Source organism: Lissotriton vulgaris, chromosome 5, assembly GCF_964263255.1.
Source record: "Lissotriton vulgaris chromosome 5, aLisVul1.2, whole genome shotgun sequence".
In the NCBI taxonomy this organism is placed as follows: Eukaryota; Metazoa; Chordata; class Amphibia; order Caudata; family Salamandridae; genus Lissotriton; species Lissotriton vulgaris.
The window spans coordinates 1,954,690,391-1,954,762,479 of NC_141693.1; the positions used below are offsets into that span (position 1 = coordinate 1,954,690,391).

General features: G+C 45.7%; 1 protein-coding gene across 1 annotated transcript; it reads left to right on the plus strand.

The window, feature by feature from the left end:
- The first annotated feature begins 3,196 nt into the window (after window positions 1–3,196).
- Window positions 3,197–54,352, plus strand: LOC147717856 (uncharacterized). Its single transcript, XM_086924635.1, has 3 exons — window positions 3,197–3,382; window positions 11,503–11,628; window positions 51,628–54,352. The coding sequence occupies exons 1-3, from the start codon at window positions 3,328–3,330 to the stop codon at window positions 51,825–51,827; spliced, it is 381 nt and encodes a 126-aa protein (XP_086780761.1). The 5' UTR covers window positions 3,197–3,327; the 3' UTR covers window positions 51,828–54,352.
- Window positions 54,353–72,089: the final 17,737 nt, after the last annotated feature.

The following is a 72,089-nucleotide window of genomic DNA, read 5'->3' on the forward strand; positions in this document are numbered from 1 at the left end:
GGGTGAGTGAGGGTGAGGGTGAGTGAGGGTGAGGGGTTGAGGTTGAGGGTGAGGGTGAGTTAGGGTGAGGGGTTGAGGGTGAGTGAGAGTAGTTGAGGCTGAGTGAGGGTGAGTGAGAGTGAGGGTGAGTGAGGGGTTGAGGGTGAAGGTTTGAGGGTGAGGGTGAGGGGTTGAGGGTGAGTGAGGGTGAGGGGTTGAGGGAGGGTGAGTGAGGGTGAGGGTGAGTGAGTGAGGGTGAGTGAGGGTGAGGAGTTGAGGGTGAGTGAGGGTGAGGAGTTGAGGGTGAGTGAGTGTGAGGGGTTGAGGGTGAGTGAGGGTGAGGCTGGGGTGAGGGGTTGAGGGTGAGTGAGAGGTTGAAGGTGAAGGGTTGAGGGTGTGAGGGTGAGGGGTTGAGGGTGAGTGAGGGTGGAGGGTGAGGGTGGGGGGGTGAGGGGGTGAGGGTGTGGGGTGAGAGTGAGGGGGTGAGGGTTAGGGGGTGATTGTTAGGGGGTGTGAGCATTAGGGGGTGTGAGCGTTAGGCGGTGTGCGGGTTAAGGGGTGTGAGGGTGAGTGTGAGTGAGGGGGTGTGAGGCTTCGGGCGTGTGACGTTGTGTGAGTGTGAGTGTGTTTTTCTTGTGATGTCCCACTCTATTTTGATTCATTCTCCACTAAGTTCGGTGATTCATTGGGGGTGCGTGGCTAGCCGAGCTGCGAGATGGCCGCCATGTGAGCGAGCTCCGCCGACCGGGGGATTAATCCTCTTAATTTATCCTGCAATACAAGCTGTAACTGGCGTGCTGTTCACTCTACACGGTGGGGTAAGCTTTTGTGGCCCCTCGAACGAAAAACAACGTAGCGAAAAGTGTCCCGCTGGGCGAGATCCGGAGGAAGGTGGGACCCGATTGGGAGACACTGAACCAGCCGCAGGCGAGCACCATTATCTCGCTGCTAAAATCGAGCCCGAGGCGGAAAGCGAGACTGAAGGCCGCAGCTGTGGGAAACTGCGGAGAACGAACCAAAGCACGCAAAGGTGCCTGGGGCTGGCGGACCGCGCTGCCTCGAGCGCCAGATCTACACATTGCATGCATCAGCAGATTGCTCTCCTGAAGCTGGCTGCCTGAGCCTTTACCCTATACAAAATGGCGGCACCCCGCAGATTGCTCTCCTGAAGCTGGCTGCCTGATGGAGTGGAGAGCGGGCGGGCAGAGAGAGTGAGGGGGCGGAGCGGGGGTGTGGGAGGAGTGCGGCTGGCTGCCTGATAGAGTGGAGAGCGGGCGGGCAGAGAGAGTGAGGGGGGGAGCGGGGGTGTGGGAGGAGTGCGGGACACAATTGCTGCGAGAGGGGGCTGTTTAAATATAACTTTTAGATGCTGGCGCCTGAGCCTTTACCCTATACAAAATGTCGGCACCCCGCAGATTGCTCTCCAGATTGCTCTCCTGAAGCTGGCTGCCTGATGGAGTGGAGAGCGGGCGGGCAGAGAGAGTGAGGGGGCGGAGCGGGGGTGTGGGAGGAGTGCGGCTGGCTGCCTGATAGAGTGGAGAGCGGGCGGGCAGAGAGAGTGAGGGGGCGGAGCGGGGGTATGGGAGGAGTGCGGGAACAGACGGGAGGGGAGGAGAGTAGGAGGAGGAGTAGGGGAGGCACGGCCTAGCGGCCGTGCAATCAAGAAGTGAGGGGGCGGGAGAGTAGGCAAGGCAGGCGGCTGGGGCCATGTGCACGCGCTTTTAAGCTCAATGCGCATGCGCATTGAGCTTAAAAGTCACGGGCACTGCAAGGAATCGCCACGATTCCTTGCAAGTTGGGGAAAGAGTGGATAAGTCCCAATACTCTCGCTTGCTCGATGCGCATGCGCATCGACAGGCGAGACCTAAAAATCAAGGGGCATATTACCACGGGCCCTTTTTGCCGCTTTATCAGGACTTTATACCGCTAAAGCGGCGATAATTTTCTCGCCCAATTACCAAGCTGTCGCTAACACCAGTTAGCGACAGCTTGTAGGCGATAGCGAGCATTTTGGGGCCCGCTTTCCATGTCTGCGATATCTATCGCTAATGACATGCAAGTGGCCGTGCCAAAATGTTAGCGACTGAAAACAGTCGCTAGCATCGCTATCGCCTATGATCAACACAGGCGTAGCGTTGGAAATATTCGCGCTAAGCGCGAATATCTCCAAAAGCTAACGCCTGCCCTGACCAGTTCTTAGCCATGTTATCCAATGGGAGGTGGATAACATGGATAAGAGCATTGTCACGCTAATGCGTGAATATCGCTGTATTGACAGCGATATTCACGCATTTCGCCTGATTTTTATCGCTTTTGAGACAAACCTTGCTAATAGCAAGTTATCTCAGCGATAAAAACAGGTGAAGGGCGGCGATAAAAATATTACCGCTTACCCTACTTAGCGATAAATATCGCTGTAGGTTGGTAATATGCCCCCAAGTCTTTTGGTACTGTGTGTTTGTATATCATCCCCGAAGCCCTATCGGTTATGGGCACTGCTGAACAGCCAAAGGGCCTGTATGGACACATGGAACAGAGTTTTGGATTGGTTATCCCTTTTTCCTTGTCTACTGCTTGTTGCTGTGAGTGCGCAATCAAGAATATATAAGGATTCAGCCACATAGTAGAAGTGTCTTATATGTCTTGTCTTCAGCCCCGCCCACTTGCTACACTCATAGCTCATTTTAAGAGTACCTGCACTTCTTTTTTCCCATTTAAAGCACTGAGTGTTGCAATAAAAGACTGGAAGTCAGACCTCCGGCCCTGGAGCCATGCCAACCAGGGGTTCTAGCCCGGGTTCTCCACATGTTGTTGCAAGGGAGTGATATGTATGTGGTATTTGTATGAGGCACCTATCGAAAGGCCTCATGGCGCTATGTGGGGTCAAAGGCGTAGATCGAGTCAGTGAGTGAGTGGAGTGGTGGCCGGTTCTGTGAGTAGAGGTGGGCTGTTACTTCATCCTAGTGTGGTGGTCTCGACCTCACGGCCTCCCGTGTTTCACCTCACCGGAGCTCTTCTCCGCACTCCACCTGAAGCATTCACCTCACCCTGAAGTGACAGCTTAATGAGGGTGACGTCCAGCACCCCTGAGGGTGAGGAGCTGGAGGAAGCAATTACCCCAGGTGCGTCACTCGGGCCTAGGCTGCGCTCCCTTCTCAGGTGGGTGAGGTGTTTCTGTCTGAAAAGAATGAGGTCGCCGGAACTGGTTAGCCAGGGCCCGGCCGTACCCAGCCCAGGGGCACAATGTTAAAATACCAAATCGTGCAGCCGCCGCCATTCTGGCTCGACGAGCGACGGCACCTGCTGATCGAGGGATGCGCGCAGCCCTCTGAGGGTCTCTGAGGGACCATGAGGCCCGGGGTGCTGCCCGCCGCGGCGGTCCTCTGCCTCGCGCTGTCGCTGGGTGAGTTGTACCCTCTCGTGGGACTCCTGCTCTCTGTGGGAGGTCAATGGGCCCGTAGAGGGGTGAGGGTGGGTTGGGGGGGGGGGGGGGGCTGCCCTGGGTTTATGGCGCACACGCGTCAGAGGGGCTGGGTGTCTTAGGGGGCTGTGTGAGATGTGGCAGGGCGCTAGGTGGGGGCAGGTGACCAAGGCACGTGGAGTTTTTGGCCTGTTGATAGATTTACAGGAGGGCACAGGTGAGGTCACCAGCCCTTAATACCACTACAGCCAGAAAGAGGAGGGGGTGGCGGGGAGGGGGCATAACCGAGGGGTTCTCGCGCGGCCTTTGAGGTTTAACACCAGTTGAGAGAAAGCGACTCTGGAGACGGTAACAATAAGGTGGAAAAGAAACGAAACATATAGAGGGAGACAGAATCAGAGAGAGAGAGAAGAAAGAGGCAGAGGTAACAACAGAAGAGAACAGGCCATAGATCGAGAGGGAAGGAACCCGTGAGAATTGACGCTAGACTGGGAGGGAGAGAAAGGGTGATAGCTGTGGGCCCGATTCACAAAGGGGCTAACGTGGAGTCAAATTCCTTAATGGATGGCTAGATGGATGGAAGGGCTACGGATGCAGGAGGAATGCCTCAGTGGGTTACGGGTTGGATGGATTGTGGCAGAGCGTTTCCATAATGTGGCTGCGTGGCTTGTCGTGCATGTGTGGTACGTTTCTGGTTTTAGGTGCAGTGTGGCCGAAGACTCAAGTATGTGTTGTCATACGTGAGGTGTTTTGTTTTCCAATAGTGCTGCGGAGCCTTATGTATGAGGTCTTGAGGTCTAAATGTGAAAAAGTTTGTGGGGGGGGGGGGGGGGGGCAGGCGGGTTGGGGGTGAGCACCGCAGTTTTGTGTACACACACCTTGTAACCTGCCACTGATGCATCCTGTTCTAGGGAACAGGCCTGGGCCGTAGCTTCCATTGTGCAGCAGGTGCAGTGGCACCGGGATCCCGCTGAACCCTGAATATTTCTACTTTTTATGATTCAACCAACAGCCAGTGCGTCATTTCCTTCCTAGCACCAAGGCCCCCGACTCCCTGGCGTTCTTCTGCGCCACCCAGGCTGCATACGGCTGATTAATGACGATCATTGTGCACAGAGGGTATGCCATCTCTCGCATGTGTGCACATGAACAAGCGCGCCCACCCTCGGGGCTTCTTGAATGAGGGGTTAGTGAAAGACTGGGCCACCCTGAAGCGGAGGCCCCTCCTTGGCTGATATACTGGGAGCTTGGATTTGGTGAAAGTCCCTTTAAGTAAGTAAATTATACATATCATTTTCGTAAAATCAGTAGGTCTTGGCTAAAGCCAGAGCTGATAAGAAAATGGACTTCCAAGGATCTACCAGTCCAGCACAGTGAACTTTGTTCAGGTTTCTCCCATGAATATTCAGAAACACCCGGGTACTACAGTTCGATTCCAATACATCTCTTGAATGTAAATAAACGAGGAACGGACAATCTCGATGGGACATTTACACAACACAGACAGAACTTTATGGCAAAGAAAATGGGGTCATACTGTGGTAGAGTTCTCACGAAAAACCTCTCATTCTTTCTAATTGATGTGTAAACAGATAGATTATGAATGGCTGGATGGATAGATAGGCTATGGCTGTATGGATAGATGGGTTATGGATTAATGGCTGTATGGATGGATGGCAGTATGGATAGATGGGTTATGGATGGATGGCTGTATGGATAGATGGGTTATGGGTGGATGGCTGTATGGATGGATGGATGTATGAATTGATGGCTGTATGGATAGATGGGTTTTGGATGGATGGCTGTATGGATAGATGGGTTATGGGTGAATGGTTGTATGGATGGATGGCTGGATGGATAGATGGGTTATGGGTGGATGGCTGTATGGATAGATGGGTTATGGGTGAACGGTTGTATTGATGGATGGCTGTATGGATAGATGGGGTATGAGTGGATAGTTGTGTGGATGGATGGCTGTATGGATGGATGGCTGCATGGCTTGATGGGTTATGAATGGATGGTTGCATGGATAGATGGGTTAATGATGGATGGCTGTATGGATAGATGGGTTATAGATGGATGGTTGTATGGATAGATGGGTTATGGATGGATGGCTGTATGGATAGATGGGTATGGGTGGATGGCTGTATGGATGGATGGCTGTATGGATAGATGGATTATGGATAGATTGTTGTATGGATAGTGGGATTATGGATGGCTGGCTGTATGGATATATGGATTATGGATAGATTGTTGTATGGATAGTGGGGTTATGGATGGATGGCTGTATGGATAGATGGATTATGGATAGATTGTTGTATGGATAGTGGGGTTATGGATGGCTGGCTGTATGGATAGATGGGTTATGGATGGATGGCTGTATGGATAGATGGGTTATGGGTGGATGGCTGTATGGATGGATGGCTGTATGGATAGATGATTTATGGATGGATGGCTGTATGGATGGATGGCTGTATGGATAGATGGATTATGGATAGATTGTTGTATGGATAGTGGGGTTATGGATGGATTGATGGATGTATGGATAGATGGGTTATGGATGGACGGTTGTATGGATAGATGGGGTATGGATGGATGGCTGTATGGATAGATGGGTTATGGATGGATGGCTGTATGGATAGATGGGTTATGGGTGGATGGCTGTATGGATGGATGGCTGTATGGATAGATGGGTTATGGATGGATGGCTGTATGGATGGATGGCTGTATGGATAGATGGATTATGGATAGATTGTTGTATGGATAGTGGGGTTATGGATGGCTGGCTGTATGGATAGATGGGTTATGGATGGATGGCTGTATGGATAGATGGGTTATGGATGGATGGCTGTATGGATAGATGGGTTATGGATGGATGGTTGCATGGATAGATGGGTTATGGATGGATGGCTGTATGGATAGATGGATTATAGATAGATTGTTGTATGGATAGTGGGGTTATGGATGGCTGGCTGTATGGATAGATGGGTTATGGATGGATGGCTGTATGGATAGATGGGTTATGGATGGATGGTTGTATGGATAGATGGGTTATGGATGGATGGCTGTATGGATAGATGGATTATGGATAGATTGTTGTATGGATAGTGGGGTTATGGATGGCTGGCTGTATGGATAGATGGGGTATGAGTGGATAGTTGCATGGATAGATGGGTTATGGATGGATGGCTGTATGGATACATGGCTATATGGATGGATGGCTGTATGGATGGATGGCTGCATGGCTTGATGGGTTATGAATGGATGGTTGCATGGATAGATGGGTTATGGATGGATGGCTGTATGGATAGATGGGTTATAGATGGATGGTTGTATTGATAGATGGGTTATGGATGGATGGCTGTATGGATAGATGGGTTATGGGTGGATGGCTGTATGGATGGATGGCTGTATGGATAGATGGGGTATGGATGGATGGCTGTATGGATAGATGGGTTATGGATGGATGGCTGTATGGATAGATGGGTTTTGGATGGATGGCTGTATGGGTGGATGGCTGTATGGATGGATGGCTGTATGGATAGATGGTTTATGGATGGATGGCTGTATGGATGGATGGCTGTATGGATAGATGGATTATGGATAGATTGTTGTATGGATAGTGGGGTTATGGAGGGCTGGCTGTATGGATAGATGGATTATGGATAGATTGTTGTATGGATAGTGGGGTTATGGATGGATGGCTGTATGGATAGATGGATTATGGATAGATTGTTGTATGGATAGTGGGGTTATGGATGGCTGGCTGTATGGATAGATGGGGTATGAGTGGATAGTTGTATGGATAGATGGGTTATGGATGGATGGCTGTATGGATACATGGCTATATGGATGGATGGCTGCATGGATGGATGGCTGCATGGCTTGATGGGTTATGAATGGATGGTTGCATGGATAGATGGGTTATGGATGGCTGTATGGATAGATGGGTTATAGATGGATGGTTGTATTGATAGATGGGTTATGGATGGATGGCTGTATGGATAGATGGGTTATGGGTGGATGGCTGTATGGATGGATGGCTGTATGGATAGATGGGGTATGGATGGATGGCTGTATGGATAGATGGGTTATGGATGGATGGCTGTATGGATAGATGGGTTTTGGATGGATGGCTGTATGGGTGGATGGCTGTATGGATGGATGGCTGTATGGATAGATGGTTTATGGATGGATGGCTGTAAGGATGGATGGCTGTATGGATAGATGGATTATGGATAGATTGTTGTATGGATAGTGGGGTTATGGAGGGCTGGCTGTATGGATAGATGGATTATGGATAGATTGTTGTATGGATAGTGGGGTTATGGATGGATGGCTGTATGGATAGATGGATTATGGATAGATTGTTGTATGGATAGTGGGGTTATGGATGGCTGGCTGTATAGATAGATGGGTTATGGATGGATGGCTGTATGGATAGATGGGTTATGGGTGGATGGCTGTATGGATGGATGGCTGTATGGATAGATGATTTATGGATGGATGGCTGTATGGATGGATGACTGTATGGATAGATGGATTATGGATAGATTGTTGTATGGATAGTGGGGTTATGGATGGATGGCTGTATGGATAGATGGGTTATGGATGGATGGCTGTATGGATAGATGGGTTATGGATGGATGGTTGTATGGATAGATGGGTTATGGATGGACGGTTGTATGGATAGATGGGGTATGGATGGATGGCTGTATGGATAGATGGGTTATGGGTGGATGGCTGTATGGATGGATGGCTGTATGGATAGATGGGGTATGGATGGATGGCTGTATGGATAGATGGGTTATGGATGGATGGCTGTATGGATAGATGGGTTTTGGATGGATGGCTGTATGGGTGGATGGCTGTATGGATGGATGGCTGTATGGATAGATGGTTTATGGATGGATGGCTGTAAGGATGGATGGCTGTATGGATAGATGGATTATGGATAGATTGTTGTATGGATAGTGGGGTTATGGAGGGCTGGCTGTATGGATAGATGGATTATGGATAGATTGTTGTATGGATAGTGGGGTTATGGATGGATGGCTGTATGGATAGATGGATTATGGATAGATTGTTGTATGGATAGTGGGGTTATGGATGGTTGGCTGTATGGATAGATGGGTTATGGATGGATGGCTGTATGGATAGATGGGTTATGGGTGGATGGCTGTATGGATGGATGGCTGTATGGATAGATGATTTATGGATGGATGGCTGTATGGATGGATGGCTGTATGGATAGATGGATTATGGATAGATTGTTGTATGGATAGTGGGGTTATGGATGGATGGCTGTATGGATAGATGGGTTATGGATGGATGGCTGTATGGATAGATGGGTTATGGATGGATGGTTGTATGGATAGATGGGTTATGGATGGATGGTTGTATGGATAGATGGGGTATGGATGGATGGCTGTATGGACAGATGGGTTATGGATGGATGGCTGTATGGATAGATGGGTTATGGGTGGATGGCTGTATGGATGGATGGCTGTATGGATAGATGGTTTATGGATGGATGGCTGTATGGATAGATGGATTATGGATAGATTGTTGTATGGATAGTGGGGTTATGGATGGCTGGCTGTATGGATAGATGGGTTATGGATGGATGGCTGTATGGATAGATGGGTTATGGATGGATGGCTGTATGGATAGATGGGTTATGGATGGATGGTTGTTTGGATAGATGGGTTATGGATGGATGGCTGTATGGATAGATGGATTATGGATAGATTGTTGTATGGATAGTGGGGTTATGGATGGCTGGCTGTATGGATAGATGGGTTATGGATGGATGGCTGTATGGATAGATGGGTTATGGATGGATGGTTGTATGGATAGATGGGTTATGGATGGATGGCTGTATGGATAGATGGATTATGGATAGATTGTTGTATGGATAGTGGGGTTATGGATGGCTGGCTGTTTGGATAGATGGGTTATGGATGGATGGCTGTATGGATAGATGGGTTATGGATGGATGGTTGTATGGATAGATGGGTTATGGATGGACGGTTGTATGGATAGATGGGTTATGGATGGATGGCTGTATGGATAGATGGATTATGGATAGATTGTTGTATGGATAGTGGGGTTATGGATGGCTGGCTGTATGGATAGATGGGTTATGGATGGATGGCTGTATGGATAGATGGGTTATGGATGGATGGTTGTATGGATAGATGCGTTATGGATGGACGGTTGTATGGATAGATGGGGTATGGATGGTTGGTTGTATGGATTGATGGGTTATGGATGGATGGCTGTATGGATAGATGGATTATGGATAGATTGTTGTATGGATATTGGGGTTATGGATGGCTGGCTGTATGGATAGATGGGTTATGGATGGATGGCTGTATGGATAGATGGGTTATGGATGGCTGGCTGTATGGATAGATGGGTTATGGATGGATGGCTGTATGGATAGATGGGTTATGGATGGATGGCTGTATGGATAGATGGGTTATTGATGGACTGTTGTATGGATAGGTGGGTTATGGATGGTTGGTTGTATAGATAGATGGGTTATGGATAGGGGTGGGTGATAAGCTCCACTCAGCCAGTGAAGTTGGAGTTTTGGTCGGCTACTCTGGCCAAATTCCCTCAGGGCTGGCAGTCACGACCATTTGCGGTGAGAAAGCAGCTGCTCGAGTAGAATATCTACTCAAGCGGCAGCAAAACCAGCTTGAGAAGCAGTGCCCTCTGGTGTGTCATGTGGTGCTGGTCGCTCTGATTTTCCTGTTAGGAACAAGCTCCTGGCGCTAAAGATCAGTGCTAGCCGCGATCCCTGGATAGGTAGGTATGTTATGGATATATCGCTGGATGGATAGATGGGCTACGAATGACTGGATGGACAGATGGGTTTTGGATGCATGGCTGGAAGGATAGATGGGTTATGGATGGGTGGCTGAATGGGTACATGATTTATCAGTGCATGTGGGATTGGATACATGGGTTATGAATGACTTGTTGGATAGATGGGTTATGAATGCATGGCTAGATGGATTTTGGATATATCACTGGATGGGTAGGTGGGCTATGAATTGCTGAATGGATAGATGAATTATGGATAAATGGCTGGATGGATAAATAGGTTAGGAATGCAGTGCTGGATGGATAGATTGGTTATGGATGAATGGCTGGATGGATAGATAGATGAGTTATTGTCAGTGGGTACATGATTTATAAATGCAAGGGTCATTGGATAAATGGGCTATGAATGACTGGATGGATAGAGGGGTTATGGATGCATGGCTGGATGGACGAATTGGTTATTTATACATTGCTGGATGGGAAGGTGGGTTATGAATTGCTGAATGGATAGATGAATTATTGATAAATGGCTGGATGGATAAATGGGTTATGAATGCATTGCTGGACGGATAGATGGGTTATGAATGGCTGGATGGATAGAAGAGTTATGAGTGAATGACTAGATGGCTGGATGGATAGATGGGTTATGGGTGGATGACTGGATTGATAGGTGGGTTAAGGATGCATGGTTGGATAAATGGGTTATGGATGCATGGGCGGATAAATAGATTGGTTGTGGATACAGGGCTGGATGGATAGACGGGTTATGGAGGTATGGCTGAATGGATAGATTGGTGATGGATGTAGGGATGAATGGATACATTGGCTATGGATAGATGGGTTATGGCTGGATAGGTGGAAGGGTGGGAAATAGATGGATAATAAACTGTAGATGGATGGGTGGATGAGTGGATGGATGGGTGTTGGAGAGATGGGTATTTAGAAAGAAAGGTATATATATGAGAAGGTTCAGGTAGAAACCTAACGTAAATTATTAAAATATTTGAGAAAAGGAGATAGAGATACGAAAAACAAATGAAAGGTAGAATTTCGTTGTGATGAGTAGGAGGCGTTTTGCTGCCCATAGGTGGGTTCAGGATGTGCTTCTTATGCACTATGGGTGTAAATGACTTTAGTGCAGCTGGAAGTATTGTTTGATTCATTGTGGGGGTCATCCCACCTCTAAAGCAGATGATCAACTGACAGCTCTGGTCCAATGGGTGCCTGAGAAACGTCTGTCCAACTTGACCCTCAGTTTTTCCACACAGGAGATGCGCTGCTGTGTTACCGCTACGAAGTGTCCTTCCCCTTCAACAAGACCGCGTCGAAGTGCCCCCCGGTGAGGATGCTGTGCCAAGAGAATGAAACATGCGCCTCGTACACCATGACAAACTGTAAGTACTCGCCCCGGCCCTGGGGTGGCTTCCATGGCACCACGGTGGGCCTCAGGAAATAGATTCCGCTCTAGCTGGAGGAAGACGAGAAATAACAACTCCGATGGCCAATAGTTTGATTAGATTGAGTGACCTTTGGCTAACCAGTTGGGCTGGAACAAGACAGACAAAGTTATGGTTTGGGTAAGTGGTTAATATGTAAAAAAATAAAATAAGTGCCAGTGCTCTTGTCAGGAGGCCACTGCTCCTTGAACCACACATTGCCCCTGCAAGTCCTGACAATAATAGTAACAACACAACTACTAATTATCACACTCATACAAGTGTGACAATTCAGACTATTTCAGACCCCCAAAAGCTATTAGAATGGCTTGGGCGGTAGGTAAGAGTATTTTTTAACGCATATTGAATTAATAATGAACTGTTGTTGTGGTCATCTCTTAACTAGCCAGACAGTGCCACCTTGTGGCAGACTGCTACAAGGGCAGGCATTGATAATTAAGTGCTGGAGCCGAGCATCAGAAACCACAGGCTCAAATTAAGCACTGGTCCGGTTGGGTGTCAGACTTGCTTGCTTGCCTTCCTGAGGCAATGTCTTTTTTTTAACAAGGCAAACTTTGCTCTGGCTGGACTACTGTCTGTCATACTTAGAAATCTTGGTTGATCTATGGAGATCATGGCTCCTTCAGTAGAGAACATCTGCTCTAAACAGGGCAGACAGTCTGATGCACCTACATTGGCAGCTCGTGTAGAGTCAGCAGGGGCACAACCTTCAGAAACCTGACAGTCTGTTCGACTCAAAATAGAGCGGACAGACAGGATATTACACCACATTTGTTGTGGAGTATTCGGTCCTTCAACCTCTAAATCAGGCCCTAAGTAGGCCTGGTGGAGTTCCGCGTTACAGGGAGTTCCGCAAGTGGCTGAGTGCTTTTCGTCTCCCCATTCATGCTGATTTCTAGCATCGGGTGTTTTGTCCCACACTGTAAAATCAGCGCGAACTGCAACACACGCAGTGGAAGTGGGAGCTGCTTCTTTCTGTTGCTCGAGTAGATGTTCTGCTCGAGTGGCAGCTTCCTCAACACAAAGAGGAAGGTTTCTCAATGCGAGCGGTAGCGACTATCCGCGACCGCCCTCATTGAGAAATGTCGCCTGGAGGGGTACTGGAGTAAGATTTTCCTTGCTAGCGATTGCCAACTTAACAGCGAGCGAGGAAAAAACTCTGGGCATCGCAGGCGGAATTTCACGCACAGGCCTAGCGCTAAGTGTTTTTCCGAGAATCAGAATGTTGAGCCGAGGGTGAGGTTTAAACCTGGATGCCCGTTCCAAAGTCCGCGGCTGTAGGTGGTAAGACACATCTCCTCACGTGAGATGAGCCACAGGTTAGGTGGATGACCATGCGCAAATGTGAACAGTCAACTTTTGGCTAATCAGGCTCAGGAAAGTCAGAGGGGGGTATTTTTATTTATGTTATATAATAGCAGTTTTTTTTAGCATGGACTAACACAAAGGGTAACTGAGTACTTCACATAAGAACAATTTCACAAATGTAGGAAAAGCTGTGCATTGCGCCAAGTAATGTAATGTAGTATAAAATAGTTACCATTATAACGTATAATAAAAACTGGGAACCATCAGACATTACATGCATAGGAAGCAACAGTGTCAAAGGGTGGGATAAATATATATAGGGTATAAAGCTTTAGAATATTTTTAGAAACAGTACCCATTTCCAGATATTACAGAGTTGGTGAACTTTCATGATTGGACACAATGCTGAAACAAGAAGATTCTCAACTGGAAAAGGTGAAAGGAGGAAATTGTTAGAATGACTACAAGGAACAAGTTTTGGCCTCTAGGTACACTTTCTGAGAAGGATACATTTAGGGACTTCTTTTTCTTGAATCTTGGTGTTTCCAAGAGTTGGTTGTGCTGGCTCTGATGGATGCGTTGTCAACCGGAAATAGTCCGTTGTAGCTAGTTGGGGTTCCCAAAACATAACACGCCATACATTGAGTGAATCAGGGGCTGGCAGTGGCCTTGTGATTTCCAATATTGAGACCCACAAAGGTGACCTAATGTACCCAGTTGTAATCCTGCTAGATGATACTTGAGCGTTCTGCCGGGTGTGGACCCTTTGTGCCGCCTGTGCCAGCGTTCCTTATGCCACAAGTTGGGCGTAGGTTGGCTTCACCCATGCTGTAATAATCCATCTGGAGACCTGGAGGCCCCTCCCTTTCTAGCCTGACCATGACTGGGTTATTTTCTATTTTTTAACGCATTTATTTAATTACATATTCATTCATTTATTTAAGGGTTTTCATACAGCCACATTAGAACCTCTAGTGGGCCTAGATAACCCTAATTGGCACCAATTTGGGATCTTATCTATTATTGTAGTTCATCAGGCCACATTTATAAGACCCATTGTATGAATCTCATGGCCATTCCACAAAGACCCCCGTGTAGGTATGGAAACAGGAAAATAATCTATTAAAGAAATAGCTAGACGAAAAGAAGAGACCAGAAAAGTCCTAAAATAGAAAAAACCCAGAGCCAGCCTTTAAATATTAAAGCGTTCCAGGTATCTTTTTAGGTCGAGCCTAGTGGCAGCGCACATACTCTGCTCGCTGTGGGAGACTGCTGTAGTAGAGTATGGGAGAGAAGCTGCGCACACTCTCCTCCCATATTTTTCATTGGCTTGTGTCATTGTCTTTTGTAAATGCTGCCTTTGGATTTGTTAAGAGGCTTGTTAGTCAATCCTTAGTACCGCTGTGTCTTCATTTGTACCCTCCCAATGGCGACTGGCCCTTTTACTTCGGTTGTTACACGGGACCTTTTATTTAGTCTGTAAGCACTATTTACTTTATTGAGTTTCTCTTACTGCAGGCCAGACATGCGCTGCTTCAGAGGAAACCACTTGTGCTTTCTTAAGCAGCACGGCCGCCCCCATAACACGGGCGCCTGCTTTCAATCACTTAAACCCAGCTTTATCTCCTGTCTGTTTCAACCCCCAAGTAAAATGGATTTAGAAATATTTAGCGAATTAAGTCATGTGAATTCCAGGTAGCAAATAATCCTGTGCTAATGGACTGAAGCTTACACCAGCACATCTGTGTACATGTCATTGCTACTAAAGCCACCTGACAGATTGTTTCCAAAAGCCTGTTTTATTACCACCACCAATGCCACCACCATCAATACCACCATCTCCACCAATACCACCAACACTGCCAATACTACCACAAAAACCGCAACCACTGCCAATACCACCACCACCAATACCACCACCATCAACAGCGCCAATACCCCTACCACCACCAATACCCCCACCAGTACCAATACCACCAATACCACCACCAATACCACCACCAATACTACTACCACCTCCAATACCACCACCAATATCATCACCACCACCACCAAAACCACCACCACCACCACCACCAATACCACCACCACTAGTACCACCACCACCAATAACACCACCACCAACAATATCACCACAACCACCAATACCACTGCCGATGCCAATACCACCACCAATACCACCAACTTTACTCCCACCAATACCACCACCACCAATACCACCACCACCACTAATACCACCACCACCAATACCAATACCACCACCACCACTAATACCACCACCACCAATACCACCACCACCAATACCACCACTAATACCACAACCAACAATACCACTATCACCACCAATACCACTACCACAACCAATACCAACAATACCACCACCACAAATATCACCACCACCATCATTAATACAACCACCACCACCAATATCACCACTCCCAATACCACCACTGCTACCAATACCACCACCACCACCACTACCACCACCACCAATACCACCATCACAAATACCACTATCACCAATACCACCACCAGCAATACCACCACCACTAATACCACCACCCCCATTATTACCATCCCCACAAATACCACCAGCACTAATAAGACCACCACCAATACCACCAATACTACCACCACCAACACCACCAACACCACCACCAATGCCACCACCAATACCAATACCACCACCAATACCAGTACCAATACCACCAGCACTAATACCACCACCAATACCACAACCACCAATAGCACCACCACCAATATTACCACCAATACCACCCCCCAATACCACCACCAATACCACTACCATCACCACCAATACCACCATCACCACCAGTACCACCACCAATACCACCACAACCACTAATATCACTGCCAACAATACCAATACCACCACCCATACCAATACCAATAGCAGCACCAATACCACCACCACCACCACTACCACCAATACCAATAACACCCCAATACCACCACCACCAATACCAGTACCACCTATAACAATACCACTACCACCAATGCCACCACCACCAATACCAATGCTGCCACCACCAAGACCAGTACTATCACCAATACCAGTACCACCACCAAAACCAATACCGCCACCACCAATACCACTACCTCCATCAATCCCACCAATGCCACCACCACCACAAATACCACCACCAGTACCACCACCACCAATACCACCATCTCAATGCCTCTCACTCACTAGTAATAGCAGGGGCACTGTACAGGGCCGGAGCTGCAGCCAAGACCATCCCTCCCTCCCTCCCTCCATCCCTCCCTCCTTCCCTCCTTCCCTCCATGTCTGCCATTTAGCACAACCCACCCTGCACCAGTGGAGAACCTGACCAGGCGGCGCAGGGCACGCCTAAGATCTCCGAGTTCACCTGCTTTGGCAGACAGAGAAACGTGACACTCTGTTAGGCGTAGAAAAGCAGATTTATTAGCTGCAGCTAAGCACAGTGGTCCTGTAAGTACACCAGCGGGTATGTTATCAGGAGATTGCCACTTCATTCCGTGGCGCACAGACTATTATAGTACACAAGTTTACAATGCCAACTCCCAAAACATACAAAACTGACAAATAGGAATAGTTTGACAACAAGCTATTGAATGTCTAAAACACACCCTCCTTTCAGACCCTGTGTGCTCTCTTCCCTTCAGGTTAATCAACACTAGTGCCTGTAATTCAATTTGCAGGTGGTAGAACATGTTGAATGCTTCAAAGGACAGTCTATGTAACAGGAGAACACAAAAAGAGAATAGCGAAGGCCAGTTAAACAAGATAAAGTCAAGAAGAATGGTGGGACCCAAATAGTGGAGTAAGACATGGATTAATCAGCCTAGACATGGATTTACGAAACTCGGGAGACCCTGACATCGGTTTCATAAACATAGGCAGAAGTTACTCTTTAACGGGAAGGACACGTAACAGCTGCAAGAGCAAAAACATCGCGTTTACCACGTCCTCCGTGCTGCCTGAGGGAGGCAACACAAAATGGCGGTTAAATACAAAATGGCGGCTAGATACGAAGCGAAGTCGAAAACCACGTAACCTCAGACCCTCCTTTTGCCATACTCAGGCAAAGCACAAAATACTCATGTTAGTCTGAATCGATATTGATGGTCATGAGGTAATTGAGGTGTTGCTGCAACATCATTCTGATGTTCTCTGTTTCCTGTGTTACTGGCTTAGAAACACACACAGTGGCACAAAATCCGCAAATGGCTGGACCGCACTGTAAACAAAGACAACAAGAAAAGATGATTGCTAGAATCGCTCCAAGGAAAGTTAACACTTTCCATCCCCATATGGACAGTAGTCCCCAAAACCATCCCATCACAGACCAGTCTCCAGTGTCCTGATGAATGGACTTGGAGATGACATGTAGCTTAGAGATGGCTTGGTATACTGCAGGGGCATTATCTGGAACGTAAACGCAGCAACTAGACCCAGTCAATTTACAGACTCAGCCTCTATCAGCCAAGACAATGTCTAGAACCATTCGGTTCTGCAAAGTCATAAGGCGATCCGCCTGAAGTTCAGCTGTCAGATTATTTAATGCTCCAGAAGTTATATTTATGGTAGCATCGACCACACGAACTAGGCGTCTGATGTTTCTACTATTTGCCATTGGATCCCAAAAGGCGAGAATTCCTTTCAGGAAATCTCCTCCCTCTTGTCCGGCTGTGTCTTCTGCATCAATAACCCCTCTACCAAATCTCCTTCTATGGTGATCTGCAGGAGCAGTATATGTCAGAGGAAGAAGGAAAGCTATATAACATGTCCCTGAGAAATGTGTGGGAAGCCATGTATAAGCGTTATCATGAGAGATAAAATATGTGCCGTGAGATGGAACTAACGGTGAAGGAGTCAAGGGTGTATAGACATATATGTGAGAACAATTACTCCTTTCTTGCTTAACTTGGTATTCTGGCCATTTATTTGTAAACACATATTACCTCTCTGGGATAAAACCCAAATTGGTGCACATTTCTTCTGTTTAATCTTATCAGTGAGACTAGTGACATACCGAGTCACGTTCCATCCATCGAATGTTCTCTTTTTATCTTTGGGAATCTTGATAATATCAGCTATTTTTGCCATGGTCACTATTCCCTTGATCAAAGAGCTATGACTGAAATCTACTCCACCATTATAGGACCCAACAGTAGGATATCGGAGTAGGTTCTGGTATGCATTAGAAAACATAGCCAGATAAGCCCTGGCAGAACCTTCATACGTAAATGGAAGGACTAAATATGGCATCCCTCTCTCTGTGTTGTGTGGTATGAGTCCACAAACCCAACAATCAGTAGTATTCACTACCAATTGATGTTGATGTAACAGTTGGATAAATGAATTGTTAAAATACTCCATTCTTCTCATCTGCTCATGGTCTGGGAGTGCGTAAAATTTATGCGGAGAAATAGTAGTAGAGGAAATCAAAGAAGTAGAAGTAGGGACAGGTGTTGGCTGCATACTGTGTACGATCCATCCTACACATGCTAATAAACTGCATAAACATACTGAAAAAACATATACATAATGCAACGCCACAACGACTGAATATTAATTCCTTATAATGATTTCTTTTCATAATTTTGACATCATTCTCTTTTCCTATGCTATCGATTACTCTAAAGGCGTTGCTCACGATAATCTTCCTTAATCACTTAGCTGTGGTTGTTAGCCGTCCTATGACACTGCAAGTCCTGTTGACCTAGTCACTATTCAGGTCACAGCCTAAGACTCCTACCATGACCCTGATAGATAGTGGAAAAGGAATCTTTCACTTTTTTAACACAAGACAAAATTATAAAGCACAGAGTTTAATTGTTCTTAGGCAACCTTTCTCTCAGGTTGTATCGTGTCTTGCCAGGTATCGTCTGGTCCTTAAATAAAGTCTCTGGATCCGATGTGTTTAGTCATAGGTGTGGAGGTACAGCTTCCTGCAAAACGTTGTTGTCCTCTTTCTCAGAACTAGTCCAATCCAGGCGTGCACTGCTGAACGGGATGAACCTAGGTACTTTTTCACATTCACTGTCCCCAATGCCTTCTCGGACCCACTGGTCGTAAGGTAAAGGCAATGGTACCCACTTGCAATGCACGCCGTGGATCCAGTTTCGTTTACCGACGACCTTCACTGCTGTACGGGTGGTGAGTAGGACTTGTCTCGGCGGCCCCCAACGAGGTTCCAGATTTTTCTTCCTCTGGAAGTTTTTCAGACACACCCAGTCACCGGGTTGGATGGAGTGTCCTGGATCTGAGGAGGCCTCCGGCAAAGCGTTTTGGACCTGTTGACGAATAACATGCAATTTAGTTGTGAGGTCGTGCAAATAATCAACCAACAATGGATACGGAATGTCTGAGTACTTTTTGGGGCGAGGGACTCCCCAAACATTAGCTGGGCGCCCGAAAACAATCTCATATGGGCTCAGCCCCAAACAAGAATGGACAGTCATTCTTGTTGAGAGGAGTGCCAAAGGCAGGGCATCAGGCCAGGAAAGGCCTGTACTAGTCTGGATCTTTGCTAACTTAAGTTTCAGAGTGCCATTATAACACTCTACCAAACCTGCTGACTGAGGATGGTTTGCCACATGAAATTTCTGTCTAATACCAAGACCCCCACACACTTTCTGCATAATCTGACCTACAAATTCACTCCCTTTGTCACTCCAGACAATGCGCGGCTAACCAAACCTCGGGAAAAATTCTTTCAGAAGGACTTTGGCAGTAGACAGACCAGTATTGTCCTTTAGGGGGTAGGCCTCTATCCATCTGCAAAAAGGCGCAAACCACCACCAGGACATACTTAAGATTATTGAAACGTTCCATATGGATGTAATCTATTTACAGTACCTCAAAAGGATATGTTGGGGGAGCAAAGTGACCTGCTGGAGTTGGAGTTCCCTTTCCTGGATTATGCATCAAGCAAACAATGCAATGTCTCGCCACATTTTCTGCACATTTAGGAATATTTTCGTTCTGCCATACTGGAGCTAGGAGTTTACATATACCCCTTGCATTAATATGGGCTGGTCCATGAGCCATAGTGACCACAGGTAATACATACGCATCTGGTAACAACCATCGCTGATGCTCTGACAATTCCGTCCAACATCCCATCGTATCCAACATTCCCGTACTTTATTTCCACTTACTCAATTCTTTCTCAGTTGCTTCTTTCTGAATCATTTTCACGCTTTCTACTGTGTCTTCTCACATACCAGCGGCTGTGACCCAACTTGCCGGTCCTGCAACGTACATTCGACTCAACATTCCGTGCCGTTTCCTTCGCTATTTCATCCGCAAAACCATTTCCTCGACCCACATCATCAGTAATCTTTTGATGCGCACTACACTTCACAATCGCTATTTGAGTAGGCAAGGCAAGTGATTCAAGAAGGTCAGTCACCAACTGACCATGCTGTATTTTAGTACCGTGGGAGGTAAAGAATCCTCTTTCTCTCCACAAACGGCCGAAGCGTTGGGCAACGCCAAACGCATATTGACTATCTGTGTAAACAGTCACTCTTTTTCCTTTCGCCAACACACATGCTCTCGTCAACGCAATCAACTCTGCAGCTTGCGCTGAATTCTGTGAAATGCGTGCAGTTTCCACTATCGTATGTAGAGTTGTAACAGCATAAGCTGCTGTCATCTCGCCATTAGGAACCTTGAAGCAAGACCCATCTACCCACAGGATCCCGTCCGGATCCGTAAGTGGTGTATCTTTCAAATCAACTCGACCTTTAGTCTGTTCTTCTGTACGAAGAAAACAATCATGCTGATCTTGTACATTTTTCTCATCCAAAATAGGCAACAATGTTGCTGGATTCAGGACATTACACCTCCTGATATGTATGTGACTTGCTAAAAGCGTAAACTCATATCCAGACAAACGAGCACTCGTTAAGTGCTGAGTTTTCGTCATGTTCAAGAGAGTATCTACTGCGTGTGGTACCATAACATTAAGAGTATGATCCAACACCAATCCAGCAGATTAACGAATAGAAATCGCTGCTGCCGCTGTTGCTCTAAGACAACTGGGTAATGCTTTAGCAACTGAATCTAATGTAGCTGAGAAATAGGCACATGGCCTTTGTTTCCTTCCAAATTGCTGTGTCAGAACTGATAATGCACAACCTTCCCTCTCATGAACATAAAGTGTAAAGGGTTTGCTGTAGTCTGGAGTAGCCAACACAGGAGCCGAACACTAAGGGTGGGCGGGCAGCTACGCTCCGTGCACGGAGTGTGCGTAGTGCCGGCTTCTACGCATTTTGCGTAGCAGGCATAGAATTCGGCACTACGCACGCTCCGCAGACGGAGCGTAGCTGGCCGCCACCCGCCTCCCTCCCGCCCTCCCTAAATACTTTAATTTAAATGTGTAAAAGAATTAAAAGGCACTTACCTTGCCCGCCGCTGCCCGCCGTGTCCCTGGGGCTCGCTCTCTTCATTGCTGCCGTCTTGGGTACTAATGCGCATGCGCGGGCGGCCGCGCATGCGCATTTCTTGTGAGAAATGCGCATGCGCGGCCGCCCGCGCATGCGCATTAGTACACAAGATGGCGGCGATGAAGAGAGGGTGCCCCGGAGACGCGGCGGGCAGCGGTGGGCAAGGTAAGTGCCTTTTAATTCTTTTACACATTTAATTTAAAGTATTTAGGGAGGGAGGGCGGGAGGGAGGCCTGCGGTGCGTAGTGGGGCTGCGCGGAGTGCAGAGGTGGGCGTAGTTTCTCACCCACTTCACGTAGCTCCGCGAAGCCCCACTACGCCCACTACGCCCAGGGTTACCGAACACAAAGCAGTACGTAAATCAGAAAAACTCTTTTGACATTCATCAGTCCAAGGAAAAGGTTGGGGCGTATCTTTCAGAGTGAGTGCCAACAAGGGTTTAGCTAGTAAGGAAAAGTTCGGAATCCACTGTCTACAATAAGAGGTAATGCCAAGAAAAGCACGCACCTCTCTTTGTGTGGATGGTACAGACATTTGCGCAATTGCTTGAATACGTTCTGGGGTCAATCGCCTTCCCTCCTTCGACAAGAGATGACCTAAATAGGTAACCTCTTGTCGGCAATATTGTAACTTAGAAAGAGATACTTTGTGGTGTAGATCAGACAAATGTCGCAAAAGTGACACAGTCACATTTTCACAAACATCTTCCAAATCGGCAGCCACTAACAAATCATCCACATATTGGATAAGAGTAGCACCTGATGGCAAAGAAAAAGTGTCAAGCTGAGACTTCAAGGCTTGACTATATATGGAGGGACTCTCACAATAGCCTTGAGGTGCACGCTTAAATCGAAAACTTCGGCCTCCAAGAGAGAAACCGAAGAGATCCCTACTCTCCTCGGCAACGGGAATGCTAAAGAAAGCATTTTTGAGATCAATGACCGAAAACCAAGCTGCGGAAGCAGGAATCATATTAAGCAAAGCAGTAATATCTGGAACAACAGGAAACTGAGGAACAACAATTTTGTTGACCTCTCGGAGGTCTATCACAAAACGATACACAGGTGGCTAAGAAGGATCAGTGCGCTTTAAAACAGGCAGAACAGGACTGTTACAAACATTTCCTCTGGTCTCCTCGACCACACCCTTCTGAACCAAGTCATGAACAATAGCCAACAGTGTTCTCTCACCATCGTTAGAGATTTTATATTGTGGAATGCGTGGTAACTTAACATCAGGCTTCACAGTAATCACATAAGGTGGAATTTGAAGCAAACCAACATCATTCGGACCCGTAGCCCAAAGCGTAGTAGGAAGCGAACGCAGTTCAAGTGGCAGTTGGTCTCTAGATACGTATATCAGAGAAGTCAACTTAGCACCTAAAGTAAGATATACACCAGATGGCGAGCAATACAATGTGGCATGCAGACGTTTCAATAAATCCAAACCCAATACATTCTCTCCACAACCCGTCGTCAAAAGAAGTGGAGCTTCTAAAACGTACAGACCAATGGAAATAGGCAAAGGACAAGAAACAGGGTTGCTAACTGGGGCGCCAGAGAATCCTACAGAAACATTTGTTAAGCCAGACAAAGGTGCCCCAGGGAGTTTAGAATGCATAATAGAACTTCTCATTGCACCAGTATCCAAAATAAATGGTTCCGTAATACCCAATGCTACAACATTAACATAAGGTCCATCCTGATCCACTGGAATTGATACGACTCCCTTACTCTGTCTATGGCTGTCCTAGCAAGTGCGGAAATCAGCATTCTCACCGTCTGCGCAATAATCGTCATTGTAATACTGTGCAGACTGAGAATTCCGCTGGTCAAAATAATTTGCAGAGTCCTGAGGGGGAGAGGGACGTCGTTCCTGAGACGAAGCACCACGCCCTCTACCTCTGGACACTGACCGAGAATCTCCACGACCTCGTGGCTGTGATTCTCCATAACTCTGCAACAGAATGGGACAACTAATCTTAAAATGACCTTCCACTTTACAGTAGGCTCATTGATTAGGACCCAACGGAAATCGCGGAGCTGGAGATTCAGGTTTTTGCAACAGCTTCAGAAACTGTGGGGGCTGTTGAAATTGGGGCTGAGCAGAATGAGGAGGATAAGCCTGTTGCAGAAGAACCTTCGTTTTTAATTCTTTAGTTTTCTTCTCCGCTTTCTCCTTATCTTCCTTATCCCTATTTTCATAATATTGAGCAGTAGCTAATATATGGGAAGTTGAGGAAACAGCCCATGCACTCTCAGATTGTTACAATTTATGCTATAGTTCTGGAAGTAAATTAAAAACGAATTTATCTACAAACAATCGCTGTCCACCTTCAGTACTCATATCCTGACCACTATGGTCGATGAAAGTCTCTTTAAAACGAGTAAAGAATTCGGAGACACTTTCATCGACTTTTTGTTTGCACGCTGCCAACTTATCCCAGTTAACGCGTACAGCAGGCATCATCATTTTCATAAGATCTATTATTTTACCGGGCAACTCCGTAATCAGATCATTAGGTTTGGCACCACCTACTTGTGCTGCATCTGCGGCCGCAATATCAGCCCAATTACCACCTAAAGCTTGATCATGGTCTTGCCTATGAATTTTAGCCCATAAAGCTTGTGGGACTACATTTCCCATAAGCAAATCAATATCTGCCAAACTCATAATGCATGCATTAACAGTCTGAAACAATTCCTTATAATACCCAGCAGGATTCTTACGAGGGTCCGGTAAGGACTGCTTAAGTGCCAGCACTTCTGATCTTTTCCATGGATCATGTACCCATATACGCTGAAAATGAGCTGGAATTGGTGGATTAGCACCTACTTGAGGAACTTCATCCCTCCATATCGGAGGAACTTCTCGCATAGGATATTGTGCCATCTTACGACGAACCGCAGGATCAGGTTCAAGAGAACTTTGAGAAAAGAAGGAAGATCCGAAAGTAATAAGCTTCTGAACAGCAGACTCTACATCAGGACCTACAATAAGTCCCTTATCAAATTGATCGCGTATCTCAAATAAACCCTGAGGAGATGAATCCAAATCCATATTTTCCCACTCTTTGATAAGAGTGTTGCACATAATATTAAAGACATACCTCTGCGTAGGCGCATTCCATTGCAGAAAGGTGTCTAAAATATCACGCACACTATACTGTAAACTACTCGTAATCCAATTACGAGCAAGAGAATCTAACCTAGTCCGTTCTTCCAAATCTGGAATCTGACTACGAAATTGTCTTCGAGATGAAGTAGGAGAAAAGAAAAGAGATCCAAGAAAAGGTGACAAAAGACCAGAAACAGTTTCAACTAAACGATGTCGAGCTGTCGGAGAATCTGACAATAAAACAGGAGACAACGTATTCTGTAAAGCAGGAGAAGAACCAGTAGCAGCAGAAGGTAAAGGAAGCTGAGGCACAGGAGTTTGAGGTACAGGAGTTGGTGGCAAAGGGGGTGGAGGTGGAATCACAGGAAGAGGCAACTGTGTAGGATCCAGAACAGCTGGATTAACAACAGGTTGTAATGGAGGTGCATTAGCACCTAACACATAAGGTGGAGGTAGCGTCAAGAGATGGGACACAAAAGGATCTTAGTCAGGACCCTTACTTTTTGAAGCAGAAGGTAACACAGGATAACATCTGTCTATTGCCATACGATGCTGTCTCTCCAAAACCTCAACCATCTGATCGGCTTCATCATTTTTAAACTGTTGGGCAGCCTGTAAAACCGTCATATACTGCTCTTTCTTATCTTTCTTCATTTGCTTAATTTCTTTCTGTTTGGATTCTTTACGCCAGAGGCGGAAAGAATCAAACATTGCCGGCCGGGCTTTTCTCTTAAATAGAATCATTTCCAATTTGTCTAATATAGCAGGCTCAAAGGTACCATTTTGTGGCCACCGTAAAACACCATCCTTTTTAGTGTATCGAATCCATGTTTCATTAAAAATAATAGGACCTAAACCATGTTTTGAATAGAGCTCATAAGTGGGAGTTCCAACCGGAGGAATCGGACAAGAATCCTCTAGCCGGGAATCCCTAATACAACCAAAACAACAACATTTCCTAAACTTACTAAATCCAGGCATTTCGTAATGAACTGGACTACTTACAAACGTCAAGGTATTTTTAGACAATATAGTCACAGCACAAACGTACTTACCCCTTGGCTTCCGTTAGTGCACTAATCGAATAACAAAAACCAAAAACAAAAAGGTGGGCGCTACCCACGAATACTTAACTAAACGTTTTCTCTCGCCAACAGGTGTCCGTCTAACATCTCACGATATTAAACATCACCAGGGGCCAAAGCAGGGCGACAGTCCGGGCAGCAGTCATCATCAGCCGTCGGGAAGGAGTAGCCACGCCTCAAAAGACCTTCGGTCCACTTTGACATACAGGGGTCGCTCACGTGGCTCGCGAAATCCTCCGGAATTTTCTTGCGAAGCTCCCCACGACCTTCGGGCAAAACTACTACAGCTGAAGTTGCCCACACGTTGGGCCGCCAATTGGAGAAACTGACCTTATGGGCCAGGCGGCGCAGGGCACGCCTAAGATCTCAGAGTTCACCTGCTTTGGCAGACAGAGACACGTGACACTCTGTTAGGCGTAGAAAAGCAGATTTATTAGCTGCAGCTAAGCACAGTGGTCCTGTAAGTACACCAGTGGGCATGTTATCAGGAGACTGCCACTTCATTCCGTGCCGCACAGACTGTTATAGTACACAAGTTTACAATGCCAACTCCCAAAATATACAAAACTGACAAATAGGAATAGTTTGAAAACAAGCTATCGAATGTCTAAAGCACATCCTCCTTTCAGACCCTGTGTGCTCGCCTCCCTTAAGGTTAATCAACACTAGTGCCCGTAATTCAATTTGCAGATGGTAGAACATGTTATATGGCCGTGATACCCGCCACCCCCTCTCAACACACTCCCCAAGGATGGGAAACCGGAAACAGTTCTTGAACTTTTGGAAGGCGGGAAGGGAGTTACCCTTCCCGGCCGTATTTATTAAAATATGAAACAAAATTAAAACATTAAAATAACAGTTTCATATTATGTACAATTTCATTACCACATTGCGATGTTTGGCTAACCTTAACATATTCTCTAATACAAAGGTTCTCCTAGCCGAACTAACATCCTACAAACATTAACTTGAAATTTTGAAATTGTACATCCTAACGTTTAAGGGCCAACGGCAAGGTCGTAACCGGTGTCAAGATCCCTAAACCCGAAAATCCCCCTCACTTGTGAGGGGCGACCGCACAGAGGTGTACCTCAAGTGCAACTACCAATTTCCCTTGACTTGACGGGGGCCCCAATAAACTCGACGCCACTTAAAGGTCGTTCGAGGACTCGTGTGAGGTATCTAGAAGGTAGCGTAGACCCCCTCCCAAACCCCACACTACTTACCACATCTGCCGTCGCAGATATCCTGGCCCCGGGAAATTCCCCAGGAGGGGGCTGTAGCCCCTCCTACCCAGGAAGGGGCCTTGACCGCCTTTCCTTTCCTTTCGGCGTACCATCCTTAGAAGGGACCGCCTACCCGTTGAGGGGCCAATGGCCACCTCCCTCGAGCGCTCCCATCCGTAATGGGTGACGCCCACTCATAGGGATCTACTAATTAGTGCTCACCGATCATGACCTTACCGCCCGACCAAAAAATAAATACGAGAATTTAACTAAATTACTCTATTACAAACAACCATAAATCATTTCACGTATGATTACTGATCAATGCCTAGTGCATAAACCATTTCGCGAATTATTTTATTTGTAGAACATATTGTAGCTGACCATTCTTTATTGCATACTAAGAATAACACGACAGTCACCACAACCTGCAAGAAATAGAATTACCATATCAAAACTTTATTCAACTTCACTGGCTGTCCTCAGGGGCTGGTGGGTGGGTTCAAAATTGGCTCTTCGTTCCGTCTCGAGCTCACGTGCAGCGAGGGGGTGCAGCTTCAGAGCACAGGAACAAGAGGATGCGTTCTTGGCTTGTTGCTCCTTTTATCCGTCTTCAGGGCGGGCGTAAACCCGCCCCTGCCTGCCCTTAGGGCGTGGCCAGCCGCGTCAGTGTCTAGGCCAGCCCACTCGAGGGCGGGAAACAGCGCGCCCCGGCTACGCCGCTTCGGGCATACCAGCCGAGGCTCGCCTCCCGCCCACAAATGGCTTCCCGGGGGGCTCGAGGTACTCGGCCATACGTTCGGGGGGACCGATTGGTCGCCCCTTTCCATATGGCCGTGATACCCGCCACCCCCTCTCAACACACTCCCCAAGGATGGGAAACCGGAAACAGTTCTTGAACTTTTGGAAGGCGGGAAGGGAGTTACCCTTCCCGGCCGTATTTATTAAAATATGAAACAAAATTAAAACATTAAAATAACAGTTTCATATTATGTACAATTTCATTACCACATTGCGATGTTTGGCTAACCTTAACATATTCTCTAATACAAAGGTTCTCCTAGCCGAACTAACATCCTACAAACATTAACTTGAAATTTTGAAATTGTACATCCTAACGTTTAAGGGCCAACGGCAAGGTCGTAACCGGTGTCAAGATCCCTAAACCCGAAAATCCCCCTCACTTGTGAGGGGCGACCGCACAGAGGTGTACCTCAAGTGCAACTACCAATTTCCCTTGACTTGACGGGGGCCCCAATAAACTCGACGCCACTTAAAGGTCGTTCGAGGACTCGTGTGAGGTATCTAGAAGGTAGCGTAGACCCCCTCCCAAACCCCACACAACTTACCACATCTGCCGTCGCAGATATCCTGGCCCCGGGAAATTCCCCAGGAGGGGGCTGTAGCCCCTCTTACCCAGGAAGGGGCATTGACCGCCTTTCCTTTCCTTTCGGCGTACCATCCTTAGAAGGGACCGCCTACCCGTTGAGGGGCCAATGGCCACCTCCCTCGAGCGCTCCCATCCGTAATGGGTGACGCCCACTCATAGGGATCTACTAATTAGTGCTCACCGATCATGACCTTACCGCCACAGGCCGGATAGTTGACCGGCTATCCGGACCCCCCACACACTCCTAACTAAAGGTCATGTCCTAACGTCCCCAGCCAAGCTATCAGGTCTCCTATGAGTAATTTGTTCCCCACCCGGGACAAATGAATACCATCACCTAAATACATACTGTCGCCTTTAATACAACCATGCGAAATAGAATGCAGTGTACTTGAACGGAACAATCGACTCACTTTATTATTAATCTTCCTTACTGAATGATTCAGAGCAGAAACTGAAAGAGCCCCCGCCACACTTTTCGCGGTATCATATGGGACCATGCGATTGTGCACCCTGGAACTCTTCTCGCTAACCAACTTACAGTGGAAAGCATTGCCTCGAGAAGTAGTCGTCTACCAGTGGACACCAAATCGTTGCCCCCAAGATGTACTATGACTACAGACGGCGGTGACCTCGTCCGCCCTAACAAACCCTCAAAAAATGATTGAAACTGGTCAATACAGAGCCCGCCCTTTCCGTAGAAGGACACACTGTACCCGTATTCCCCAGCCACGTGAATCATGTCACCTGCTTTGAATACGTCCGCGGCCCGCCTCACGTATGAGTGGCCCACGACCCACACCTCCTTTTTCACAGCCGGTGATGTCTGACCGCTGACCCGGTGTTGGGTCGACTGCCCAGTCCGCCCCGCCTCATAGGCTTGCGCAACTGAAAAACCAAAGAAAAACAAGAAGCGTGAGTACATCATTACAGCTTCACAACATGTGCAACCGCACATACCTTTTATAACAGTTCGAGGACCAACGCCCCACACGTTTAATTTGTTCGACATTCAGACCCCTGGCTGTAGCCTCTGTAGCAGCCCCTATCCGAAAGGAATGGGTCCCAAACTCGCCGGGGTTCAAGCCCGCAGCGGAGATTGACATCGCAAGCACCCGCTGAAACTGAAACCTCGTCAGTGGGGTGGTGTCAGCGTGTCGCAACAATGTCCCCCCCCATGATGCCACCCTTTGCGCTAAGTAATTTTCTACGCAACTTACCGGGCACATGGAGGACCCGGGGATCCTTCGTATGACTATGCAGTCCCCCATCGCGCTCTGGTCGGTCTTGGACCTGACAAACGAGATGGACATTGACTCCCCTCTGACCTGAACGTGCTCTCGGCACAGTCCCCCCGTCACATCCCGCTTGTTCCTTGCCACTAGTTCGCTTACCCGCATAGCCCCATGGAATGCCAGCGCAAAAGCGGCTCGGAATAACACTGTTTCATACTGGGATGAACACGTTGAAGGGAGTACAGATAATAACAGGGCCAGCCTATCCAGACCTATCGGGCGCCTTTCATCTACTCTGCGACCCTCAAGGCGTTGCCACCCACGTAGCGCTTTTTGTACAACGAAAGACGCTGTCGGGTCCTGGATCCCATAAGCCCTTGCCACAAAGGAAATGGCTGCCCGATGCCTCTGGGCAGTAGCCACAGATTTGCCTGCCTGATGTAAAGACAGCAGGAAATTTACTACCCACTCCTCCTGGCCCCAAAGCTCCCCTCCAGCAGTCCCCAAAAAGGCTAAATAGGAACGGAACGCCCCTTCATATGCCTTCCTTGTCCTGGGTGCTAAACTCTCTCCCACGAGGTTTCGTAGTTCGGGGCACCGAGAGACCAGAGAGCTTGGGAAAGGGTGCCGCCACCGGGTCCGCTGTGGGCAGAAAACCCCAGAAGGCCTGCATACGGAAACGAGAAAGCGCATCAGCCGCTTGGTTCATCACCCCCGGCACATGTCTTGCCTTAAATAGGACATTCAATTGCATACACAACAAGACAATTTCTTTCAGCAGTCTCAGGATCCATTTGCATCGTGCCGCCTGGCTATTGATACACTCAACCACGGTCATGTTATCAGACCAGAATACCACAGAGTGATCTCTAAACCCCTCAGGCCAAGTTTTCAGGGCCACCAGAATGGGGAACAATTCAAGAAAAGCAATGTTACTCGTCAACCCATCCTCATGCCACCATGACGGCCATTTTTGAGCCGACCATTGTGTGCCAAAGATGGCACCATAACCAATGCTCCCTGCCGAATCTGTCCACAGCCCCAGCTCCTCGGAGGACACCGCCGGTTTATTCCAGAAAACTCGACCATTGAACTCCGCCAGAAATGCCAACCAAATGCGCATGTCCTGGCGAACCTCGGCCGAGAGCCTCGTGCGATGGTGACCCTCCTTCAGGCCGCCCATGGCCTGAGCGATCGAGCGGGAAAAGGGGCGGGCCATCGGTATCACTCTCAGGGCAAAATTCAGCTGTCCCACCAATTGTTGCAATTGCTGCAACTTAACCTTAGACTGACTAATACACGTCTCCAGGGATGCCCTGAACCTAAGCACTTTTTCTCTTGGTAAACGAAAACAACCCTCCTCCGAGTCGAGCTCGATCCCCAGAAACTCGAGGCAAGTCGAAGGACCCACTGTCTTACCTGGTGCCAATGGCACGCCAAAATGGTTCATTAAGACACAAAATTCATTCAAAGCCTGACCACATTCCGGATCCCCGGCTGCCCCTAGAAACAAAAAATCATCGAGATAATGCATAACCTGATGAAACCCCGTCTTCCTTGTGAAGACCCATTGCAGGAAACAACTGAACTGCTCGAAATAGGAACAAGATATAGAGCACCCCATTGGCATACATCTATCCATGTAATAGTGTCCCTGAAACATGAAACCAAGAAGACGCTGATCGTCTGGATGTACCGGGAGCAACCGGAACGCTGACTCGATATCAGATTTCGCCATCAGCGCACCGGGCCCTAGGCGATTCAAAATGGCTACGGCCTCATCGAAAGATGCATACCGTACTGAACACACTGCCGGGTCTATCGCATCGTTTACGGAACAACCACGTGGGGCTGATAAATTATGTATCAGCCGAAACTCACCCGGGTCCTTCTTGGGGACCACCCCTAAGGGGGAACAAACAAAGTTAGCAACCGGTGGCACATTAAACGGACCGGCGACTCGACTTCGAGCCACCTCTTTCCCAATCTTCTCCTGTACCACGGTCGTGTGCTGCAATACTGATATTTGGTTTTTACATTTCGCTAAACCCTGAAACTCCCCTACTGGGATGCGGAAACCATATGAAAACCCGTTCCGCAACACCCCAGCGGAAGCGTGGTCCGGGTATTCGCTGAGCCAAGGTATCATTGCCATGGTATCAATCGGAGTAGGTAGAGGCGCCCCTCGGACTATTTTAGACCTGTTTGGCGCCTCCTCTACCCCCGTTATCACCCGTTTTGGCTCTACACATGGACTCAGGATGGGACGCTTGCCCACACCCGCTACATTCGTGCCTGAATTTACATGACCCTTGGGGCCTCGTACATTTTCCCCTGTTAAAGTTCCAGCAACTCCCTTTTTTACCTGTGGTGCCGTTCGGCCTGGACTGGTATTCGTTACTCGCGCCTGATCGAAAGGAGGTCCCAGAATATTGGCGGGAGGACTCCCCCACACTACTCCCTACTAATGGCAAATTCAACATACCAGTCTCCGACATTTTTGACCATGACACAGAATCGTAACAATCCCAAGTTAAGTTTTTATCATGTTCTTTCGCTTTCCTGAAAATATTATCGTAACAGAACCATTGATTGCCCCCATGTGACACGGAATACCCCATGATACGTGACTGATAAATCGGCAATTCAGACAGTAACTCAGGCTTACGTTCGCCCAGGATGGATGTAAAAATCCCCCACGCCTTGCCCCAATTGCCAATGTTCTCATTTACCTTGAAGGCGGCCATCTTTGCGCGCCAAACACTCGGATGCATGAGCTCCTTTTGGCTCTTCACATATTCCATCTCATAATGATCGGTAAGTAACGAGAAGATGTTTACATATTCATCTGCCCATATCTTCTCCTTAATAGCTAGAGGGACATGTTGACCCAACTTTTCCCGTCTTGACGGGGCAGACTCATCCCTCGCAATCGGCAATGGCCGCTTACCTGAACCGGAAGCTGTATCTGCGGCTGAGCCTGTCCCAGGTGGTTTTCCTACTGCCGCAGCCGGCGTGATAACTGGCGATGCTGCCTTCGCCGCCTCCCTCGTTTCACGCAGTTGCCTCATCAACACCCGTGCGTCGTCAGCCGTGGCGCCCTCGCAATCTTTACCCAACCACGCTGCTAATTGTGCTGCCAGCTCGGGCGGCATATCCTCCCCGGACACGGGGGTGACCACCACGGGAATCGGATTCCCCTCTGCCGGCACCGGAGTTGGCTCTTCGAGTGGGGTACAGGGAACCGGGATGCCCCCTCCAGCTCCTCCCCTTCTGGGCCTCTTGCCTTTTCCTCCCGGAGCTGCTCCAACCAACGGACGTTTCGGCCCCTCTTCTCCATCTTTCTCCGCCATTCGCTTCTTCAGGTCGGTCACCTCCTTCATAAGAACACGCAGCATCTGGTCGGTAGTCATTCGCTTTCCGACTTTCTTAGGCATTCTCCGACCGAATATCTGTAAGACAAACAAGAAAGATTACCACGTTCAAAATTGGCTCTTCGTTCCGTCTCGAGCTCACGTGCAGCGAGGGGGTGCAGCTTCAGAGCACAGGAACAAGAGGATGCGTTCTTGGCTTGTTGCTCCTTTTATCCGTCTTCAGGGCGGGCGTAAACCCGCCCCTGCCTGCCCTTAGGGCGTGGCCAGCCGCGTCAGTGTCTAGGCCAGCCCACTCGAGGGCGGGAAACAGCGCGCCCCGGCTACGCCGCTTCGGGCATACCAGCCGAGGCTCGCCTCCCGCCCACAAATGGCTTCCCGGGGGGCTCGAGGTACTCGGCCATACGTTCGGGGGGACCGATTGGTCGCCCCTTTCCAAATGCTTCAAAGGACAGTCTATGTAACAGGAGAACACACGAAGAGAATAGCGAAGGCCAGTTAAACAAGATAAAGTCAAGAAGAATGGTGGGACCCAAACAGTGGAGTAAGACATGGATTAATCAGTCTAAACATGGATTTACGAAACTCGGGAGACCCTGACATCGGTTTCATAAACATAGGCAGAAGTTACTCTTTAACGGGAAGGACACGTAACAGCTGCAAGAGCAAAAACATCGCGTTCACCACGTCTGCCGTGCTGCCTGAATGAGGCAACACAAAATGGAGGTTAAATACAAAATGACGGCTAGATACATAGCGAAGTCGAAAACCACGTAACCTCACCAGAAGGTGAAGCCAGGGCCCTACTACAACTGGGTGTTTTTTATTAGGCCAAAGATAGCAATGACATTATGCCATGCCACACTGCATACTCAAATCACGGAGAGGGGAGGAAATAGCCCCCTCCCACTTTCCCCCTGAGCCGCGACAGTGTAATCACAGAGCGAAAGGTGATGGAGCGCTTTTTAAGTGTTTATAGCTAGGATCATATGTAACTCTTGCTTCACACTTTGTGTCTATGTAATTTACAACACTTACACATCTTCTTTACTGCACTTTTTGTCACTACTTTGAAGACAATGCACGGCGATCTCTTCCTCTGATATTAACAATCTAACAAGTGGTCAGAAGGCCCTTTATTGCAATGCAAAATGTCTTGCATTTGCGAGAATTAAAGCTATTAGTCTTGTAAATGACAATGACTTTTCTTTATGTTTTAAAACACAAAACATAAATAAAAGGCATTGTCATTTACAATGCTAATAGCTCAAACCCTCTTGAATGCGAGACCTATTGCATTGCAAATGCTTGTATATTTTAGAGTTTTGTGCCAACATGCCAGTTAGTAATTGTTAGAACTGGGATTTCTGGTTGGCTAAGGCTTGCGCCAAAGCCAGGCAGAAACCACCACTCTAGTCAGGGCAAGGGAGTCACACGCCAAGATAATCTCTGCTCAACCCCTTGGTAGCTTGGCACGAGCAGTCAGGCTTATCCTGGAGGCAACGTGTAAAGCATTTGTGCATGCACACAGCAACAACATCCCAGGCACACAATTCTCACGAGTTCACACATACCAAACTCGACCCTGCACTCCCCACACATCAGGAACTACCATGGACACACATATTTCCCAAGCATTCCTATGGAAGGGCAGGCCACTCTCACCACACATACACAGAGATCGCACACACTTTACACTGGACCATAGTGAAAAAGTGCGCAGAGGCCTAAAATCACCAACACCAGGTTACAGAAACAGGCTAGGAGAACGCAAAAAGTTTCGGGTTGAACCTGCCAAACGGGCCAAGTCCAACAGTAATGATAGTGAAATATTTTTAGCTAAGTCAGAATAAGTTCATCAATAATATTGTTTGCCCTCCTGAGACACTAATCCGAATAATTACACATTTCCTTTTATCCTTTATAACTTTGATCCAATTTACTTATGCTCTGCCTGATCGTCTGTCTACGAACTTACCACGATTCTTGCTTTGCTCATTACATTTCTCTTAATAAATCGCATTGGAATTGACTTTTTGGACAAATACCAGTTCAAGATATTTCTCTTGGACTCTGTCATTTTCTTTAAAATGGTTTTCTGGTTTGAGTGGCCTAGTTCATGCCGCTTTTGAGTTTCTAGTTTTCTGTACTAGAGACCTCTCCTGCTCCTTCTTGTCTTTAAAATTGTTGCTCCTTTATTACATATTCCTTTTCACCCGCCGTAGTATATGGTTTGTACAAATCCCATACCAAAAGAATATGTATGTATTCACAATTTATTTTTTCAAAAGATTCCTCTGTTTGGTTTTAGACTAATACAAAAAAATTCTATATTTTTCAGTGCGCAATCAAAGGTTCGTTATCTGACATTATGAGGGGAAACTGCCTATACAACACATGGCCATGTCTGAACTGGGATGGCGGAGTGAGCTAAAGAATGATGATGGATTAAACCCAGATCCGTTGACTGGGTTGAGTGTTTGATTTGCTCTTATGCTCCGTCCATCATACCCTTTGCTATCGCTTTGTTCGCCCTAAGTGTGGCAGGGTATGCTCAGACGTGAGTCCCTTGCTCACTTTGCCACTTGATTCAAGATAGCCTGGCTGATGAGGATGGCCATGTCTGAACTGGGGTGGTGGAGTGAGCTAAAGGATGATGATGGATTAAACCCAGATCAGTTGACTGGGGGTGAGTGTTTGATTTGCTCTAACGCTCCGTCCATCAGCCCCTTTGGTATTGCTTTATACAACGTTGGCTGAGCCACGTGTGCTGTTTCCCCGCAAGCGGAACCACACTTGCCTTAATCACGCATATGCCTCAAACACGCATATGCGTGCCTAAGGCTGTGCGCTGTCTAGATGCGTGGATGGGCGGGCACAGGAAGAGGAAGGATCGGGAGCTCTGGGATGTGGTCTGGTAAGTGAGGGGGCGGTTTGTTTGTAGGGCTCGGGTCGTTTTGTTTTTATGGCTCGGGGTAAGGTATTTTTTAGGGCTCAGGGCAGAGGGAGAAAGGATAGCTTTCAGGGCTGGAGGCAGTTTTAGGGCTCGAGGGCAGGACTGGGTGTCAGGGTAGTTTTTAATATGTGGGGCCAGGCTATAGGGCTCAGGGTGGTGGGCTGGGGAGTGATCTTTACCACGGATATCCATTCACCAATAATGCCTTTATAACAAAGGTGCGTGGTAAAGGCATGCATAGAACAGGCATGCGTAGTAAAGGAATTTGTGGTTTATTCGCATTTGTTGTTGGGGCCGCGTAGTATAGGCATGTGTGGTTTAGACGCACATGTTTCTGTCATACAACCCATTATGAGATATTGAAAAGGCGCTAACGCACATAGCTACCATAGCATGTTCTGAAATGGGGCGAGGACGAAGTTTGATATTGCGCATTAGTAAGGTGTGCTGTCTCTCTCCATCCTGTGTGCTATAGAAAGCTATGTGTTCTCTATCCCGTGGGTTCTCTTTCGCATTAACTAGGTGTGCAGTCTCTATCCTATTGGCTCTATTGCACCACAGTAAATTGGGTGCTCCCTTTCCTGTGGGTACACTTAAGCATTAACAAGGGGCGCAATCTCAATCCTGTATGCTCTATTATGCTACAGTAAAGTGTGTGCTCTCTAACCTGTGGGTTCTCTTGTGCAGTAGCAAAGCGTGCTGTCACCTTCCTGTGGGCTTGTGCCACAGTAAGGTATGTGTTCTCTATCCTGTGGGTTCTCCTGTGCAGTAGCAAAGGCGTGCATTCTCCATCCTGTCTCCTCTGTTGCGCCTCAGAAATGTACCTGCTGTCTATCCTTTGGTCATCTCGTGCAGTAATAAGATGTGCTATCTCTATCCTGTGGACTCTATTGCACACTAGTTTCTTCTGGTGCGTTAGAAGGTGTGCTGTCTCCAACCTGTGTGCTCTAATGCACTACGCTAGGGTGGGTGCTTCCTATCCTGTGGGTTCTCTTGCACGTTAGCAAGGTGTGCTGTCTCCATCCTGTGTGTTGTATTGCACTATAGTAATGTGCACTTGTTAGACCTGACATCCTTGGCGTGGTTTTTCCCCCATCTTTTTGCCTCTGACTCAGGTATTTTTGATGCTGTGCTGGATTTCGTTTTTGCTGGTTTAGATGCTTTGGACACTCTGCCACTGCTGATCAGTGTCAGAGTGTAAGTGCTCCCTCTGTAAATTGTCATATTGATTGGGTATACCTGATTGGCATATTTATATCACCATGAAGTCCCTAGTAAAGTGCACTATGTGTGCCAGGGCTGGTGATGACAGATGCTACTAGTGGGCCTGCAGCGCAGATTGCGCCACCCACATGAGTAGCCCTAAAATGGTGTCTCAGGCCTGCCAGCGCAGGGCCTGTGTGCAGTCAGTGGACTGCCATGTCCGCCTGGCCAGTGTCCCCACTGGCTGGGCCTAACCCTTCCCTGTCTGTGCACATCAGTCACCCCTATGGAAGGCTCTAGGTACCCCCCCTGGGCAGGGTGCAGTGCATGGGTAAGGTAGCGCATGTACTAGTGCAGGTAACATGCTCTGGTAGTGAGCAGCAGCCATTTTGTGTGCTCACTGCTGCAAGGCTGTCTTGCTCCATAGATTAACATGTGGGAGGCTGGTCCCAATGGATACCGGCCTATCTTCCCATAGGAACAAGATGGGACATAAGTGAGTGATATCCCTGAACTCAGAATTTAATAACACATCTTTTAGGAAAGGTGGTTTTTAAATCCTGTGTTTGAGAATAGTACTTTTATAAAGTGGCTGTTCTCTTGTGTAAACCTTTCTGTGTGCCTGGGACTGTTTGTGGATTGACTGTCTGGGTTGAGGATGACAGGGTCTGAAGAGCCCCCAGGGGGTTATCTGAGCCAGCCCGTGGATGAAAGGCAGCATCTGCTGCCAGGGAAGTGGGAGGAGATAGCATCTGATAGTGAAGGGCTGTGCCTGCCTAACCACAAAGCTGGCTCCACCTCCTGCTGGGCGACTGTCACCTCTGTCCCTGATACTGAGAGGAAGAAGGAAGCCAGGAAACCCCCAGACCCCCAGCAACACCCAGAACTGGTTTGGACCGGGCTCAGGGCCCCCTTTGCACAAAGACTTCAAAAGACTTCAAAGGACTTCAAAGACTATTTGGGGTATAAGAGAAGGACCCCTGACAACAGATTTTCAGATTCTAAAATCAAGAGGAACCTCTGCCAGAAGAAGGACTGCTGAAGGAGCTGATGGAAGATTGCCTTGCTGTGTGCTTTAAGGGCTGACCTATCCTGCTATCCAACTGAAGGAGAGGAGAAGAAAGGGACTTTGCTGTGAGCTGTGACCCTGCCTGCTTGAAACTGCTAAGACTTTGCTGAGTGCTGTGTTTGCAACCTGAATCTCCAAGGGCCTGAGAAGAGCTGGCCTCCTGTTCCTGGAACCCAGGGTTAAAAGGTTCCTAAAGAGACTCTTAGACGCTGTGAGATCGTCTTCATTTCCAGCCTGTGCTCTGCAAACCATCCGCCAGCCGTGGGAGAGAATCGGTGTGTTTATCGACACACAACCGACGCTGGCCGTGGGACTGCTTTGCTTCCCCCGTGAGCTGCTGGTTGCGTAAGCTGAAAGCATTGAGGGCGGCCTCTCTACATCGTGTGCCTGTGGTGGGGACTGCTGTGCCCCGAAGCGCCAGATCCGCGCATCACCGCCGCGACCCGGGACTCAGAACCGCTAAGGAAACACACCGCCAGCGGCCCGGGACCTGTGAGCAGCATCGGAGCGGCCGCGCTGGGATTGGCTCGCTCAGGGAGGCTCGCCTGAGAAGGACGCGCTGCCATTGGTCCACCGCCAGGGTCTACACGAAGGAGCCACGCTCCTATTGGCCGAGGACCGGAGAGGCGTGCGGCGTCATCGGAGGCTCGTCCCGAGAGCCGCGCACGGATTGGTCGAGCGCCTGTGCTCCTCGAGAAGAGGCGCTGCTGCCGGGGAAGTCCTCCTTCAAGCCCCTGGGGCCTCGCGTGTCTGCCGCCTACCCCGTGTGTGGCGAACTCGTCACCAAGAACCCCCGACTGTTGTGGGGGCATAACGAAGAGCACGGGGAAGGTGACCGGAAGCGCTGAGAGCGCAGGAGAGACTGGAAACTCGCCGATCAGAGCGGGTAAGACAGCCTGAGAGGAGCGGTGAAGGGCACTAGCGCCAGAGCGATCATAGAGTCAATTTGACCGTATTGACAAACACCAACACGTTCTAGAGACTTGAGACTGATTTGGTAAAGAACTTCCTATTAACAAGTGCAACCATTAAAAATTAAGTGTCACCTTTACCTGAAGAAGTGATTATCGTGTATTACTGCTTTTTACTGCCTGCAACTAGATAAAGATATTTATATTTTTATAAAATATACTTACCTGTGTGGGCTCAGTTTATGGTGGATTGGGGATTATTGTTGTGTTGAGTGCAATTATTATACACATTGCCTGCTCGCGCCAAGCTACCTAGAGGGAGAGCGGAGGTTATCTACAGTGTGTATTCCTTCACCCTGACTCGAAGCAAGGGTCCCTACTTGGTCTAAGGTACTTACCTCTGCCAACTAGAGACCCCCAGATCTAACAGCACTAATAAGGTGTGGTGTCTCCATTCTGTGCGCTATATTGCACTATAGTAATGTGGGTGTTCTCTATCCTCTGGTTTCTTGTGCATTAATAAGGTGTGGTGTCTCCATCCTGTGCACTCTATTGCACTATGGTAATGTGGGTGTTCTCTATCCTCTGGTTTCTTGTGCATTAATAAGGTGTGCTGTCTCCATCCTTTGGCTTCTATTGCACTATAGTAATGTGGGTGTTCTCTATCCTCTGGTTTATTGTTTATTAATAAGGTGTGGTGTCTCCATCCTGTGCGCTCTATTGCACTATAGTATTGCGGGTGTTCTCTACCCTCTGGTTTCTTGTGCATTAATAAGGTGTGCTGTCTCCATCCTGTGGCTTCTATTGCACTATAGTAATGTGGGTGTTCTCTATCCTCTGGTTTATTGTTTATTAATAAGGTGTGGTGTCTCCATCCTGTGCGCTCTATTGCACTATAGTATTGTGGGTGTTCTCTATCCTCTGGTTTCTTGTGCATTAATAAGGTGTGCTGTCTCCATCCTGTGCACTCTATTGCACTATAGTAATGTGGGTGTTCTCTATCCTCTGGTTTCTTGTGCATTAATAAGGTGTGGTGTCTCCATCCTGTGCGCTCTATTGCACTATAGTAATGTGTGTGCTCTCTGTCCTATGGGTTCTCATGCATTAATAAGCTGTGGCGTCTCCATCCTCTGTGCGTTATTGTGCTATAGTAATGTGTGTGGTCTCTATCCTCTCAGTTCCCTTGCACCTTAGTAAGGTGTGCTGTCTCCATCCTGTGTAATCTAATGCTACACGGTAAGGCTTGTCCTCTCTAGTCTCTGGGCTTCCTTGCACAGTAGTAAGGTGTGCTCTATTGCACTAAAGTAATGTGTGTACTCTCTATTCTGTCAGTTCTCTTTCACAGTAATACGGTGTGCTGTCTCCATCCTGTGTGCTCTATTGCACTACAGTAAGATGTGTGCTCTCTATCCTGTGAGTTCTCTTGCAGCTTCCATCCTACGTGCACCACATTAATGGTTGCTCTCTCTATCCTCTGGGCTCTCCTGTGCCACAGTAGTACATGGTAGTGATGTATGCAGTCTCCATCCTGTGGGTTCGATTGCGCTTCAGTATACTGTGCTCTCTTTGTCCTGTGTCTTCTCTTGTGCAGTAGTAAGGCACACAGTCTCCCAGTGGGTAAGAAACTACTTTGTTTTCTGAATAGAAAAAAATATAAAGTATGTGTGAGTGTGGCTGTCATTCATTGTTTATGAATGATTAAGCGGTTGTATGAGTAGCTGTATGGGTGAGTGAGTGGGTATGTGAGTGGTTCTATGGTTGAATGAGTAGATGTGTGAGTCGTGGTATGGGTCTATGAATGGGCATGTCAGTGGTTTTTGTGGGTGTATGAGAGGTTGCATGGGGGTGTGAGTGGGTGTGTGAGTGTTTCTGTGGAGGATGTAATCAGTGATGCTGTTTGAGATGTCATCAGGCATGTCACTGACCATGTCATGAGAGATGTAATATGTGAGTTCATAAGCAGTGTATTGTGGGGTGTAAGTTTATAGTTTGCTTAGGTGTTTATAACTGCTGAATTTCTATGGTTTTGTACGAGTGAAATCTGAGCCTAACTATAAAGTCCCAGTAACCTTTGTTTTTTTAGGTGAATTTCTAAGGTTTTCAAATTCTATTTCATAACTATAATGTCCCTGTAACCTTTGTTTTTTTGTGAATTTCTATGTTTTTTTTTTAGATTTGTATTTCCTTGCTGTAATCTATAACTTTCGTGAGTGGGTATGTGAGTGGTTGTATGGGTCTGTGAGTGGGTGCGTGAGTGCGGGTGTGAGTGTCTTAGTGGGTGTGTGAGTGTGTCTCTTGGTCTGTGAGTAGATGTGTGAGTGCCTGGGTAGGTATGTGATGTGAGTGTGTGTGTATTGGTTCTTGAGTAGGTGTGAGAGTGACTGTATGGGTCTGTGAGTGGATGTGTGAGTGCGGGTGTGAGTGTCTTAGTGGGTGTGTGAGTGTGTCTCTTGGTCTGTGAGTAGATGTGTGAGTGCCTGGGTGGGTTTGTGAGAGGGTGTGTGAGTGCCTGTGTGTGTCTTTGAGTGGCTGTGTGAGTGTCTGTGTGGGTCTGAGTGGGTGTTTGGGGGACAAAGTGGGTTTGTGAGTAGATGTGTGAGTGACTGAGTGGGTCTTTAAGTTAGTGTATGAGTATCTGAGTGGGTCTGTGATTGGGTGAATGGGTCTCTGAGGGGGTCTGTGATTGGGTGCATGAGTCTCTGAGTAGGCCTTTCAGCGGGTGCATGAGTACCTGAGTGGGTGCATGAGTCTCTGAGTGGGTCTGCATGTGGGTGTATACGGGTCTGTGAGGGTGGTGCATGAGTGTCTGACTGGACCTGTGAGTCGTTATGTGAATGTCTGGGTGTGTGAGTGGCTGCATGTGTCTTTGAATAGGCATATGAGAGGGTGCATGAGTGTCTTAGTAGGTCTATGAGTGTGTGCATGAGTCTCAGTATGTCTGTGAGTGGGTGCATGAGTCTCTGAGTTGGTCTGTGAGTGGGTGCATCAGTGTCTGTGTGGGTCTGTGAGCATAAGTTTCTGAATGGGTCCGTGAGTGGGTGTGTGTCAGTGTAAGTCCGTGAGTGGGTGTTTGTGTCTCTCAGTGGGTAAATGAGCACATGCAAGAGTGAGTGAGTCTGTGAGTGTGTGCATGAGTGTCTGAGTGGGTCTGTGAGTGGGTGTGTGAGTCTCTCAGTGGGTCTGTGAGTGAGTGTAAGAGAGTGTGAGTGGTTCTGTGAGTGAGTGCATTAGTGTCTGAGTGAATGTGCAAATGTAGTTTTTAATCTGAATCTGTCGCAATGTTACACGGTGCACCCCGAAATTGAGACAGATTTGCGAATATCGCACACATGATTTCTTTTTTGACATGTTAAAAACATAGGAGGTCCTTTAAAGACACCTATACTCCAGTCATGGGGTCAGTTTACCTCTACCCTGACCCATTCTAGTACTTTCAACATATATTTTGAGGCCCCCAGGACCGTTTCTCATTACAGAAAATGGCAGGCGCAACTTTCTCCAAGGTTGTGGCTAGCAAATCACAGCATTCCTGTTGGTGCATGGATTTGCGTGGTGTCACAAAGGGTTCGCAAAAGATCCACGCCTCTAGATATACAAATTTGTTTCTCCTTTAATATCACCAAAACTACTGAAGGGATTTACACCAAATAACAAAAAGGGCTCTTTCTACACCAAGAGCTACCTTTCTGCCAAATGTGGTGTGAATCTGTCCGTTGGGGCTGTAGTCGTGTCTAAAATCTCTAAGGAAAATTGCACGGAGAAAACTTGTTTTAGAACTCCCATTTTCTCGTCCCCCACTTAATGGATCACCCGAAAACTGTCAACACAGCAGTGAAGTTAGTAGCAAACTATTTTTGAAAATTTTATGAGGATTCGACAAACAGTGCCAAAGACAGGGCAAACACAAAAAATGCTTTTCCTGTGGAAACTAGGTTCTAACCATATTACTATTGCAAGTGGACTTGGATGTCTATGACTCCGAGGCCCTGTTCCTCCTATTTACATAAGTTAACCTCATTATGTAAATGTAGGTGTACTTATATAGCGCAACCTGTCACCCAAAGGGCATCCTGGCGCTTGCTTAGGGAACCCGTCCTGGTATTCCCCTGTGAGAGGCCCCGGCAGGGTATCCACAAGGTGAAAGCCAGGCATCCCGCCGCGAGGGGCCGTTGTGGAGATTAAGCAAGCTATTGCCCAGAGTTGCAGAGCGTGAACCCGTGAGTCGAGAAGGCACCGGAGCGAGAATTATCGAGACCGTGGAATTTTTAGCCCAAGACCCGCCGAGGCGGGGAATTGAACCCTGGTCCAGGGCCGATCTCAGCTTCCGCGTCTGCCGCCTCTAACCCCTGAGCCACACTTATCCATCCCTAAGTTCTAAAAATACTCTTGATTCCCCTCAACTCTAATCAATCATAATCTCAATATTAGGTACCTGTAATGTGAAGTACCACAGTGTAAAGGTACTAAAAACGAACCTTGATGTACTTATTTGGATATAAAAACTGTGATGAACTTCCCTGTAAAGTAAAAAAAGTCTGATGTACTAACCTTCGATACAAAAACTCTGATGTACTTACCTTCGATACAAAAACTCTGATGTACTAATCTTCCTCAAGGTACTTTCCTGCAATGTTAAAATGCCTTTGTGCTTACCTCTCATGTAAAAACTCTGTTATACTTACCTTCAACATACTCACTGCAATGTAACAATTAAAAAAAGAGAAATTCAAGCATTCCATTTGTCACTTTCTCATAATAGCATAATGTGTAACCCTAAGTGGGACGGGTATGCTCAGACATGGGCCCCATCCATACTATGTCACTGCAACCAAGTTATACCCGTCTAATGAGCCCATAACAAGGGTGACACCAGTCCTTGGTTGCTTGTCTTCTGATCCAGGGAGGACCAGGCTTAGCAGTTCTGGACTGTTCCCATAGGAGCAGGGATAAGACTGATTTACATATAGCTGGGTTAAAACTGAGGGGGCGTGGTGTGCAAAATAAAGATGGATTGGGATGCTGCCTGAGTAATTAGTAGTGGCTGAGATTATTTCAAGCATTCCATCCATCACTTTTTGTAAACTCTAGTGTGCCGCCCGAAGTGAGACGGATATGCCCAGACATGGGTCCCATGATCACTGCGTCACTGGAATCAAGCAATACCCAGCTGATGAGCTCTAACTAGGGCAAAACCTGTGTTGCTTGTCTTCCGGATACGGGAGGACCTGGCTTAGGGGTTCGGGCTGGACTGTACCCATCAGACTAGGGTCACGACTGATTTGCATAAAGTTGGGTCCAAACTGAGGTGGCATGATGTGCAAAATAATGATGTATTGCGGCCCTGAGTAAGTACAAGAGGCTGCTATTAATTCAAGCATTCCATCGATCGCTTTTTGTATACCTTAGTGCAAAGTAAAAATAGCACACCCCTCTCTCTGGAAGTGATGGTGGAAAAAAAAACACAGCCTGTTCCTTATTGACTAGCTATTTAATATTATTGTATTAGACATATAGTGAAGTGACATGAAATGTGGCTTTTAGAGTACAATATGGTTTTCTACTACCTTGCATAATTTTTTTTTAAGCGCTTGTGTTTTATATAAAGAAATCTTGCAGGATACTCTCAGGTTAACGGTTGCTCAGCAGTCTCCCGCTGGTACCTGGCAAGACTTTTTAGCTCTAGGTGCACACTCATTTAAAAAGTTACTTGGAATTTCTAGAAATTTAGCAAATTTGAAATAATCCCAATTTTGAGAATTTCACAAATGTCCCTAGTCCTATTACTTTTCAACGGTTAAAATGCCACAAATATAGCATATGTTGTTAGTTATGCGTAAAGGTAAAAACGTTTTAAAAAACAGATGTGTGTCGTGTCTAGACAGAAGGAAACAGGAATACATTTCTTGTCAGGCAGATGGAACCACGCATGAATTTTAGATAGGTTTACATATAGTGAAAACAATAACATAGTAACATAGTTATACACCACATGGGGTCTGCCAATCTGGCCGGATCCAGCCCTCGCCTCGTGGGACAGTTTTGGACGAAGATCAGACAGTGTGAGAGTCAGGAGAACGAGCTGTGAGACGGTGGCTGTGCTTGATGCTCTCAGCAGCCTGGGGGTTGTGGGGGGGGGGGGGGGGGGGAGCTAACACCCTGTTTAGCACATCTGTCCTAAGGGTGCAGTGTGCGTGTGTATGCCTAGTGAAGACAGGGGAGGGTTTAAATGCCATGTGAATGTCCCATTCCTTGCTTGCGTAGATAGATAGTTTGGGGCTTGAGGCCAAGCAGAGATGTGACTGGTAAACATCACATGATGTGACAGAGAAAAATAAGCACTGTCAAACTTAAAAGGTAGAAAATGGTTCTTTAACAATTCGTAAGTGTGTGGGGTGTGTGATGGATGATTGGCTGAATATGAAAATGGGTGAACAGAGATATCAGTAGGTGTAAAAAGTGCATTGATTTATTATATTCTTTCCTGCAACTTCCTGTCATAACTGCCACCTTATTGTAAATTCTTTTTAGAGGGAAGCAGGGTACAGAGATAGGATAAGCATTCCTAGTTACCCAGATTACTGCCCCTGGCACAACACAGACTACTGCCTGTTTTACCAATGCCAGGTTTTTACCAAAGCATGCTTCGGACATATTTGGCTACTTAGGCACAATAAATCCTGTTTCCCATTCTTTAACGAAACCTGGCTAGCTGGTATGTCAGGGTCTGACAGTGCACGAGCCATACCTGATGGCCATGCCATATTACATGCAGACCACCAGAACTAAAGAGGGTGAAGCATTGTTATGTTATGTTATGTTATTATACACTTATAGAGCGCATTATCACCCAGGGGTATCTAAGCCCAATCAACGGACATACACCATCAGCAAAGCACAGAGCCACCACCTCACAGAGGCCCCCATGCCTCCAAGAAGAGCACAGTCTTTAGATTCTTTCTAAAAGGAAGGAGGTTAGTTTCCTTCCGAAGTTCAGCTGGTAAACGGTTCCAGGTCTGCGGGATGGTACTCAAAAAGGCTCTACCGCCTATGGATGCAAGGTTGAACCTAGGGCAGACTAAATTACATGCCCCAGCTGACCGAAGGGCCCTACTTGGCATGTAATTGATCAGACGGTCTTTAATTTAACTAGGGGCTGAGCCATATATGGCCTTATGTGCTATACAGAGGCTTTTAAATTTGGTTCTCTGAGCAATTGGAAGCCAATGTAAGTCTTGCAACAAGGGCTTGGCCCTGGTCTGCCTAGGTTTTTTGAAGAATAATCTGGCTGCATCATTCATTACAACCTGGAGCCGGGCCAGAAGATTTTTCGGTAGGGAGTTGCCATAGTCACGACGTGCCAGGATCAGTGCAGAGACCAACAGTCTAAGAGTGGAGAAGGACAGCAGGGAAGATAGTTTCCGGAGCTGGCGCAGCATGCTGATGCACGTGCCCACCACAGCCGACACCGGCTGAGTCATAGATAGTCGGGCATCAATTTTAATGCCTAAACTTTTTACTGCCCCAGCCGGTTCTGGAAACGGCCCTAATTCGGCCGGCCAGAACAGATTACTCCATTGGTTTGAGGCTGTGGTGACTGCTAGGACTTCGGTTTTATCCGGGTTTATTTTTAATGAGTTAGCCGACATCCAGTTGGGTAAACAGACAAAATATCGACTAGAAAATATCGAATGGACATAATATCAAGTACAAAATATAGGCTGGACAGAATATGGAATGGAAAGAATATAAACATCAAAAATATCGTTTTGAAGGTAATATCGAATTTTAAAATATAGATAGTCAAAATATCGAAGTACATAATATAGGTTAATAAAAATATTGAACATTTAATAATATCAAATTTTTTATAGTGTATTTTATGTGTTAAAAGTGTTTATGTTATAATGTAAATTAATTGATGAATGTAATGTTATTTAAATTTTGCGTAGTTTAATTCTGTAGCGGATTGTGGGTTTATAGGGGAGTAGGGTGGGAAGAAATTTAATTATAATTAATTAAATATGTAAATTTATTTATTGGTATTTGTTTATAATGAATTGTTAATTAATTTTTATTTTGTAATTAATTACATTTTAATTGCCAATTAATGTTATTTAATTGATTAATTGATAATTATGTTAATTTAACTATTTTAATTTCTGTAGTGGGTTGTGGGTTTATAGGGGAGTAGGGTAGGAAGTAATGTAATTATAATCAATTAAATATGTTAATTTATGTACTGTTATTTATTTACAATTAATTGTTAAATAATTTTATTTGGTAATTAATTAAATTATTTTTGAGAATTAATTTTAGTAAATTGATTAATTGGTAATTATGTTATTTTAATAATTTATTTTCTGTAGTGGGTTGTGGGTTTATAGGGGAATAGGGGTGGGAAGTAATTTAATTATAACTAATTACATATGGTAATTTTTGGGGGGTATTAATTTGATTTTAATTGTTAAGTACCTTTTTTAATTACTAATAATTAATTTTTAATTTGTAATTAATTAGTATTATTAGATAACTAATTGTAATGATTAAATTAAATTAGTATTTGAAATTAATTACATTTTTATATTATATTAAATTGGTAATAACTTGTAATTTTTTTTTATAGATATTAATATATATATATTTTTATTTAATATATGAAGTATCTAATTTCCCTACTGTTGCACTCACTGGAGTGGGAGTAGTAATTTTTGCCCCTACGCTATCCAACGCTTTCCCTACTGTTGCACTCTCTGGAGTGGGAATAGTAATTTTTACCCCTACGCTATCCAACACTTTCCCCACTTTTGCACTCTCTGGATTGGTAATAGTAATTTTTACCCCTACGCTATCCAACCCTTTCCCTACTGTTGCACTCTCTGGAGTGGGAATAGTAATTTTTACCTCTATGCTTTCCAACGCCTTACCTACTGTTGCACTTTCTGGAGTGGGAATAGTAATTTTAACCCCTACGCTAACCAACGCTTTTCCTACGGTTGCACTCTTTGGAGTGGGAATAGTAATTTTTATCCCTACGCTATCCAACGCTTTCCCTACTGTTGCACTCTTTGGAGTGGGAATAGTAATTTTTAGTCCTATGCTATCCAACGCTTTCCCTACTGTTGCACTCTCTAGAGTGGGAATAGTAATTTTTACCTCTACGCTATCAATGCCTTACCTACTGTTGCACTTTCTGGAGTGGGAATAGTAATTTTAACCCCTACGCTATCCAACGCTTTCCCTACTGTTGCACTCTTTGGAGTGTGAATAGTAATTTTTACCCCTATGCTATCCAATGCTTTCCCTACTGTTTCACTCTCTGGAGTGGGAATAGTAATTGTTTTACCCCTACGCTATTCAACGCTTTCCCTACTGTTGCACTCTCTGGAGTGGGAATAGTACGTTTTACCCCTACGCTATCCAACCCTTTCCCTACTGTTGCACTCTCTGGAGTGGGAATAGTAATTTTTACCCCTACGCTATCCAACGCTTTCCCTACTGTTGCACTCTCTGGAGTGGGAATAGTAATGTTTACCCCTACGCTATCCAACGCTTTCCCTACTGTTGCACTCTCTGGAGTGGGAATAGTAATTTTTACCCCTACGCTCTCCAACGCTTTCCCTACTGTTGCACTCTCTGGAGTGGGAATAGTACGTTTTACCCCTACGCTATCCAACCCTTTCCCTACTGTTGCACTCTCTGGAGTGGGAATAGTAATTTTTACCCCTACGCTATCCAACGCTTTCCCTACTGTTGCACTCTCTGGAGTGGGAATAGTAATTTTTACCCCTACGCTATCCAACGCTTTCCCTACTGTTGCACTCTCTGGAGTGGGAATAGTGATGTTTACCCCTACGCTATCCAACGCTTTCCCTACTGTTGCACTCTCTGGAGTGGGAATAGTAATTTTACACTTCCGCTATCCTATGGTAATAATAGTTGATATTTTTGAATTATATTATGTTACTAAATGTATGTTTTAACAAATATTATTGTAAACATTTTTTTATAACTTTAATTAATTATTTAATTATTATAAGTTAATGTAAGTATTTTTAAGTATATTTTAGTAAATAATTTTTAATTTTAATTTAATTTAACATTGTTTTTAATAAAGTCGATATTTTTACAAACTATATTTTTGTAAACAATATTTTTTACTCAATATTTTTGTACTTACCTGTTTGTAGATACAAAGTCGATATTCTGTCTGTCGTTATTTTTTCGCCGATATTTCTGGTAGACGATATTATGTCCCTCGATATTATGTCAGTGATCCACCCAGTTGATAGTAAACATGAGAATGTCTTGCATTCTCAAGTGACCCATTGATGAATGGTCAATCTGGATCAGAATTTGAGTGTCGTCGGCATAATTATAAACCCTACAGTCCATCTGGTCCAATGCTGCTGTTAGAGGCTGCAGGTAGATGTTAAACAGCAGGGGTGATGGAGCCAAACCCTGGGGCACACCACAAGTCAGCTTTGTTGGCTCAGACACCATGTCTGCTAATTGAACTCGCTGCGAGCGGTGAACAAGAAAGGAGGTCAGCCAGGCCAGGACCGTGCCCTGTAACCCTTGGTCCTTTATTCGCGACACTAATCGGTCATGTTTAACGGTGTCAAACGCCGCGGATAAGTCCAGTAAGACCAGGGCACACAGAGTTTTCTTATCCGCCCTGAGTCTCAGGTCATCCCGCATGGAAAGCATCACCAATTCCGTGCTGTGATGAGCTCTGAAACCCGCCTGGTTAGGCTCGAGAAGATGGTTACTTACCAGAAAATGGGTCAGGGAGTGTATGACATGCTGCTCTAGAATTTTAGCCAAGAAAGGCAGCTGAGAAAGTGGCTTAAAATTCTTTAAATTTTTTGGATCAGCCCCTGGTTTCTTTAGGAGAGGGACCACCTGCGCTTCCTTAAAATGAGAAGGTACAGTTCCCGTCTCCAAGGAACGGTTCAGAAGGGCGAGTACTTTATCCTCCATCCCAGACCATCCCAGCTTAAAAATTTTGGGAGGGCAGGGGTCCGCTGGAGATCCTGACTTCACCCGGCCCATTATAGTGGATAGGGACTCCTTAGTAAGAGCAGGCAGCCTAGTCAGAACGTCCATTGTCAGCCTCAGAGGAATAAACGGATGCTCGATTGAACAGTGAAAGTTTGGGGTCTGACTGATTTCTAACATCAAATCATTGATCTTTTCCACGAAAAAAGTTTGGAGATCTTGGCAGTCCTTTTGACTAAATGTCGGGATTGGCGTCCTAACCGTCCGCAAGTCGTTTAGGACCTTAAACACTTCTTTCTGCAGGTTAGCAGCCTCAGCGATTATCGCCTCAAAGAATTCGGCCTTCCTCAGGCGGATGGCTTTTTTATACGCAGTGGACTTAAGTGTATAAGCAGCATAAGCACTTGGTTTGCGAGACTTCCGCCAAGCCCTCTCGCATTGGCTGAGGACTTGTTTTTGTTGCCTGAGAGCATTATTAAACCAGGGTGCCCCCTTGCCCTTGTCTATCAGTCTAACTCTATGGGCCGGTGCTACTACCTCGATGGCATCCTTAATTGTAGATAGTAAGGTACCCCTTTCAATCTCCAGATCATCCTTCATGGATGGGGAATAATCCAAGTGTAATAGGATAGCTGTTAGGTCAGTCCCTTTGACCTGTTTCCAACTGTTGAACAGATCACAAGCTGTACTTCTTCCTCCATAGACATTTAAATGCAAGAGTTTGGAGCTCATGTCTAGCTGTGAAAACGAGCCAAAAGCAGAAGAAAGCACTCAGAAAAATGGGGAAGGAGAATGAAAAAGTAGTAAAAATTAGGCAAAAGCAGGAGAAAGCACTGAGAAAGATGAGGGGAAAGGAAGGAGAAACCAGTAAAAACCAAGGCAGAAACAGGAGAAATAACTCAAAAAATGAGGGGAAAGAAAGAGAAAGCAATAGAACGAGGCGAAAACAGGATAAAGCACTCAGCGTAACAGAGAGTAAGCAGAGCGGTAAAGCTCATACACTCATGAAGCTTTGGTATACTGTACTGCTACAAGCGAGCGGTTGATTGCCCACACTCGGGCCTGATTCACAAAGGTAAAGTTAGACCAAAAGTCTAACTTAGACCAAAAGTCTAACTTTACTACGTTTCAGTATTCACAAAGGTAAGTTACTACTAGTAAATTTACTATTAGTAAACCTGCTAGTAGTAAAGTTACTAGTAGTAAAATTATAAGTAGTAACATACCTTTGTGTATACCAAAAACTAGTACACTTACACTTAAGTCTAAGTTTGCTACTTAAGTCTAAGTTTACTACTTAAGTCTAAGTTTACTTCTTTTTGATATTCACAAAGGTAAGTTACTACTAGTAAATTTACTACTGGTAATTTTACATCTAGTACAGTTACTACTAGTCAGATTACTAGTAGTAAAGTAGTTGTAGTAACTTAACTTTGTGAATCCCGAAAAGTAGTAAAGTTAGACTTTTGGTCTAAGTTAGAATTTTAGTCTAACTTTACCTTTATGAAGTGGTCCCTCTGTGTCTTGTTGGCCAGATACCTTCAGGGCTCTCTCGTCCTCTTATCTTTGTATTAAGATGTCCCTCTTTCTTTCTTTCTCCACAGGGAACCAGGACTCCATCCTGGCCCGCAGCTGTCTGGAGTCCTTCAGATGCGGAAATAGAACCTCAAAAACTGTGCATGAGGTCACCTATGATATCCAGATAGTGTCTTGCTGCAGCACAGACCTATGCAACATGGCCGACACCCCGAGGATCTCCATGCTCAGCGCCATCTCCTTGCTGCTTCTGTGGGTGCTCCATTAACACTGGGTGTGGGTGGGGTAGAAGGCAGTGGCTCTGCCAATCTCACGAGGCATCCTTGGAGATAGCTTACATCAAAGCAAGACAATAGGAGACCCAAAATGCCTGGGGGAGGTATACAGACAGCCTTTTGGAGAGCAGAGCCAGTGGTCTGGCTTGGCTCTAAGAGCTAAATCACGAGCCAAGCTATCAAAAGATGTATAAAAGGCACAAAATGTCTTGAGAAAATGTGATAAAAGACTTTAAAATGAAAAAGAAAATTTAACTTATCTCAGTGTTTCAATTAACCTTATACTATATCGCTGAATTGATTGATATTTATTGGAAGTAATATTTTAGAAACACAAAACATTCAAGAATACCCACATGCCCTGACAACACTACCTGAATTTTTCCCAAAATGTGTCCATTTATGCGTTCTATATAGTGTATACTGTTATCCAATGCGAAGAAAGATCATTTTAGATTATTCATATATAAGTGAGGTTTTTGTAGAGTGCAGATCCTGTACTGAATTAATTCAAGTGTTTGCAAACTGGGTGATTAAAGAAAATGATGCACAGTGAAGTAAAGATATTAGCTATAGATCACACAATTTGGTCAAGCAGGGAAGCTGGGATTTGAGCTCAGGATTGCATATTGTGCACTTCTGAGATTGCAGTGTTACAATTTACAACCTTCTCTCTTCCTTTTATCACCAAATGTTAGTGCTTTGTGTTCAGCTATTAAGGTTTTGTTATTCAATTAGTGTTAGTTCATGGAGTTCAATAAATCACTTAGCACACCTTACATCAAACTGACACTATATACACATATATACACGAGCCTGGTTATAGCATTTACAGGTGGGCACGAAACAAAGTGGTCTTGGGACCTCCACAGGGACTGCTGCTCAAGTTACAGCACTTCACAGAGACTTAGGACATGTGCTGCTTGGTCTTCAGAGAGACATGTTCTGTTTGCCACTGTTTCATCTTCTGTTTCCACTTCAAAATCTGGGAGCTGGTGTGGGGTTGGGGGGGGGGGGAGTGGTGTTGGATATTGCCCCCTGCATTCTGCTCACTCCAAACATCTGGGGGGATACGCCCATGCACCATAACATAGATTTTAACAGCAAGTTCCATATCACAAGAGCAAATACCATGTCACCCTACCATAAATAATCCGACATCCCCTATCATAATATACCATATTGTAAATATGCAGTAGTATAACCTGTGCCAAAACACATATAGAAAAGTTTACAACTATTTTTGTTTTATCACATGTATAATAAAATCATGACTTTTATAATGGAGTATGGCACTCATGTTCTACCTTAAACATACCTTGCAGAAACGTCTTCTCCTGTGCGGTGCCATTATATGTAGAGACACTGCACAATGTAAACGTGCCGAGAAACAAGGCTGCACACATTTTCCAGCACAAGTGGGTTTGATTTACGTAAGAGAGCACTGAAAGTTATCTCACTCTGTGGACAAAGGTGAGATAAAAAAGGACATCTCTGCAAAGGGTGGAAGCACAAAACTCTGCAGACTGTGCTGGTGAAACAAATCTTTGGTCAATTCTATACATAATATTTATTAGGATGGCATAACTTAGGTAAAAAAATAAAAAATAACATTTTTCATCCTAAAACATTATATAAAATAATATACCACAGCACACTATTGCACAGTGCGCAACCCAGCTTAATGTAACATAAAGTAACCTATCTCTGCACAGAATGAAAAGACAAAACTCCAAACAGCTAAACTGCTAGGCTGGGAAAGGAAGAGCAGCCATATATCCGTCATGCTTTCCTTTTAAAGGGGTTTCTAGGTGCATCTGCAGGTGGTCTCAGAAATGAAGCAGATCTCATCAGCCCAGCAATGATAGTAGTCATTACCAGATTCAGAGACATGAAGATGAAACACACTGTGATTGCCACTAGAGACGCCCAAGATGTGAACCGAAGGGCGAACGACTGCCCCACAGTCTCTGTGTTAATTGGTCCTAGTGTAAACCACTCCTGGTTTTCCTGAGATACACTGTGCTGTTCTGCCCACACACCTTGTATCCCTTGATGTCAGCACCAAGGGCCCGGCTCTGGGTTTGCATCAATTTTATATTGTTATTCAAGCACTATTTTAACACAGCCAGGTTATCTTACTTTAAATGAATGAAGGATGCTCGCCCCATATCACAGGTCAGCAGACATTGTCCAGTCTAAATGTAGCCTTTCAACTGCTTCTTTCAGGCCAAAGGAGCTGCCTCTGAGTCTCCACAGTTTGAAAGTAGATACATCCATTGATTTATTAGAAAATTAACTTATTACTATTCATTAAACACTGAAACACTTAGGCGTGCACACACACACACACACACACACACACACACCCACACACACACTCCTACACACGCCTGAATGCATTTGTGCATTATTTCCTTATTTATCTCCTAGTCTTTATGTATATTATATAAATGTTTACATATATGTCTTCATGCCATGTCAATGAAAATAAACATGATACGTAAACATGCTATTTTTACCCTCTAGTTTCTTTCTTTTTTTTCTTGTCTTTTCTCAGCATTTGAATATTTCCTTCTCTGTATCCTTTTCTTTAAATTTTCCCTTTTCTCTTCTCTTTCACTGTTTATTATTTTCCCTCCCCGCTTGTCCATCTGTTTTTCTCTTTGTATTTTCTTCTTTTATACTTTTAAAAGGTTTTCCCTCCATTTGTATTCACAAAATTATTGGATTTTGTTCTCTGTTTCATTATTTGTTCTCCTAATTCTGTAATATTTTAGTCTTTTCTAAAATTATCCTGTCTGGTTCTCATATGCGACAATCCTTAAAGGCGATGGTGTGGTCAAGTTTTAGACTCGGCCTTGATTCCACACCCTGCTGGATATTCTTGCCTTTATTTAGAGGTGATGAGGTTACCCCCACTTTTACCTCTACATGAATTTAGATGTCTTAATCCTTGGACCATTAGCCTCTTATTCTCTAATTGAATTGGAGTTATGAAGTACAAGGGGGTCCCAAGTGCTAATTCTTTTAGCTGAACAGTTGACACAGTCCAACTTGCTAAAACGCCTAGCTGCGTTTAGCCAAGCTGTACAGAAAGGTACGTTGCTGGAGACCCAATTGAAACATATTTCCCTGCGTGCTATTATAATTAAAATGAATAAAAATTGCTCTAGTAATTGCTTATTCTTCCCAATAAACCCAACATTATTCAAAATCCCAAAGATAATCAGTGAAAGGCTTACCTCTATCTTCCTTTTCAAAATGGCCGACAGTATCTTAACCACTTCTAGCCAATAATCATGAACACCTGGGCACAGCCAAAACATGTGTACATCATCTGCTTTGGCCAATTTGCACTCCGGACAACTCCTGATTTCCCCTTCTATTCTGGACAACATATTATTGGAGGGAAAGTGGAAACATGAGCTACCCGATGCCGACCTAACTTCTCTGTGGCAAGTATCTCTGAACATGCTATGGTTGTTTGTTATGCTCCATTAAAGAACAATCATCTTTTGACTTTACATAGATTTATTGGTCCCCCAAGAAAATGATCCTGTCTTGTTATCTGTTTTGTTTCTATTGTCTTTCATTTAAATTTCTGCGGCATTTTAGGGCTTGTTGTGCCATCAAATAGTAAAATGAAGTCTTGTTTTCAGGATATCGACAATAAATATGTAGGAGTAGCATTTAAATATAAGATATTAGATTAGTTAAATTAGCAATGTAGATTGTTGGCATTAATATTGATTATTCCAAATATTTTTATTAATGTTATGGCTGAATGGCTCCAGCAGCTAGGCTGAACCGGCATTTATAGCACAAATGTCTCTCTTATGTCACAACTGCTACTCCATGTTCATCCTATCGCTTTGCCTTATAAGACACATGGAGGCAAACTGGAAGTGACCCTGATAACACGATGGAAATGGCAAAGCTACCAGACCCTGTCTTGTTATTACGTGGTGGGTTTTACAGTTTATTCCTTCAAAGTTCAGTAAAGCCAGAAAGTTTCCTACAGCGTGAAGATTGATATCAAATTCTGCACATATTTGACTAAAGGACAACATTTAGAGCCTGGTTATGATTTTGGCGCTAAGGGTACCGCTATTGAAACTGCGTTAGATTCCCCACCACCAAGTTGGCCGTCCACCTGCTATATTACGATATTGGTGTTTTGCTGAAGGAGAGACTGTTGATAGTCCCAACGCCAGCCATCTGCAGATCTCCTCAATGGCGGCAGGGTGAAAAGAAGCAGTCAGGGGTGGTTACAGACAAGGTTCCCATCACTGAGCTGACCATGGTGGGGAGACCACCTGATTTAAGTCAGCAAAATTGAAAGAAATGTGGGGCAAACTCACCCATTTCCGTCTTTTCCCTTCAGTCTCCCATGCGGATCTCTTCCTCCACAACCCGTTTTCACTGCAGCCACTTGACTCCAAGTTACCAGGAAACCACCTGCCAATCTATGGCTTTCCTTTCTCATATGATGGAATTCTGAGATGTTTAGTCATGGTTCACTTCAGTTGAACCCACTCAGCTTTAACAGCTGAAATAGGAAATTGGAACATGACTCTTCCCAGTGTATGGTGACGCTATCAAGGGAGTTTGCTTTATCTTGATGAGTAACCTGCCAATGGTGAGGATGTGGACTCAAGTGGGGCTCCTGTAGACCCTGGGCATTCACATGTACTCCAGTTACAACCTTGCTATGATCTAGAGTTCTGTAGTCTGCCTAGCAGTGGGCAATCCAGTGAGAGAGCTGTGCCAGAGTCTAGGTAGGGGCCTGGCTTGGCCCCAAGAGCATCAGGTTTGGCCCCTGGAGCTAAATGACACCGAGCCATTAAAGGTCCCACCCAGTACAAATCACAATAGATCATAGGTAATGTGAGAAAGTGATTTGTTAGTTTGGGTGACTGGGTGTCTACTATACATAACAAAATTCACTATCTTGTTACATCCAGTCAAATGTTTCAATAATTTAAACTTGAGCTCAACCACTGGTAGCTATGGAAACAGACTTAACTTAACAAAAATGTGTAAAACATTCAGACGTACCAAAGAAATATAAAATTCGAAAATTCAACAAAATAAAAATCCCACTACAATTTAGATAAATTAGAATACATTTTTATAACCAAAGTGACACCAAAATGACAAAAGTCCAATAAGGGCAACTGGACATTTTTCAAGATTTAAGTGAAAATAGCACAAAAAAGTGCATCAGTGGTCACACTAGACCAAGACCTGGGTGTCATTTGACACCAATAGCAGGAATGATATATTAAGTAGATTGGCCCTGCTAAGGCCAGGAGGTAGGGAAGTTTGAAACAGTTTCTAAGTCTCAATTTGAAAAGGGATATTGTAGTTATTCTGAAGAACAACTCTTCTCCATGCAGGGCAAACCTGAAATTCAGTTTATTGCTGTGGAACTGCAGGTCAAATACTGATCAGATACTTTTCAGATTCTATCCCCTTGAAGCTCTGGAGAAAAAGTTTAGAAGAAGTTCCAAGACTTCTTTTGGTGCCCAAACAACCACGGGAGTGCACTTCCAATGCACCCAATGCACCCAAGAACTCAGGAGGAGCACTTACAGACTGTCACAGTGTCAGGCAGAGGGCAACAGCAAAGCCCAGTGAAGGTGAAGTTGCCTCTTGTCAGTTGGGATCCACAGGAATGTCCTCTTTAGATTTATAGGTTTCTAGAGCCATCCCGGGGATGAACCTTATGATCCCAGAAGACCTTTCTGTCTTGGATTCCAAGTGGAAGAAAGTCCGACCTCCTCAGGTGCTTCTCAAAGGTCACAGATGCCAAGTGCAGCAGGTTCACTCAACCTGTTATTCGTTTAGCACGTGCAGCAGTGATCTGAGAAAGGCTGCCTTTTGCAGCAGATCTTCTCTGCTTTACATCAAACAGGCCCAAAATGCCATGTGTCAGGGCATTTTCAAGATGGAAATAGTTTTTGGGCACACTGAACGTGGGCTCTGAGGGCTGGGGCTAAGTATGAAGAGTGCACTATGGTAATCCTTGTCTCTTTCCTTATCTAGCACGAAATTCTAGCTTGAAACAGACATTGTACCCACAACAAACCCAGAGACAGAAATTTTCCTGTGTAAGATACCGGGGAACTGCACTGGAGGAAAGGCTCCCAGAGCACTAGTACTCTAGCTCTTTGTTAGGCAAATACCACTCCCAGCACCAAGATACCCCTGCGCGCTTTACGAATATGCATAACATAGCATAACCTTTCAATGGAAAAACGTTGGTTTACCTTTTGAAGCTACGGCACAAAATGGCGGGTCTTGCATCAGAAAAAGGCAGTGATATAATTCAGAGATTACTAAACTTCCAGAGTAGACCTCAGATTTTAAGTCATGACCAATAGTTGGGATCCCACATTTCCAAGTGTCCTGGTCAGGATAGTCCTAAAGCTCTCCAAACTTGTAAGTGCACCGCACAATAACCCAGGAGACAGTCCCATGTGAGAGAAACACTTTCTACTCCACATGGCTTGACTTGGACCCCACTGGCTAACCCCCAGTTACTCTGAGCTTGCAGATTCCTTCACAAACGTGCCACACTGACTGGGCTGAGGTTTCCTTCAAAGGTGCTCTTCCTTTTACCTTTATGTCCAGGGAACCACCAGAGGGCAGGTCTCCTGACCCTTTGAGACCCACAGAGCTACAAGGGATAGCAAGGGATATCAACTCTACCTTACTCCTGGATGAAAACATAATGTCACCCTCCGCTTGTTCTTTCCAAATTATTCACCATGTCCAGCTGTCTTCCGCTTTCGAGGCTGTAGCAATGCCTAGATGAAATGGGCTAAAGTGGTCTCCACTCAGTGGAGAATAAAGGACCCTACAGCGTATCAATACCCTTCAAATGAACCACCTCTCCCCTGCATTTTCCTGACTGCTGGGAAAGCCATTATACCTGAAAAGAGTCATGCATCCTTGAATCCTGCCTTGGGCTTTGTCCTTGGTAGATGTTGGGAAGCCGCCATATCCTCTGATCTACCTGTTAAGAGATGAGGGTTCCTAGTACCACTGGTCCTGCAGAGCACTCTACTGTCAATATTTAGTCTGCACTATGCCAGAGCTCTGGGTTTAGATACAACTGCTGGGACTCATGGCGGAAGGAAGCAGTTCAGTAAGAAAACGCTTCAAAATCTTGCTATTGAACCCCTCTTCATGAGAGTGATGAAATTCACACTTCAGCTGACATGGAATAGCTGACATTTATGCGACTGGTGCATTTTCTGCACCACATTGCTAAGACCACATTAAAGATTCAGGCATGCCACCTAAATGATCCCTTATGGCCATGCTTAAGGGCAGAGCACGTGCACTAGGAGCCAGTTAGCAGTTCCTCAATTCCCGGAGTTAACAATACCACCAAATCCTGCTGAAAGTATGTGCTGAAAGCTCCCCAAAGGGTGCATCTTCCTATTCTCAGTTCCCGGATGAGTTGGGTGTGGATGATGAATAATGCCTTCCATGCTAATGTGGTCAACCAGATGGGGTACGGTCTTCGATTCTTGACTATAGACATGAATGGCACACTGGTTGGACCTCCATGAAGAGCTTGCTACGGAGTTCGATTCATGATCAGGACTGGAGCTAGAGGTTGATACATGGGTATGAGCTGAGCAGTGTCCATCTATTACCAGCATGATGAGAGGGGATTTCTCTCCTATGCTTCATGTAAATTAGCTGCCACAAGCCTGGCAAATAACTGCATATTTCTAGTCTGTTTAGTATGCCGCTTTTGACAAACTGGTATGCTTGCAGAGAAAGGGACCATAAGCGAAGTTTGTTGGCGGTGTTACTACTTACATGGCGATTGACTTCTTAAGAACCATGTTTTAAGGGAAGCTTTTGTTGGACACTGACCAATTATGATATCCAGTTATTTGAGGCCAGATCAAGGAGTTGCTCCAGGACTTTTGCATTAAAAAATTGATTTTGATTTACATGATCCCCAGTGTAATGGACAAATAAATAACTTTAATAAAGATTTGAAAAAAGAATACAGACCGTTTATGTCGTCGTGTACACCTGTGGGCAGTGAAGGACAGTTTAGGTCAGTGGATGATAGCTTGGCATAGTGGAAGACATTTTAGAGCAGTGGAGGACAGCTTAGGCTAGTGAGGCTTCTTCATTGATAATTGTAAGAGAATGATTATGCCCAGGCAGTTAAGATGTCCCTAGTCCATCCTACCCAAAACCCCGCCACCCACAACACCTCCTTCAGACAATGGCAAAATGACAGAGTCAGACACATTGGGATTAGGGGTCGAAAGACCCCTGGCCGTATTTATTCAATCATACAATACAAACAGAACCTTCGAACAGCCTTTTTATGCACAGTACACCACAGTTTTACATTTACTTACAGAGATCAAGTCTCGACCTTATCAAAGTTGCTAATACATGGGAGTTTCCAATCCATAGCTAGAAAATTCTTCTTATGCATCCATCAAAATCATATCTTGATGAGTGAGATCATGGCTGGTAGCCGAGTCCCTTCCTCCAAAACTCCTTATCCAACAATTCTGGATCTAGGTTGGTCCCTCCTTTTGGGCGGGCCCCACACCCCAATCTTCCCCATACTGGGGTTGTTTCTGTGCAGGGGGGACATATGCCCGGTACCATACCAACCTCGCGACCCCCTGCACATAGTTTCCTCCACCCCAGTGGCCTCTACTAGCTTGAGCCCACTGCGCTTGCATGGGTGGTTGCCAGGTAAGTGCCGTGGGTCGGTGACCGCCCCCAACACCCGCACCCTTGGAACATCTGTACTTGGAGCCAGCACCCCAGGAGGATCCCTTGACCCCACTGTCACTTTGATCTAAAAGGATGCCTTGCATGCACCCAAACTGTCCCGTCAATCATGACCTCACCAGCCAAAGGCCAACACAGTTCACCTAATATCTGTACCCCACCACCATGGCACGGGCGATGAACCAGCAATGCCAAGAAATCCTCAAGAAGCAGCTCATTACCCACCTTAAAAAGATGAAGCTCGTCCAGCAAGGATGATTGATCGCCCTTGATGCAACCATGAGCTATTGATGACAACCTAGCCAACTTGAGTAACTTACTGATATTATTGTTCATCCATTTCACAGAGTCATTGAGGGCTTTGACCAACTTATTATCTCTCCAATCCAGAGTGGGAACAATGTTTGACCAGGCTAGCACCATGTCTGGGAATCACTTTGCCAGCCAGCCCACCTCCGAGATAATTAGATCGAACAAGATCCTCTTACCAATCTCAGTCAAATCATAGCCGCCAAGATGAACAATAATGAGCCCTAGTAGCCGAAGCCCCTGGGGCAAGAGGGTGTCCAATGGGGTCCTTAGATTAGCCAGGCGCAAACCCTCTTGACCACACAAACTTAAACAGTAACCTGCAGCCTCAACCCTGGCAGCACAGCCACCTAGAGCATTGAATGCCTGCACTCGCCTCACATATGAGTGGCCCAGAATCAGCATGTCTGTAGCCCCATCCGCTCCTGCGCGCACAGGAGACGCCAAGGTATCCAGTAGCCACCCAGACTCCTCACGTCGTCCACCTGCACCAACAGGAGAATAGAAAAGGAGGGAGGAGAAAAGGTAATAGTGTAGGCAGCTACAATAAATTCAATCTTACATAACGCTTGTAACAGTCTGACTTCCACCTGCCAATTCTTTGCACTGTGGGCCCAGCCATCTCCATATCTGCCACAGCAGTAGCGGCCCCAGTCTTAAAGGAATGAGAAGCATACTCAGATTGATCCAAACCTGCTATCCTCAGGGACCTTTTCAGCACCCTACCGAACTGATATCTAGTGAGTTGTGTACCATCTGCATATACCAACAAGGGACCCTCGGCCCCCGACTACTGTGAGCCAGAAAAACTTCCAGATTCGCCAGGGGGCAGCATTAATTTCCCTGAGCCCTATGGAGCACAATGTGGTCCCATCTGGTTGGTCTTTGTGTGGGCAATTTTTATTGCCAGGGAACCATTCAGACACTGAACATCTGCATATTGCAGGCCCCGGTCCCATCCCTCTTGTTCTTGGCCACTAGCTCACCAACCCTCAAAACCCCACAGAATGCTAGGGCAAAGGCCGGTCTGAACAGCCGGACCTCATCTAGGGACATACAGATGGTCCCAAGACATAAGAGCAACCAGCCGAACAGTGTCAATGGGGCACCTGGCATTCAGTTTTGCCCCCTCCAGATGTTGCCAGCCCTTCAATACTCTCTGTACCGGAGAGTCCTTTGTCCCATTAGTGTGCACCAATGTCTTTTTTTTTTTTGTTTAAGAAATTTTTATTAAGCATAAAAAGTGATACAAGAAACATGTCATGAAAAATCAGAAAAAAAGTACATATGAGTATAATAATAATTAAAAGACATCAATTTATAAGAATTTATATAGAGAAAAGAAAGGTGTGAAAAGATAGAAACGAGAAAAAAGAAAAAAAAAGGAATGGAAAGGAAAAAAAAGAAAAGGAGGAAAGCAGAAGACAGGGAAAGAGAAGAGGAGAGAGAGAGGCAAAAAAGGAAGCAGAATTAAGGGATCATGAGGGACAAGGAGCACGCGGTAAGGGAGAAGGATTGGAAGAGAGATAGGAAGTAAAGGGAAGCCATAATAAGTCAGATTTAATTTTCAGAGGAATAGAGGTAGAGGAGGCTATAGAAATTCTATGTTCGTCACATATATAATTCCACCATGTGTGAACCGAGAGTTTTGAATTATCTTTCCAACACGATAAAATAACTTTAAATGCAAGTGCAATAAAAAGGTCTAACAACTTAGCAGAAGAGGGTGTAATAATATCAATATCATCAGATAAAGAACCTAAAAATATGTGTATAAAAGACAATTGTGAAGAAAGAGATAACATTTTCATACATATATTCCAAACATCAGTCCAGAAAGATAAAACTGGTGAACAATGGTAATTTTGGTGTTGTAGAGTACCAGGAACTTTGGAACAGGACCAACATAAAGGAGAGGAGGTTGGGGAAAATGTATGTATAGTAACCGGGGTAATAACAACTCTGTGGTAAATAAAAAGTAAGGATTGGGTAATGCGTGCAGCAACAGAAACTTTGAAGAGTCTAGACCATAAACGATCCCACAATGCAGTGTCAAAAGAGACATCAAGATCAGTTTCCCAAGCAGTCTCTACTGTAGACTTAGTTCGAACAGAACAATTAGACAGTAAAAGTGAATAAACAAGAGCAGCTTTAGGTTGTTGAGTAGAAAAGAGAGGGTAAAGTGGAGTGACAGGAGTGAAAGAGGAAAAGGAATCAGAGGAAGAAGATAAAGAGGATAAGTGAGATTGAATAGCAGAGACTATAATAGAATATTCAGCAAGAAAAGAGGAGGGTAAGTTAAACCTATTTTGTAAATCTGCAAAAGAAAGAAGAGTAGAATCAAGAAAAAACTGATGTACAAACATTATATCCTTTTCTTTCCAGTGTTTAAAGTAGAATGATTTACCTTTATATCTAAGAAATTTGTTGTACCAAACTACAGATGATAAAAAACATTGTAGAGGGGAAAGGGAAGAGGAAAAAATATTTTGCAAGGTAGATTGGCAATATTTCAGAATAGGATACTTGGATATAAAGGTACAATTTGACATGAAAGGAACATGTTGAAAGGAGAAATCTTTTAAAAAAGAGCGTTCCAGGAGCACCCACTTAGGAACAGGAGTATCAAGGAAATCATATGCCAAGGAGAAGGATTGTTTGATAAGAAAGGCAGAATGATAAGAGCCAAAATCAGGGAAACGAACACCACCTTCATTTTTAGGACGAACCAGCTTATGTAACCCAATGCGGGGATGTTTATTGTTCCACAGAAATTTTATGCATATAGAATTGATACGAGAAAAATAGGATTTAGGGATTTTGAAGGGGAGCATAGAGACTGTATATAAAACATGAGGGGTAATCATCATTTTGATGGTATCTAATCTACCCCACCAAGAAAGAAATAGGGGAGACCAAATCTGCAGAAGGGATTGAATTTTTTTAATTAACGAATCAAATGTTATTTTAAGGGTATCTTTTAGAGAGGAAGAAAACCATATGCCGAGGTACTTAATTTTAGAGGGACACCATGCAAAATCAGTATTATTAAACATATATTGAAAACACAAAGAGTTAAGGGGAAGCACTTCTGTTTTGGATAAATTGAGCTTATAACCTGATATTGAGGAGTATAACTGAACTTCATCTAAAAAGGGTGGGAGGGATGATTCGGGATTGGACATGTAGATGAGGACATCATCAGCGTACGCTGAGAGTTTAGTTTCGACAGAGGAGAATTTTAAACCAGTGATATGGGGGTTGGAACGAATACGTTGTAAAAAGGGTTCAAGGCATAAGATAAATAATAAAGGAGAAAGGGGACAGCCTTGTCTAGTGCCTCTTGTTAACGAAAAGAATCTGGAAAATTGATTGTTAACAAAAATACTGGCACGAGGGGAGGAATATAGGAGTTTGACTAACGCTATAAAATTTGGACCAAAACCAAACCAAGTAAGGGTTCGAAACATGTACTGCCAATTAATACGATCAAAAGCTTTTTCAGCATCTAGGGAAAGGGCTGCTAATGGGGTTTTGACATTTTTACTGTGAGAGAGGACATTGAAAAAAAGACGGGCATTATCAGCAGCAAGTCTGCCCTTAACAAACCCCACCTGGTCTGTGTTGATTAAGCGAGGGATAATGGAATCAAGGCGAGAGGCAAGAATTTTAGCAAAAATTTTACAATCATAATTAATTAAGGATATGGGGCGGAAATTTTTACATTGGGAATGATCCTTATCAGGTTTCGGGATGATGACAATGAGGGCATCCAAGAATGACCCAGAGGCCTTAGCTTCAAAAATAAAAGAATTAAATAATTGAAGGAGTTTGGGAGCAAAAAACGAATGAAAGGAGGAATAAAATTCAATCGGTATGCCATCAGGACCAGGGGCTTTTGATTTCTTAAGGGAGTGAATAGCTGAGGTAATCTCTTGGAGAGTAATTTCACGTTCTAGGTGTGAAAATTCAACAGGAAGGGCTGAGGGGGGGGAAGGCCTTCAAAAAAAGTTGTTAAGTTAGCATCAGAAGGGTGAGTATCATCTGTATATAAGGCTTGATAGTAGTTGTGAAAAACTTCAGCAATGTCTTCATCGGAGGTGACCAGCTTGTTGAGTGAGTCATTAAAAATTGGACCGACAGCTTTGCGTTCAGATTTGATTTTCAAGAAGTTGGCCAACATTCTACCTGCTTTGTTCTGACCCCCATGATATTTAGATTTTATTTTAAGGAGGGTATGACAAGCTTCATTAGTTATAATTTTATTGAGAGCTGTTTTGGCATGAATCAGGTCCTGAAGGGCAGATGGGGATTTGGAGGAGAAATAGGTATGTTCAAGGGTTTTAATATGTTTAAGTTGATCTTCATATTTTTGCTTGTTAAGCTTCTTTTTGGCAGAAACATAGGAAATCGTAAAAGCACGAAAAGAAGCCTTAAAAGCATCCCAAGTGTTAGGAATGGAAGTATCAACAGGGTCATTTAAGGAAAAATATTCATGAAAAAACTCAGTACATTTCTTCATAAAAGTGGCATCAGATAAAAGAAAAGAGTTAAATTTCCAACGACTAAAAGTGGAGGGACTAATGGATAGATCCAGGGTAGTGTAAACCGGTGCATGGTCAGAAATAAAAATAGAGCCAATAACAGATTTTTGAAGGGAGGGAAGGAGAGACTTACTAATCATAATATAATCAATCCTTGAACGTGTATGGTGGACATTAGAAAAAAAGGTATATTCCAGTAAATCAGGATTACACACTTTCCACGAGTCATAAAGAGGACGAGAGGCAATGGCAGATTGAAAAGCCTTATGGGTTTTATCAGGTTGAAATTTACTCGAAGACAAGCGATCTGAAAAAGGGTCCAACCATTGGTTAAAATCACCAGCAACGATGAAGTTAGGACAGTCAATGGATGCAATAAGCAATTTAATATCTTTCCAAAATTTGGGGTCTGGACGAACAGGGCCATAAATATTCAATAAGACCATCGTCTTGTTGTGAATAACAACCTTTGCCATTGCCCAACGACCTTCATCATCATTTTGAGAGGAGATAATTTGTGCATTTAAAGCGTTGTGAAATAATATAGCAACCCCTCCTTTTTTGTTGACCGCAGGAGAAAACACAACCTGACCCACCCATTGTCTCTTTAATTTAAGGGAATCAATGTCCGAGCAATGAGTTTCCTGAAGAAAGACAACCTGTGAATGAAATTTGGTTAAGTGAGACAATACCTTCTGACGCTTGACAGGATGACCAAGACCACGAACATTCCAAGAGACAAAATTACACATGTCGGAAGGAGGGAAGAATGGGCGAAGAGTGGAGGCAACACACAGCAAGGAGATCACTACATAGGGGAAGACAAAAAATAACGGTTAAACATTGGAGTAGGAGATCGCTCATTTCAAAAAGGGAAAGAAAAATCAAGTAGCAAGAAAAGAAGGAACGAAGAAGTAAAGAAAACAGCAGAGGTAGCCTGAGAAGAAGGAAGCGAGGAAAGAGAGAGAAGAGAAAGAAAGAGGGAAGATACATAAAGAAGGAGAGAGAATTAGAAAACAGGTCAAGGCACAAAGGCTTGACCTGAGAAGAGAACAGTAACCAAAACATGTGAGACGCGGGTACACCAGAGAGAGGACATGACCCACGAGCAAACCAGGTACGGACATAAGAGAAAGGATAGACACAAGGATGTGAGAAGATAGTCAAGAACAAAATAGAAAGGGGAGATAAGTGAAGAGAAATTATATAGATTGGAGCAGTAATGTTAGAAAAGGGAAAACATTGAAAGACGAAAAGGCATTAGCTGGCAGTTTCCATGGTGGAAGGTGAGATACTCATCAAATAGTCTCGAAGTTTCTGGGGATCATCATAAGACTTGGTACGCCCATTGTGTGTGATCTTGCGAAACAGGGATGAAGAATTCCATACTGAATGTTGAGTTGTCTCATCGTGGGACGAAGATTCAGGAATTCCTTACGTCTAGCATTGGTAGCAGAAGAGAGGTCCTGGGAAATGAAGATGTTGTGACCAGACCACTGGAGACGACGTTTGGCCCTGGCAGCTTTTAGAACAGCCATGAGCTCTGTGAACTCCAGGAATAACATGATGATTCCACGTGGTTTGGTTGCGTTGGAATTGAGACGGCCAAGACGATGCGCTCTCTGGATGTTGAGAGGATGAGTCGATGGGGAAAGTTCCAAAAGTTCCTGAAGAAGTTTCCGAATAAAAGAGACCATGTCGGACCCCTCCAAATTTTCCGGAACACCATAAACGCGTAGGTTGTTGCGTCTATTTCTATTTTCCAAATCTTCGGTGTGTAATTTGAGTTTGTGGATTTCTTGTTCCAAAAAGTGGAATCCGGGTTGAGAGGTCTTGGACATCGCTGACACGTTGTTCTAAGTTCAAAACCTTATTTTCCATGACCACCCAGCGCTCCTCGATCTGCTGAAGCTTAGCGTTGGTAGCAGTCATAAAGGGTTGGAGACCACGCACCTCCTCAAGGATGGAGTCCAGAACAGGATTAGTCGAAGAGTTAATGGGGGAGGGTGGGTCATTTTTTGGTCTTTTAGGTTTTGTTCCTGTTTGTGACAACTTCGGTGAAGTAGAGACATTTGCCATGATGTCGGATGACGAAAGGGAGCTATGCCGAATAATGCTGTTGAATATGAATTAGAGTGTGGACGCCCAAATGTGATATGGGCACACCTTGTGGCAAAAAAGAGGACACTGAGACACACTATTAGTCAGTGCGAGGATGAAGTAACAGCCACACGAGGACAAACAAGAGGCATCCACTAAATCAAAGGCTTGACATTATGACGGACCGTCATGGCAGTATGGAATGTCAGATTAAATTAAATAGAGCGCCAAAAAATTCACAAGTAAGCATAGACAGTGCATTAAGGCAGTGGAGAAGACCGATGGTCATTAGAGGTCAGAAGAACAAGAAACTTGAAGTAACGCTGAGGTATTCATCACATTCCTTGAGCAAAGCAATAGTAGAAAGTTAGGCATCCAGAGGCACAAAATGGCGGTCGTTTCACCACATAGAAAAAAAAACTGCGCATTTAAATTGAAAAGCGGGAGCAGCGTCAAAAATGAAAAAGAGTCCACAGCAACTCATGAATGTCGTAGGATCATAAGTGGTAACAGTGCCAAGCTAGCGCCAGAGCGAAGGTTGATAGAGCAGGAACAGCGCAGACAAAACATACGAACCGGCGGCATAAAAAATGGCGGCCGTTCGTATTATGAAGTGAAGAGATAATTACCGATGCAAATTGTCCTTGAAAATGCGCTCTTTTCGGTCGGCAAAGTGCTGCATTGTGGAGTCCCCACCTTCCGACACTGAAATCCGGCAAGAAAAACCGTCCGAAAGGCGGTTTGACGATTTCTCACGGCATCCGCGGGCTGTCTGAGACGGAGCTCACGGGAGAGACGTCCTCTATCGCCGGCGCGAAAGCCACGCCCCGTGCACCAATGTCTTAACCACGAAGGATATCACAGCGATGTGCCACATGGGATATGAGACCGTTAGCCCCTCCTCCCTCAGGGACCCAAGACATGGTAAAATTGCCTCAGGAGCAAAATCGTCCCTCTTTCCAATGCTCCCTAAAAATATCTGCAGTATGCACTGAATGCCCCCTCATAGGCACGCCTCGCCCTAGGTGCTAAGCTGGCTGCCACAGGATCTAGTAACCGGGGCACAAAGAATGGAGCCCAGGAATGGTGTGGGGGAACTTTTCTCCTGGGTGACTGTATCTGAAGGCCTGCATCCTAAAATGGGACAAAACATTGCCTGTATTGTTGAAAACCCCATGCACTTGTTTAGCTTTAAAGATGACATTCAGTCTTAAACACAGCAACACAATTTCAATAAGCGAACAATCATTTTGCACCTGTCTGCCTGTTGATTTATGCATTTCACTACAGACATGTTGCCGGACCAGAACACCTAGGACTGGTTTCAAAATGATTCCAGACAGACTGGGAGGTTCACAAAGAAGGGGAAGAGCTCAAGGAAACCAATGTTGGACACCAAGTTAGATTCCATCCACTCCTTCAGCCAAGATTGAGCATGCCACTGAAGATCAAGAATGGTCCCGAAATTCTCATTGCCCTCTGCATCTATGAACATGCCTTCCTCCTCATCAGACCTGGCAGGGCTAGGTCATAATACTGTCCCATTGAAGTCCCACAGAAATGCCACCCAAATCCTCATATCCTGGCGCACCTCTGATGATAAACTAGTATGTTTGTGCTTCTCCTGCAACCCAAACATGGCCTGCGCAATTGACCTGGTGAATGGGTGATCAAGGGATGGTGCAGCATTACTTTCTTAGTTCCCAAACAATCCCTTAGTACCTAAAAAAAAGCGGTAGATTTTCCCTTGGGGAGCCTAGATTCACCTGCAACTGAGTCAAACGCAAACCTGAGGAATTCTATAGTTGGAACAGGTTTTACACTGTGCCAGGGGCACACCAACGATCCCCATCAATTCTTGAAATGCCTGCAGGGTCCACGCACAATCTCCTGCACAGGAAGGGCTCAAAAATAAAAAGTCATCCAAGTAATGCAACACCCACTGGATGCCCAGACGCCTGCCTAAAGATCCATTTTGAAAAAGTGTGCAGCCCATGGGATTTCATTTATTGAAGCAAAAAGAGTCTTCAAATTGAAAACCCAGGAGGTGGAAATCATCTGGATGCACAGCAAGCAGCCGAAAAGCAGATTCAATATCTTATTTCACCAGCAATGTCCGTGGCCACCGCTCCTGTAACATCACGATATCCTGGTCAAGGGAGGTGTACCTAACAGAGCAAACAATCACATCAATTGCCTCATTCACCGACTGCACTTTGGCACCAGAAAGGTTGTGAATCAATCTGTACTACCCTGGCTCTTTCTTAGGGGCCACTCCCAAGGGAGAATATACAAACTGCTCAAACAGGATGGCTGGGATGGCACTGGCCAACCTCCCCAAGTTGATTTCCTTGATAATCTTAGCCCTGGTGACTCCATGATTGAACCTGACAGATTGTTGATTCTTGCAATATACTACGAAAATGCACCCTCCATTGGGATCCCAAAGCCATCATTAAAACGCTTGTAGAGCACTTGGGCTGATGCGCAGTTAGCATAGACATTTAACCATTACATCATTGTCTGCAAATTGACCAGGGAAGAAGCCTTGATAATGAGGGTGTGGTCATTCCTGTTTTGTGGTACCTCTGTCTTTAGCTTTCTTGAAGTATTTTGACTCAGGGTGCAATGGCAAGCCACAGAAGGAACAGCAGTGTTTAAGCTTACACCTTCCGGGGAGGGAGGGCTGGGGGGGGTCTGGTGCAAGATCTTTTATTGACATTCCAACAACAGCCTTTTTCCTCCCAACCTGTGCAGTGGCGTAAAGAAATTTTTAGGGGCCTCCCCTGCAAGATGCATGGAGGGGCCCCCGCTACGAACTTTATCAGGAACTCTCGGGTGAAAGTGCTGTGCTGAGGGGCCCCTCTGCAGCTCAGGCCCCCAGCACCATGGGAGCTGCGGGGTACTGTGTTACGCCCCTGAACCTGGGCTGTTGTTTGCCCCAAGCCAGCCTGAAAGGGTTGACTATCAATTAATCAATCAATCAACCATTTGTAGAGCACACTAAATACCCATGAGGGTCTCAAGGCCCTGGGGAGGAGGGAGGTGCTACTGATCGAACAGCCAGGACTTGAGTAGCCTCCTGAAGGTCAGCACGTCTTGGGTCTGTCGTAGGCTCAGTGGGAGGGTGTTCCAGGTCTTGACGGCGAGGTGGGAGAAGGATCTCCCGACGGTGGTTGTTCTTCAGATGCGCGGGACAGTCGCGAGTGTGAGGTCGGCGGAGCAGAGCTGGCGGTTGGGGATGTAGAAGGAAAGTCATCTGTTGAGGTAGGCTGGGCCGGTCTTTTGGAGTGCCTTGTGTGTGTGGATGAGGAGCTTGAAGGATATCCTCTTGTTGAGAGGCAGCCAGTGCACGTTTCTCAGGTGGGGGGTGATGTGGCCGTGGTGTGAAACATCAAGGATCAGTTATGCCGAGGTGTTTTGGATGCGTTGCAGTTGTTTGATGAGCTTGGTCGGGGCTCCTGCGTAGAGGGTTTCCGTAGTCTAGTCTGCTGCTGACTAGGGCCTGGGTGACTGTTCTTCTTGGATCTGTTGGGATCCACCTGTAGATCTTGCGGAGCATGCGGAGGGTGTTGAAGCAGGTGGAGGAGACAGCATTGACTTGCTTGGTCATGGAGAGCATTGAGTTGAGGATGATTCCCAGGTTGCGTGCGTGGTCGGTGGGTGTCAGGGCTGCCCCCAGTGCCGTCAGCCACCAGGAGTCGTCCCAGGCTGAAAGGTTGGAGCCGAGGACGAAGACCTCCATTTTGTCTGTGTTCAGCTTCAGTCGGCTGATCTTCATCCAGTCGGCGACGGCCTTCATTCCTTCCTGGAGGTTGGCTTTATTGGTGTTGGGGTCCTTGGTGAGAGAGAGGATCAGTTGAGTGTTGTCGGCGTAGGAGATTATGTTGAGGTCGTGCTGTTGGGCGACGTGTGCGTGCGGGGCCATGTAAATGTTGAACAGTGTTGGGCTGAGGGAGGATCCCTGGGGTACGCCGCAGATGATCTTGGAGGCTTCGGATCGTAAAGGGGGGAGGAGGACGCTCTGGGTACTGCCGGAGAGGATGGAGGGCTTTGTCTTGGATCCCTACGGTGTGGAGACGTGCACGTAGTGTGCGGTGGCAGACGGTATTGAAGGTGGCGGAGAGGTCCAGGAGGATGAGGGCTAGGTCTCACCGTTGTCCAGCAGGGTCCTGATATCGTCAGTGGCGGCGATGAGTGCAGTCTCGGTGCTGTGGTTGCTGCTGAACCCTGACTGGGAAAGGTCCAAGATTCTGTTTTCGCCAAGGTATCGGGTTAACCATCTGTTGACGATCTTCTCGATGACCTTGGCCGGGAACGGGAGCAGAGAGATTGTCCGGAAGTTCTTGAGGTCTCTATGGTCTGCCTTGGGTTTTTTGAGTAGGGCGTTGATCCAGCTCTCTGGGAAGGTCGTGGTCTTGAGGGAGAGATTGATGACGTTGCGCAGGTGGGGTGCGATGGAGCTGCTGGCTTTGTTGAATATGTGGTGCGGGAATGGGTCTGATGGGGAGC

What these genes read in the sequence shown, in the direction of transcription:
- LOC147717856 (XM_086924635.1), top strand. Translation starts at nt 3,328, where the DNA reads ATGAGGCCCGGGGTGCTGCCCGCCGCGGCGGTCCTCTGCCTCGCGCTG. An exon ending in CTGCCTCGCGCTGTCGCTGG is followed by an intron (nt 3,383 to 11,502) that starts GTGAGTTGTACC and finishes TTTTCCACACAG; the next exon opens with GAGATGCGCTGCTGTGTTAC. An exon ending in CTCGTACACCATGACAAACT is followed by an intron (nt 11,629 to 51,627) that starts GTAAGTACTCGC and finishes CTTTCTCCACAG; the next exon opens with GGAACCAGGACTCCATCCTG.